The 72,089-nt window shown below is 39.5% G+C and overlaps 3 protein-coding genes across 3 annotated transcripts; 1 reads left to right on the forward strand and 2 right to left on the reverse strand.

Annotated features, from left to right (window-relative positions):
- Nucleotides 1–1,465: 1,465 nt before the first annotated feature.
- LOC310939338 (serine/threonine-protein phosphatase PP1-gamma catalytic subunit B-like) lies at nt 1,466–13,480 on the reverse strand. The gene is made up of 7 exons (XM_083904053.1): nt 13,097–13,480; nt 11,902–12,033; nt 11,015–11,245; nt 8,919–9,023; nt 6,095–6,318; nt 5,354–5,488; nt 1,466–2,234 (listed from the first exon to the last, which is right to left on the reverse strand). The coding sequence occupies exons 1-7, from the start codon at nt 13,149–13,151 to the stop codon at nt 2,139–2,141; spliced, it is 978 nt and encodes a 325-aa protein (XP_083760179.1). The 5' UTR covers nt 13,152–13,480; the 3' UTR covers nt 1,466–2,138.
- Nucleotides 13,481–13,872: 392 nt separating this feature from the next.
- On the forward strand, nt 13,873–32,993 carry pelo (pelota mRNA surveillance and ribosome rescue factor). Its single transcript, XM_083904248.1, has 13 exons — nt 13,873–14,059; nt 15,878–15,970; nt 19,023–19,173; nt 20,900–20,990; nt 21,476–21,639; nt 25,196–25,256; nt 25,575–25,736; nt 25,823–25,869; nt 25,967–26,040; nt 27,296–27,367; nt 30,263–30,337; nt 30,430–30,461; nt 32,577–32,993. Exons 1-13 carry the CDS (start codon nt 14,019–14,021, stop codon nt 32,669–32,671), a joined length of 1,158 nt encoding a protein of 385 aa, XP_083760374.1. The 5' UTR covers nt 13,873–14,018; the 3' UTR covers nt 32,672–32,993.
- A 937-nt stretch (nt 32,994–33,930) lies between these two features.
- Nucleotides 33,931–40,680, reverse strand: LOC310939331 (progestin and adipoQ receptor family member 4-like; the record flags this gene model as incomplete). Its single annotated transcript, XM_083904046.1, has 3 exons — nt 33,931–34,361; nt 35,030–35,248; nt 40,515–40,680. The coding sequence occupies 3 exons, from the start codon at nt 40,678–40,680 to the stop codon at nt 33,931–33,933; spliced, it is 816 nt and encodes a 271-aa protein (XP_083760172.1).
- Between the last annotated feature and the right edge of the window lie 31,409 nt (nt 40,681–72,089).

A 72,089-nucleotide genomic window follows, 5' to 3' on the forward strand; every position in this document is an offset into this window, starting at 1 on the left:
AATGAAGTTTCATTCTTTTTTGTTTTTTTTACAAAAAAAATGTAAACGTTCAAAGCCAACTCCTTCATATGCACCCTTCACCTCTCACCTCATTGGTCCTGTAAAAGGAAGGCAAAGTGATGTACTGAAGAAGGGTGTCGATGACAGGAAGACGAATGAATGCAAAAAGAGCCTGAGAAATACCCAAGAAAGAAATAGGATCCTTTTTTTGATAAAAATAGACCGTCTCTCTCACTTTTACGTTCCTCAGAGTCTACAACAGTTACACAGCTCAACCAAGTCATTGGGATTTCAATCGAAATACTGAAATTAAAGCAACAGTAGACAAGTGTTATATTTCATGAGTTTGGGAAAGGTTTCTGATCCTCTGGGATATGCAGACATGAATGTTCTTAACCAATGCTACTTCATAGTTTTGTGGATCTTCTGACTGGCGTCAAGGAGCTCATTACTGCCCCTGTGTGGATAACTCCTGGACACGTCCAAACACAGGAGACATCAGGACTGATTGTAGCAATTACTGTTAATTCAGCAATCCACCCTTAATAAACCTGGCATAATTGACCCTTTTCACAGCAGATATTTGTCGCAATGAAATGGTGGACAAACCAATAAATGCTGCTTTAAAGGGATAGTTCGGAATTTCGGACATAAGACCTATTTTCCAACTCAGCCGGTGTGATGGAGACGTTTTCAAGAAATTTCATTCAGTTCTTCTAGTTCCCGAGTTCGCTGGTGCTATGGCTAGCGCAAGTCAATGGTACCTGCTAGCATGGCATTAGAAACACTCATACCGACTCCACAGTGCACCCGAGGCAAATCAATTGTAACGGCAGACTATCGATGTACATATCTGTGTTGATAGAATAATATTTGAAACAAAACGAAGCTCGCAATGCATGAATTTTTGAGGGACTACTTTCTCAGCACTATACTTCCAGCAGCAGAATCAGTTCGCCGCTGCCTGAAGTATGACGTGCTGCTGCTGAGACATAAATCCTTCAAATTGCAAGGTTGATTTTATTTCAAACATTCAATCAACACAGATATGTACATCGATAATCTGCCGTTACAACTGATTTGCCTCAGGTGCACTGTGGAGTCGGTATGAGTGTTTTTAATGCCATGCTAGCAGGTACGATTGACTAGCGCTAGCCATAGCACCAGCGAACTCGGCAACTAGAAGAACTGAATGAAATTTCTTGAAAACGTCTCCAGACGTCTCCATCACACCGGCTGAGTTGGAAAATTGGTCTTATGTCCAAAATTCCGAACTATCACTTTAAGGTGATTCTTAAAAACAACAAGTCTTTGCACAGTATCATGTCAGTTGACAGTGAAAACAATAACATGTGTAGCTCAGATTCTTGCTTTATTGGTCAACTTGATGAAAGACTACAAAACGAATTCACAAAAAATCTCTTTCAAGTAATCAAATCTGTACAAACCTAAACTGTATGGGTTTTTTACAGCTCTGGCTCATATGAATCTGAAGTTGTGTGTGTGTGCGTGTGTGTGTGTGCGTGTTTGTGTGTGTGCGCGCGCAGGCAAATGGGCGAGTAACTCCTCTGGGACGAGGTGACATACTTCCCTGTCCGAGGGTACAGAGACATCACACTCAGAAGGAGACAACAGTCGCACGCACGCACACACTCACATGCACATACCTGTTTGAGATTTTACAGTACAGAGGATAGGGGGAAAAAATACCCCCCTCCCCGTACAAGTACACACATCACCTACTGGCAGGGTTTGCTGCTGCTTCATATCCACCAAGTCTCCCAAACCCTATTTTTTCAGTCAAAGTTACTGTACAGACAGACACTGTGGTTCGACCTTTCCACGGGAAGAGTGGTAAGAGACAGGGGAAAGTATACATTTCTAATACTCTCACACAAGATGTACACGTGCACACATGATTTTTTAATGCTCCCTGGCAGAAGACACATACGTCGTCTGCTCACACACTCACTCAAACAGACAATTCATAACATTAAATGTTTTAAGAAGTACAGATAAAAAAGGAAAAAAAGCCCTGGGTAATAGGTTTGATTTCTGGCTGTTTGGTGAAAGAAAGGAGAAGAGAGGTAGAGAGGGCAGGAGGGATGGGTCAGAGATCCGAGGGCAGACTACTGGTGTCATTTCTTGGCTTTCCTTGGAGGAGTGACTGGACGGCCAGAGCCCATACCTCCACCACCACCATAAAACAGCTTCTTGTCTGCGGGTTTGAGAATCTGTGAAGGAGAATAAAGTTAATCCTTTAATAGTTCCATTGCAGAGACATTTGCTCTGTTACATCAGCAGAAGGACCTTAAATACTATTCAACAATGAATATACAATAAAAATAAAGACATAATAAAGACAAAGGCAACAGGATTGAGTACATATAGCAGTGTTTGGCCTACCATTATATTAGAGGCCCAAAATATTGCCAGGTTATCTTCTGCAGTGATTTCTTAATATATGTATCAGCATTGGGAGCTAGACACAGCCATTTCTGTCTACCTCTGATATGGTTAAACACTGTGTGCTATTGTTTACGTGCATTTTCCTCAGCCAGACATTGTCATATGATTCAGCTTTAACCGAGGATGCAGCCTGCGTTAAATTAATGCATGTGACAGTAAACTACATACATGTTCAGCAGTCTCTAACATTACATTGCATTATATGATGATTTTCTAGTCCGTAAAAGCTTCAGCTCGACTGCAGAAGGACAAGCATTTTATTTGGGTGGAAAAGTGTTAAGTAATTTGTAAAGAAATGTTTCAATTCAGAATTAATATTTATGTGATTTCTTGTCAGATTATAGATTGATGAAAAAAAGGTAGACGTGAATTATTTCAGAAAATTTTGATTACAATGCACAGAGCTACTTTTCACTAGGGCTGTAACGATACACCAACTAACGATTGAAATCACGATTTTTGACCCACAGTTCGATACATCCCAAGATCTTTAACATTTTATTTACACTTTTATAACAGAATTTATTTGAACAGAAAGAATAATATCAAAGTTAGCAAAAATAAATCAATAAACAACCAAAGATTTCTCTCTTTTCTGTAACAAAATAATACTGTTGAAAAATACAAAGTAAATTAAATGGCTTCCCTTAATCTGTAATGATCAATCAGACTGGGATTTGTTCCCAAAGCATGCTGGGAAGTGTAGTTCTTCATGAGAAGCGGTTTTGTTCCGGAGGAAATAACTTGTTTTGACAAACAGCAAAGGTAAGTCAACATTTCTGCTTGTATTTCTTGAAAGTCAGTTGTTATTTTGCTCTTATTTTGGGGCTGGATCCGTGAATCTTGGTCGTAGAGAGATAAACATGGTACGGTTTACATAATCACGCTGACGCTCCGATGCTGCTTTTCAGTGTGTGAGCTGTAATGTTTTTTTCCCGCTCCTGCTCGTTTGATCAATCTGTGTTTTAACTGTGTTTGGTGAACATAAGAATGGTTTATATGAGCTTTTAGCTGAGTTTCTGACCTTTCTGTGGGTATGCAGCATGTCTGCGTTTGATAAATTTAGACATGGTTTTATGACGTTTTTGTCGCTGCATCTGACGCTGCCCCTGGTACTGGGGACATCAGTGAAGAAGAGATTAACGTCATCAAAAAACATAACCAGTCATCATTAACATAACGCGTTAATGATGACTGTAATTAATTAATCACAACTAACGCGATAATTTGACACCCTAATAAAAATAATTTGGCAGCACTAACAGCTCATATCATGTGGCTGACTGGAAAAATAACTGGGAGTTAGAAAGGGTGTGTGGCGATTCTGCCTTCTCACACCGCGAGACAGGTTTGTGGCTCTGAGTGTCGCGATTTCGGTTTCGATACTCATATCGTTATAGCCTACTTTTCACTGACATTTTATTTGAATAAATACAGATATTACCAAGTGATAAAGTGCACTACTGAGGCTGTGGTCTCTTCCTTTGGGCCATTTGCTCTCAAGCCATCGACAGCAACAACAACGTGGAGTCCCTTACTGCTTATTATAATCTGTGACCAAATGACCATATAAATGGAGTGTGGTTGGTTGGCGTGAAACTTTTGAAAAAGATTTAAATTTGTGCCGTAAATGCAGACTAGTTCCAAATATTGGTGATCTGCCTAAGTCTCGATATCAGCCCTGCAAAAACAATATAGGTTGACCCCCATATTCTTGTCTGTCCAGACTATAAAGTAACTTAAGAAAAGCTACCAAGTATTTATGTAGAAATGAGTGCTGTCAAACGATTCAAATATTTAATCGCGTTTAATCGCATTAATGTCATAGTTAACTCGCGATTAATCTTGCATATTTTCATCTATTCTAAATGTCCCTTGATTTCTTTTTGTACCATTATTTTTCCTCACTTTAATACTCTTATCAACATAGAAAAGTGGATCGGCTTGCTTGGTGTAAATGTTATTTGCATATTTTGGCATATACTTTGGTGTAGGGCTGAACAATTAATCGAAACTTATCTAAATTGCAATTAAGCTTACTGCAATTTCAAGACAATATTTATAATATACTATTTGTTCAAGCCAAAATCTAATTTTAGATGAATTATTATTACACATCTTATTCTACAGACTGAACCACACTGGCAGACAAACTAATCTGTTACAGGCTAAACCTGATGTGTGTGTGTGTGTGTGTGTTGTAGGAGGTAGGAGACGTTCGCGTACTGTGACTTCAGAAAGGTGCATCGGTGAAGCAGGAAGTAATGTGTTCCGTGTGTTTATATTAGCCAGCCGCAGGTGAATATCTCTGTCATGGCATATTTTGAGTTATTGCTCTTATTGTGAGAGCCACGCAATAATAAGAGAGGCTGTGAATCAGCCCGCAGTTCTGTCAATAAAGAGCCGTTCTTCAACGCAGACGAAAGTCCCGTGGTTTAATGTGTCGTTGCCGTAACGAGCTAATCCGAGCTGAAGGAGCTAGCGGAGAAGCGCACAGCGCTCACCATCCACTCAAAACGGAACGTTTACTCTTACTTACTACAACACCACACCGGATCTAGCTAGACCGGAAACAAGACAACAGACACGCTGCGCGAGCCGGCCAAAGAGTAGTTGGCTCGCGCAGCGTGTCTGTTGTCTTGTTTCCGGTCTAGCTAGATCCGGTGTGGTGTTGTAGTTGTTCTAACGTTACTAGTTGCTGCAACAGCATGTGAAAAAACAAAGTTTTGCTCAGTCAAAAAGAGCGTTGATCACACGATTAAAAAAATTGACGGCGTTAAAATGGGTTCACGTTAACGCTGATAACGCGTTCAACTGACAGCACTAGTAGAAATTCTTGAGTAATGTTTTTAAAAAAAACAAATGCATAAAAACCATGGCTCACCTGGAATGAGCACATGAGGGTTTCATCCACGCTCATCATGGCGCCGGCATTGTCAAACTCGCCGCAGTAGTTTGGGGCTGAGAACAGTGTCACCAGCTGCCTCTTTGCAAAGAACTCGTATCCATCTTCAACCACCTGAAAACAGATCCAGCAATGCTGTCATTTTTGTCTTACCAACATTCAATAAGCTTTATTTGGGACAGGCTTGTGGAAGTACATTATACACATTTTGATTTCTATGGCTTGCACTGCCTATCTGTTTGTCTGTAAAACTGAGCTGAATTGTGCTGAGGAGGTTTAGAGATTTTCAGCTGGTCCCACTGTGCTATAGATGCCTTCCAAGAACCTCAGCATTCCACCTGACCGCTCTTAAAATCTGGATTCAGATTGTTTTTGATACAAATGCTAATCTCATTTTACTTTCCAGAAGCTTGTGTGAGAATAAGAGGTGAAGGGGCACCATTTGCTCATTGTTATTGAGCTAAGGATAAAACTACACTAGCCACTACCTCATTAACAGTACCAATTAAAAAGAAACGACCAAAATATAACAATAATCAAATATCCAACTGGTTTATATCTCATATATATATTATATATATTATATAATATAGTATATATTATATGTATGTATATATATATATACATACATATATAACATATATGTATTTCTCTTCACTAATCTACTTGTATTCCTGCCTTAAAAACTCAGAACCTTGGAGAAAAATTATTTCCGCTGACCTGATGGGCCCGACAAATTAGGTCCATGTCATGTTTGTGGAGGAACTTTGTGACGACATCAGCACCAAAAGTGAAGGAGACACCGCGGTCGTTCTCGCCCCAGCCCAGCACATCCTTGTCTGGGTCAGCCCACAGCAGGTCGCAGAGGAGGCCCTGGTCAGGTACATCAGTGGGACGCATGACTCTTCGCACCTGCTCCATGGACTGGAGGTCTGGAGAGAGGCCTGGGGAAGAAAACAGCGAAAAAATGTATGAGCAGAAAATGGCAACACAGTGTCTGTGACATTATATTTTCAGCTGAAATCACACAGAAATGCAGTTTTTAAATAGTGTGTATAAAACAAAAAAGAGAACAAATATGGACTGGGGCTAAATTGAAATGTGCTGAGGAGATGATTCAAAAGAACCCACGTCCTTCCTGTGAGTTCTTGGATAAACCTCCGTTTGTAGAGGGACGTCCTGTCTACTACCCTCATGATTATGCCTTCGTTTACATACTGTGCATAATGGTTCTTTCAGACACTTAAGAGCGGTGACAGATTGTTGGTGTCACCTTGCCTTAACCTTAAGTTAATTCACTTAAGTGTGCTCATTTACCTACCATTTAATTCAAAATATTTTGTTCCCTCGGCTACAATGTCTTGCATAAGTATTCACCAAAATAGCTCAAGTTCAGTTATTGGATTGGATGGAGACAGCAATGTTAAAGACTTGCCACAGGTTCTCAATTAGATTTAGGTCTGTGCTTTGAGAGGGCCATTCTAACACATTATTATGCTTTGATCTAAACCATTCCATTGTCGCTTTGGCTCAATGTTTAGGGTTCTTGTCCTGCTGGGAGGTGAATCTCTGCCACAGTTTCAAGTCTTTTGCAGACTCAGGTTTTCCTCAATGATTGCTCTGTATTTGGCTCCATCCATTTTCCCATCAACTCTGACCATCTACCTTGAACCTGCTAAAAAAAAGCATCCCCACAGCACGATGCTGCCACTACCATGTTTCAAATTAGGGATGGTGAGCTCATCATTACGTGCACCGTTAGGTTTCTTCACACATCATTTTGAATAAAGGTTCAAAATGTGTAGTGGTTAGCACTCTTGCCTTTGCAGCAAGAAGACCCGGGTTCCTGGGTTCGAGCCCCGTTTGGAACAACTTCGGAACAAGGGCCTTTCTGCAAGGAGTTTGCATGTTCTCCCCGTGTGTGCGTGGGTTTTCTCCGGGTTCTCCGGCTTCCTCCCACAGTCCAAAAACATGCGATATGGGGATTAGGTGAATTGGTCACTCTAAATTGACCGTAGGTGTGAGTGTGTGAGTGAATGGTTGTTTGTCTCTATGTGGCCCTGCGATGGACTGGCGAACTGTCCAGGGTGTACCCCGCCTATCGCCCAATGTCTGCTGAGATAGGCACAGCACCCCCCGCGACCCTCTGGTGGAGGAAAAAGCGGTAGATAATGGATGGATGGATGGGTTCAAAATGTTGGTCTCATCTGTCCAGAACACCTTCTTCCACATGTTTTTTCTTCTACTTCTACATCTGCTGCAACATAAATATGAAAAAATATAATGTCCCTTTCACTAAAGAAAAGACTAAATGACCTCTTCAGTTGGGCACGGAGAAAACGTATGAATAACAGTCGCCCCCATCAGCACTCCCAATATATCAGCATACTGAACATCAACAAAATGTCAAATATTGTGCATCCCAAATTATGATGCATCTAGTTTCCCCACATGAACTAAACACTGCTATACTACAAACCACAGAGGGCCGTGTGGAGCTGACTGGCTCAACAGGAATTTTATAAACAATGATTACAACAGACATTTGTTTATATTAATAATGCAGGTCCTACATTTAGATACAAACTGACAAAAATTAATTATTCATAGTAATCACAGCCATTGAACTACTTTGACTTGAACGAATATGGTTTGTGCCATTGTGGCATCCATCCACAACAGAACAGCACTGCTGCTAAAATGAAACTGTTGGGGAAACTGTGAACCAAGATACATACATACACATAGATGATAAACCACTAAAAGCACTGGACAAAAGGCTACTGCCTCTGTTAACTCAGTACATACTTTCTCTAGCTACAGTATGTTCACACTATAGGCCCAATGTATTGTAAAAGTATACTTATGTTTAGGGCTGCAACAATTAATCAATTATTAATTGATTACTAAATAAATTGACTAATTTTAGAATCTATTAATTAATTGGTTTGAATATTTTCCCAAATGATTAATCTGACGATTATTTTCTTAATTAATTGACAGTAGGATGTCAGAAAATGTTCATCAATGTTTACCAAACCTGGAAATTATGTTCTCAAAAGTCTTGTTTTGTCCACTGACCAAAATGTACCGTTTAATGATTTTGTTGTTATAAATATTGAAAATATGCACATGTGAGAAGCTGAAAAATCTGAGAAGCTTGTTTTTATTTATTAAAAAATATTTCATGATTAATTCAGTAATCGATGAATAATCAATTAATGAAATAATTGTTTCTGCCCTAAATTAAAACTAGTTCTATATTTTTTCCAGCTTCCTTTAAGTGAATATTTTGTGGTTGCTTTGAATCGTTTTGACTTGAAATTACTTTGCAATCATTACAATCGACAGATTAATCAATTATGAAAATAACAATGTTGCAGACCTTCTAAAGTTGTACTTTGTTTAAGCGTAAAACAGTAGATGTGTTTGGAAATAAAAGTAAACCAGTAGCTGCAGATTAAGAGTGACACAATACAGAGGCAAGTTAAGAGTGTAAGTGCAGGTTCTGGACAGGAGCTGAATGAACTGCTTAACAAGATACCTCCATGGCAACAGAAGATCTTCTCGTCAACAATGGCTGCGACAGGTAAACAGTTGAAGCAGTCGGTGAAGGTCTTCCACAGCTTTATGTTGTATCGCCTCTTACCTGTGGAAGAAAACATTACAGAGTCACAATCTAATCTCAGGACCTGTAAAACCAACAGCTGCTGCTGCGTTAATTGTGCAATATTTCAGACAGCATGATGATAATCACATAATCATGGCTGCATGCACGGCAGAGAAAGTCATGTGATTAATCACTGCCAATTCTGTCCGATCATGCTCATTAGCCCCAAATGGCATCACCATCAGCTGCATCTTTAACCCATTTAGGCTGGGAAAGCATTGCCAGGATTTATGGTTAAGACATACGTTTGAATGCGACGAGGCGACGATAACGACGATGAGTTTGAAGGTTTTGAAAGTGAATTTACCTGCAGATGCAACACCGCTGTAAGCACTATCGTCGTCACAAGTAAAGAAGACTGTCTGACTGACACTCCATAAGGGCAAAATTAAGGCACTGACACAAGCTGATTTTACTTTATTGAGCTCTGCCAAGGAGGTATGTTTTCACCGGAGTTTGTCTGTCTGTTAGCAACATAAATTGAAAAATCACAGACGGATTTGAATGAAGAAGAGTGGACCCCAGGCACACACTTCCTTTTCAACATTACAGCTCTACTGTGAATGATACAGAGCAGCCCGATTTAAAATCTCCACCCCCAGGCTCCGGTTCATTTATGAAGAATACAGCGAGTACTGATGGCGTAGTGGCAGGGATTAGCGTTACTGCAACGTAATATATGCTTTAACTTGGATCCATTAGTGTGTGGCTTTATTTGATGGCTGTATAGCTAACTAAATCAAAAGCTAAGTAAAGATAGACAGTAGCTGATAAAAACGCATTGCATCAGTGTTATGTTTATCTTGTCCTCACAGCAGCCTCTGACCCTGATGCGAGGAGGACTACGCCAGTCGGTGTGAATCTGTTCACACTGGCAGAAAAAGGGAAAAATTAGTGGAGGTGAGTAAGCTGTAAAGGATATTTTGTGCCTGCCACGTGTGAACAATAGTGAAGCGAATAAGCAGTGCAGGAAAGCTATAGTGTGAGCGACCACAGCTTGTATTTTGGACATGAAATATGGCAGAGGTGGAGAAAATGGTTAGACTGAAACCTTCCCAAGTGTGGGAGCACTACGCATAAACCTAAAAAAAGGGTGTGTTTTGCAAAAGCACGGGAGAACCACGGTGATGCACCTGAAAAGAAAACATGCAAGGACATGCAACAGTTTATTAAACTAATGTAAGTGTTAGCTGGTTAATGGCTCTGTGTGTTACTCCCCCCCCCCCCTTTCAACAAATGAAAACTTCATTTTGTGGACTTTAAAAAGAAAGGAGCCTTTTTATTTTTGTAGATATATACATATGTAAATGTATATCATAAATTGTGGATTAAAAAAAGTATTTAAATATTACTTTTAATTGCTCACGGATGTCTGCAAAATTACCTGTTTTTACACTTTAGTCCGCACTGTGAATTTGAAGTAATGTTCAGTTTTTTTAACAAAGATGCTGCAATTACAAATGTTTCTTTTTTTAAACTGAAATAATAATCAACTGATTAATCGATTATTAAACTAATTGTTAGTTACAGCCCTAAATAACAATTTTCTCACATGCAACTTGATTTGAGATATAACTTTAAAAACAAATGTTTTGTTGATCATTTACTGTGTTTGACTCAAAACAAAATGAAACTTAACCTCATGAGAAAACATTAACTACTGTACACCAGAGTTGAATGATTTGGGGAAAATATCTAATTGTACATTTTCTGAAAGATATTGCATTTGCAAATTTGGGTTCCCATTTAATGGGAAACTCATTAGATGTCTTGCAACGCCATCACTTGATGGCAGCATCCTTTCTGGTATGTGAAGGTCACTGTAGTTCCCTTTGAAAAGAGAGGGCGAGTGCAGTACTCTGCCATTAGCTGCACTCTGCAGTCTTAGTGTTCACAATTCTTACACTCCCATGCACTTACTGCTAAATATAAAATAAATATAAATCTATAGACATGTCAAAATGACTTACACTCATCGTAGAAGCCATATATTCTGTTGATGGAGGCGCACTCATGATTTCCTCTCAGCAGAAAGAAGTTTTCTGGATATTTGATCTTGTAAGCCAGCAACAGGCATATGGTCTCCAGGGACTGCTTGCCTCTGTCTACATAGTCTCCCAGGAACAGGTAGTTGCTCTCTGGTGGAAAGCCTCCGTATTCAAACAGCCTCAGCAGATCATAGTACTGCCCATGAACATCACCTGGTGAAAAAGGCAACATCAGAATTGAAACAGCAATGCTGCTCAAAAGTGTATGAGCATAACACAAGGCAAGGGACTCAAATAAAGGCACAGCACTGGGCACATCACCATTTAAAAGCAGCCCTGATAGTACACGTTGCCATGGCTCAGCTTAAGAATAACATTGTTATTCCTGTGTTGCCCGACTTGTTTTTTGTGCTGATGCAACAACTAACTGAATGTGCAAGCTTGCATTTAGCACAAGCATGCAGGTAATTTTGATTGCAGTGCAAACTCAACCAGTTCCTGTAATTTTCTGGCTGTTCCTTTACAATAGCACTGTTCATTAACTGGCATGAGCAGTATGACATCAGAGGGCAACTCCCAGATGAGTAGAAGTGCTAAACAGCACTGTACTGACAAGCCTATATTATCCTCTCATCTCTTTCAGATGTGTAATTACAAGAGAAGGCAACTACCACACACTGCGTAGTGTCTTGTAAACTTAAATTTTGTTTTCTATTTAAATTTAGGAATTAAAAAATTATCTAGTATCGAGTATTAAGAATTTATCTGACACTTATGGTACATTATTGCACACCAGCCAAATGTTTGCAAAAGCTGTGTGGCCACATTTGAAAGTTGCCTTGACTCTAAAGAACACAATTAAGCCTCACCACAAATCTTCAGGGGTGCCTCAAGTTCCAGGAGGATTGGCTGGCTAAGAAAGATCTCCCGGGATTTGAGGCAGAGACCACGGATTTCATTCTCTGTCAGTTGAACATTTTTGCCAGGTCTGGAGCCTTTCACTGCGGGAAAAAAATGTGACAAGGGTTACAAGCAACAGTGGAGTAGTAGATGGAAGAGTTGTGCTTTTTAAAAGAGTGCGCAAATATATATAAGAATTTCAACAGGATATTTGAAAGAACACTCAAGTGAGGGCAATTTAAGGTCTGATAAGTTACAAGGTTACACATTAACATGTACGGTTGGCACATGTTAGCTGTAAAGTGTACACACTAATCAATTTAGAGCCATAAACTTCTCTCCATAATCACAGCTGCAAATATTATGTAAGGTATTGTGAGATTACTACAATCAAGTGGCAGACATTTATTTAACCAATATAAAAACAACAGTTTACTGGGAGAAAAACAAAAAAGGGACATCTTGCAACAAACAACTAACAAAACGATGTAAAAAAAAAACAATGTTATTTTCATGCTTGAATTTCCTTCAGGATCAATAAAGTATCTATCTATCTATCTATCTTTACATTCATCTCAGCTAGGTAACCATTTCATCATTCTACGTCGCAGCTTTGAACAAAGAAGCAAAAAAGTAGGTTTCTAAATAACAAAAGAACTCGACATATAAATACTACAACAACTAATGAGTATGGTAATAAATTCAGATACTCTATTTTTTTTTTACTATGATTTCGAAAATGTATGGCAGCGCCCGCCCAGTCTTTGAATTTGATGTTCAAAGACTACTAATGTATCAAGATAAGGTACAACATGCCATAAATACCACCAATTAAAGATCAAAGTAAATATAACCTTTATATTACTAATGTTTTAAAGATTACTTATAGTTCAGATGCACACGGCTCTATCCTTTTATTGAGTGTTTGGGACTTAAAACACAATTTCTTAATGAATCATGTATGAATACACACAGCAAACAATAAATACAACAAATATTAATTGGCTTCACATTACCTGCACCTTTTAGATATACGTTTAATTAAAAAGACAAGGGGTGAAGTTTGGTCGCTAACATAGCAGAAGGTTATCGTTGTCTAGCTTCCTCTGTTAGCTAAGATGGCTACCTCAGTGAAGAAATATCGACCGAAATACCGAGTCTTACCTTCCAGCAGACGCTGTATAATGGAGTCGATGTTCAACTTATCCGCTTCTGCCATGCTAATCCTCTATTCTAGTTGGTTTCTAATAACGTATCTCGATTCAAGTAGCCGTAAATCTGAAACTAAACCGAGTAAGTGTTAGCTCAAACAGTTTACCGTTAATCTGCTATCGTTAGCCTGCTACCTTGCTAACCTTGGGGCACAAATTGCAACCTCAAAAACAGGAGGCCTGGGGCAGAATTGTTACAGTAATGATGCCTGACATGTACTTCAGAAATCCACATTAGTCATATATTTCCAGCACATATCAAAATGCCCTTCAAATGTTCGTATTTTGTCGCGCAGACCCTGTTTAAGCGGCAGCTAATAGCACCATGCCATTGACAAAAAAGGCTAGATAAGCGTTAGCTTAAAATCAAGGATGAACGGAAGCGGTCTGAGCGACGCCGCGCTACTATTTGTCAATTTGTCCGGAAGGCGGTACTTGAGGGAACAATGTCTCTCCCGGATTGGCTGTGACCAAAGTCTGTCAACATTTATTCATCTTAAATCGTGATGAAATGGGTCGATTATTCTCGAATATATCACGTTTTTGTAGTTCTTAATAAAACGCCTTATCAAGCAATAATGGTCCACTGTGCTTGCACTAATGTATTCAATAAAACGTGTTTGCATCCCTTTGTATTTGTTGCGCAGTACAGCGACACCCACGGAAGTAACCAAGATGGGAAGAATTAACGGAATGACGTAATGTCCCGGCGCATGCTGTCAACAGACACGCAACGGGTGATTCATTCAACTGGGATGGTTTAGCTTAGCTTCTATGCTACTTCACTGTAAGATAAACATGACTCCACCTCGGACAGACGTCAAGCTCTCTGTTTTTATATAGCAATCCTTTTCACACAGTACAAGTATCCAGTCATGAAGCTACTTCATAAAGACATAGAGAAAGATAATGCCGGGTGAGTGACTTGCTACCGTTAGCATACTGACCAGCATGCCACATAACAGCTGCCTGTACATGTAGTAGATATCCATGTGATTTACATCCACAAGCAACAGCAACAGAAACGCAGGGGGTTGTATTGGTACGACAAAAAGTCCATCTTATCGTTAATAGTATGACATAAGGTACACGTTCTTATTATTACGCAAACAAAGAGAACAACTTTGATTGTGTGCATATAGCCTTAGCTTTCATGGCTACCTGCTCGTGAGAAAACACAACCCTTTGGTTGGCATTGTTGTTACTGCATCATTACACAGTTTGTGTCATTTCATTGCAAAATGGGCTGATACTTTGAAAGATAAGTGCGTGCTTTTTGAAGTGGGGTGTGTACTTACTGAACTTATGACTTATGATGTCATGCTTACAGTTGACATAGGGCTGGTAGTTACGCCCAAAAATGTTATCACAATAAGTATTTTCAAACCAATCAATAGCAATAATCAACATGATAAATATCACAAAGGAAAGATTGATTTTTGAAGTGTAAATTGGAGAAACCAGTTCAATATAATATCAATAAAACACTTACCGTTTGCTACATTTTGAATACTTTTAGTGGTTTACCATGTTTTCAGACTTCCCTTTGAATATGTAACTCAACCAGCTGAATTGTCGCGTTATAACAGATTCTGCTAAGAAAATGGCTGTTTGACAACTGCGTATATATTTAAAAAATAGAGAATTAATTCGGAATATTGTTTATCTTCTTTTGTAGGGCTACAACATGCTTTCTCTGCTGTCCAGAATCACATAAAAACCATGCGAAAAACGTTTTGCTTTACACTATATGTAACACATTGTATTACTTGATGTAACATCGGTACCTCATTCACTCGTGTCTAGGGCTGGACAATATATTAATATCATATCTGTTTGACATGAGACAGATATGGTCTTACGTTTTAGATCTCATCATATGGTGATACGGTACCTGTGATGAAATGTACAAGTTTTAAAATGCCGTTGCATTGATAATCATCATATTTATTATATTGAGTAAGTAAATATCAATTAAATATCATATTTATTGGCTACAAAATATGGAATCCACCAAATAATGTTTAAAAAGTCACATATTAACACTTCAGAATTTTCAGCATCATTATTTCTGTTACCTCAGAATTTGACCACATTTACATGCAGTTTCATTGTTTGTAACACAGATAAATATCCTTCATTTAACATTAAAAATAAAAATAAAAATAAAGCAGGTATTATCTGAAATGAAAGGTATTAATTAGTGTATTTTAAGATCATGTAATAAAGATCATAGACAGTAGATATTTTCTTTTCAAGTTGTATTTACAGTGTTTATTCACTCTCCTTTCAGGAGCACGAACAAAAACTCAAAAGAAAACTTTTCATGAGTCCAGAAAAACAACCTGTGGGCAGCTTTATATCCACAGGTGTCTCGCATATCGGGATATAGGCTAAAATTATCCAGATATAATTTAAAAGCCATACCCATGCTTACATAAATGTTGATTTAATTTCTATTGTAATATATATATATATATACATACTGTATATATATATATATATATATGTATATATATATACATATATATATATACTGTATATCAATATCAAATTATATAAAAAGTATATTGTGCTTTGATTTTCCCATATTGCCCATCGCTACTCCTATCTAAAAACAAAATAAAAACACACAAACATAACCACAGTTTACACAATCACCTAAATCACATCCTTCATCAAATATGAGTAACACCAACTTTGAAGCTGGTTTGGTGAATATATTTTTCTTTAGTCAGGTGACTCTGGTGCCTGAGGAGGCAGAGGATATGTGGCACACCTACAACCTGCTGCAAGTAGGAGACAGTCTGAGAGCCTCCACTATCAGGTAAACACTAACTCTTCTATTAAATTAATGTTACAGCTGAAACTGTTACTTACACGTCTGTTTGTGCAGGAATGAATGTTTGCATTTTGTATGAAATAGGGTAGAGGCAATATACAATATGATGCATAAGATGCAGAGATGTTCACTGGGATTGACTGGGATGGACAGGATTATAAATATATGTATGTATATTAAAAATATACATACATATGTATATGTATATATATATATATATATATATACAGTTAGGTCCATAAATATTTGGACATCGACACAGTTCTCTTTATTTTGGCTCTATGCACCACTACAATGGATTTGAAATGAAACAAACAAAATGTCCTTTAACTTTCAGCTTTAATTTGAGGGCATTTACATCCAAATCAAGTGAACGGTGTAGGAATTACAACACTTTCTATATGTGCCTCCCACTTTTTAGGGGACCAAAAGTAATTGGACAAACTAAACTATCATTAATTAAACTTTCATTGTTTAATACTTGGTTACAAATCCTTTGCAGTCAATTCCAGCCTGAAGTCTGGAAGGCATAGACATCACCAGACACTGGGTTTCATCCCTGGTGATGCTCTGTCAGACCTCTACTGACACGGTCTTCAGTTCCTGCTTGTTCTTGGGGCATTTTCCCTTCAGTTTGGTCTCCAGCAAGTGAAATGCATGCTCATCAGATTCAGGTCAGGTGATTGACTGATAACATTCCATATTTGCCTTAAAAAACTCTTTGGTTGCTTTTGCAGTTTGCTTTGGGTCATTGTCCATCTGCACTGTGAAGCACCGTCCAATGACTTCTGAAACATTTGGCTGAATATGAGCAGATAATATTGCTTGAAACACTTCAGAATTCATCCTGCTGCTTTTGTCAGCAGTTACATCATCAATAAATACAAGGAAACCAGTTTAATTAGCAGCCATACATGCCCACACCATGACACTACCACCACCATGCTTCACTGATGAGGTGGTATGTTGTGGATCATGAGCAGTTCCTTTCCTTCTCAACACTCTTCTCTTCCCATCACTGTGGTACAAGTTGATCTTGGTCTCATCTGTCCAGTGGATGTTCTTCCAGAATTATAACAGCTTTTTTATGTGTTGTTTGGCAAATTCTAATCTCGTCTTCCTGTTTTTGAGGCTCACCAATGGTTTGCATCTTGTGGTGAACCCTCTGTATTCACTCTGGTGAAGTCTTCTTTTGATTGTTGACTTTGAAACACAAACACCTACCTCCTGGAGAGTGTTTTTGATCTGGCCAACTGTTGTGAAGGGGTTTTTCTTCACCAGGGAAATAATGATTCTGTCGTCCACCACAGTGGTTTTCTGTGGTTTTCCAGGTCTTTTGGTGTTGCTGAGCTCACTGGTGCATTCTTTCTTCTTAAAAATGTTCCAAACAGTTGATTTGGCCACACCTAATGTTTTTGCTATTTCTCTGATGGGTTTGTTTTGATTTTTCAGCCTAATGATGGCTTGCTTCACTGACAGTGACAGCTCCTTGGATCTCATATAGAAAGTTAACAGCAACAGATTCAAAATGCAAATGTCACTCCTGGAATCAACTCCAGAACTTTTACCTGTGTCATTGAAGATGAAATAATGAGGGAATAGCCCACAATTGTCCATGAAATAGCTTTTCAGTCAATTGTCCAATTACTTTTGGTCCCCTAAAAACTGGGAGGCACATATAGAAAGTGTTCTAATTCCTACACCGTTCACTTAATTTGGATGTAAGTAGCCTCAAATTAAAGCTGAAAGTGTGCAGTTTAAGCACATCTTGTTCGTTTCATTTCAAATCCATTGTAGTGGTGTATAGAGCCAAAATAAAGAGAACTGTGTTCGATGTCCAAATATTTATGAACTATATATATGTATATATATGTATATATGTATGTATATATATATATATATATATATACACATACATATATACGTATATATATATATAATCCAGGGCAGGACAAAAGATGAGGAAGATGAAGCTGCTGGGCATAATACATTATTGGAGTGGGGATAAGGCTGAGATCAATAACGGTCTCAGCTGTAGCCTGCATTTTTTGTTAGTTTATTTGGAAGGGACAGTGCATGATAATGAACATTTCAAGAATGCAAACACCCCAGATGATAGCCTATTATAGATTAAAGGCTATTTTAATCTTTTAAACCAGGATCCAACATTCAGAGATGAATATGCCTGAGAATATATGTTCTTTTCATAATCGCAGTGGAAAAGTGACTACATGACTACACACAGTTGCTGTGCCTTTGTATACAGAACACACTGAATTAAAAATACTAGTATCCCTGCAAATGCTTCATCTGAGGTCTGTGCCACAAAGTGAGTTTAACAAACCCAGGATATGTTTTTGTTAGTGACTTAACCTAGCCTGGTACATCTGCAACTAGTATTACAAAGATCCTGAAGAGATGATTCTTTTAACTTTGGGTTTACTTATCCAGCTCATGTGTGGAAGAAGATGAAACATCTTTAACCACAAGTGGCATCAACAGAACCATGAATAAAGTGCAATAGCAACCTTTTACCATAGAAAAGAGAATGCTGGTGTCCAGTAGTAATGTCCAACATATTTTCTATTTATTTTAATAAATGGGAAGAGTGGGCTACACAAAAACTGAATTAAACATCAAATATTTTGCAGATTAATTAATTGTTTTAAGTGTTTTTATAATAATTAAAACAAGTACTATATATATACTATATATAAGGCTTTTTCAGCTTCTTATATGTGAATGTTTTGCTCCAAATAACAAACAAATAATTAAAATTGAATAATTTGGGTCTGTGGTCAAAATACGTTTGAGAAAAATCTTCACTTTTTAGGTGAATTAGGTGACATTTTCAACACTTTCTTGCATTTTATGTACCAAACAACCAATCGAATAATTAATAAAAGAATCGATTATGAAAACAATTGTTAGTTGCAGCCCAAAACTGTGTTTGCTTCTTAATACAACTCTGTTTTTAACTGGAAAACACTGGTCTTCAGAATCACAAACTCACATTTATTTCCTTTTGCTCCCCCAGGAAGGTGCAGACAGAATCCACTACTGGAAGCGTGGGCAGCTCCAGAGTTCGCACGACTCTTACCTTATGTGTGGAGACAATCGACTTTGATTCCCAGGCTTGCAAGCTGAGAGTAAAGGGCACCAACTTAGAGGAGAACCAATATGTCAAGGTCTGAGATGTTGAAACGCCATGACAGCTGTGGATTTGTTACTTTTGTATTGTTCCCAGGCAGCATGTACACAGCATGTATTCATGCTGACAATCTTACAATCTAAGATATTAAGACATTAATCACTAATCTATTCATTAATCTATTCATTAATCTATTCCTTAGCACATTCTCACTAGTGGTGGTAAGATATGTCTGTAGCCACACCTGCTCTGGAGCAGACTGACGGAAGCGTTTCTGCCAATGTGCTCCAAACCTCCAACCACCACCATGATCATTCATACATATACAGTGGTATGCAAAAGTTTGGGCACCTCTGTAAATGTTCATGATTTTCCTTTATAAATCATTGGTTGTTTGGAAAATAAATTTCAGTTAAATATATCATATAGGAGACAAACAGTGATATTTGAGAAGTGAAATAAAGTGTATATTATTTACAGAAAGTGTGCAAGAATTATTTAAACAACATTAGGCATGTGCATAAATGTAGGCATGTCATTTTATTGATTTCAATACCTTTAGCATTATTTTTGGAACTCAAAATTGGTTTGGTAACCTCAGTGACCCTTGACCTCCATACACAGGTGAATTCAATCATGAGAAAGGGTATTTAAGGAGGCCAATTGTAAGCGTTTCTCCTCTTTGCATCTTCTCTGAAGAGTGGCAACATGGGAGCCTCAAAACAACTCTCAAATGACCTGAAAACAATGATTGTTCAACATCATGGTTTAGGGGAAGGATACAGAAAGCTATCTCAGAGATTTAAGCTCTGTTTCAACTGTGAGGAACATTGTGAGGAATTGGAAGACCACAGGCACAGTTCTAGTTAAGGCCTGAAGTGGCAGACCAAGAAAAATCTCAGATAAGCAGAGGCGAAGGATGGTGAGAACAGTCGCAGTCAACCCACAGACCAGCTCCAAAGACCTACAACATAATCTTGCTGCAGATGGTGTCACTGTGCATCGTTCAACTAGTCAGCGCACTTTACACAAGGAGATTCTGTATGGAAGAGTAATGCAGAAAAAGCCCTTTCTCTGTAGTACCCGCCATAAAGTCGCTTGAGGTATGCTAAAGCACATTTGGACAAGCCAGCTTCATTTTGGAATAAGGGGCTGTGTACCGATGAAACTAAAATAGGGTAATTTGGGCAAAACAAGGGGCGTTATGTATGGCGGAAAAAGAACACAGCATTCCAAGAAAAACACTTGCTACCTACAGTAACATTTGGTGGTGGTTCCATCATGCTGTGGGACCAGTGCAGGGACTGGGAATATTGTTAAAGTTGAGGGTCGCATGGATTCTACTCGGTATCAGCAGATTCTGGAGAAGAATGTTCAGGAATCAGTGACAAAGGTGAAGTTGTTTCGGGCTGGATCTTTCAACAAGACAATGACCCTAAACACTGCTCAAAATCTACTAAGGCATTCATGCAGAGGAACAAATACAACGTTCTGTAATGACAATCTCAGTCCGCAGACCTGAATATTATTCTGCTGGAGGAATTGTGGATCTAATCACGCAGCATTGTGTATTTTAATACATTTTGACAAACTGAAACGTACCGTAATACCGTTGTTTGCCGTTACGTATTGAACCGAACTGGGTGTACCGAACGGTTCGGTAAAATACCGAATACCGTTGCATCCCTAATACATGTACACTCTTTCTTTTCTTGATGTTTACTCCTATTTAAATTGACTGTGTTGTCTTCTTCACTCCTCAGATGGGGGCGTACCACACCATTGAGCTTGAACTTAACAGGAAGTTCACTCTGGCTAAAAAGAGCTGGGACAGCATTGTGCTGGATAGAATAGGTGAGCAGGTGCCGCTGTTAACTAGTGCTGTTCTTCCTCCGAAAACTAAGTTTGAACTAATGTATGTATAATTACGCATAATTTGATCAAATAAAATTTGATCAATGATGCAAGGAAACCTTATGTGCATCCTATGCTGTATTCTAAGGGGTGGGTGAATTGTCACTAATGAGATTCAGCCTGCATTTCGAGCTTGTAATTATTAATTAGTAATTACAGTTTGAAGGTGAATTTAAAATAATATTGAATTTTGAATAAAAAGTGACAAACTCTGACTGCATTCACTGTTACAGTTTGTTCTGAACAAACCCCTGCGTTTGGTTCACTTCCTACTTGCATGCCAACCAGAAATGTCACATGGATTTTCTTGTTTACCAGACTGATTTTCCATGGCCTTTAGCAGCAATCAATTATGAAAAAAATTGTTAGTTTCAGCCCTAGTACCCACAACCTCAGATGTTCTGTTTATCACTTTCTGCCTTCAGAGCAGGCATGTGATGCAGCCCAGAAGGCAGATGTGGCAGCTGTGGTCATGCAGGAGGGTCTGGCCAATGTGGTTTTGGTGACACCTGCCATGACCCTGCTCCGTGCCAAAGTGGAGGTCACCATTCCCCGTAAGAGAAGAGGGAGCTGCACTCAGCACGAGAAGGTACGTCACCACAAAGGTTGTGTGGTTGCATTACTATCTATGTATATGTATCTGTATTACTGTGCGTATTAGAAGACAATATTGGTATCGGCCCATATTGGCTTTAAAATGTATTTTCAGATATCAACAATCACTCCAAGTTCCTCCAATATATGACTAATGACTAAAACAGGGGGGTTGAATAGGTTGCTACCTCTTTGACTTATATGCTTACATCACCAGCAACTATTATTGTTTTATGTTTATGTATTTTGCACAATGAAGAAATGTTTATCTACATCTGCTGCCAAGTGAGTATGCAAAATATTTTGTTAACTTCGCTACAGAACAGACTAAATTACCTCTGCATTTGGGAGCAGGGGAAAATGTGTATTATTGGTATCAATTATCTGCCCGAGCACTCCCGATATATATCATGCATACCGAGTGTGTGTAACGTAACAGGACTGGACTCAGATGCAGGACGGTCACGGTGGTAAGGTAACAGTCTTTTTTAAACATGGAAAAACAAGACAGGCAGACGGGAATGAAGACCCTCAATTATGCGTTTCAACGCAGGCGCGGGACAATCGTGAGAGTCATTTGACTGGAACAAATAAGCAGAGATTAATAGTGACACAGAAGCACTCACATGCACAAACAAAATCCACTGTTAAATGACAAAAAATACTAGACAGTGAGGAGATCTCAAAAAGTATGTGTTGAGTTAGTGACAAACAAAGACACACTTACAACAAGACAAAGGAAAAGGGTGTGGTTTAAATACACCGAGGAATCAGGGAGACGACGAACAAGACATAGGTGAAAGAGGTTAGGGTAATCATGGAGGGGAAGTAAAGTGCACACAGACAGGAACAAGAAAACTTCAAAATAAGAATGATTTTCACAATAAAATGGCAAGGACAAATGGAGCATGCACTGTATGTGTTGATATGTTGCATGCTCACATCAGCCTGCTTTGCGGACATAAAGGAACAGACGGATGGAAATGAGCGTTATTTTCATAATCGTTTAATCTGTTGTTTGGTCAATAAAATGTTTTGTTCAGTGTTTCTCAAACCTGGTAATGATGATGTTCTCAAATGTCTTGTTTTGTCCACAAACCAAAGTTATTTAGTTTTAATTTCTTTCTATGTGATATGGAGCAAAGAAACCAGAAAATATATATATAAAAAAAAACATTAAAATCAATTAAGCATTGCAGCGTCACACTATCCTTATTTTTCTAAATAAACAGAAAATAAACATTACTATTGGACACCAGCATTTCTGGTACAATGTTTCTGGACTCTATTCATGGTTCTGTTGTTGCATATATCCTCGGTTTGTTGAACTCGCTTTGAAGCACAGACCCCAGATGGAGTGATGGCAGTGCAGCATTGTGTAGTCATGTCTTGACCCCACTTTCTGTATATGTTCAGCCATATTCATCTGTGAATGTTGTATCCTGGTTTGTCATTAGGGACACACCATATTGGACTCTTTAATGACATCAAATTTTTCCCTGTGACCAACTGCAGAGGTCATTTAGTTTCTTCTGTTGAAAATGAATATTCATGTTGCAGCAAAACTACATATACATGTCTTCATTAAACAAAATATATAAACTAACTAAATTAAATAAATAAATTATTGCTGTAGAGCACATGTGTGAAACTCAAGGCCCGGGGGCCAGATGGAGACCGGTATGGCTGTAGCCCGGAGCCTCCCGTTTGCGAGCCCTCCAGTCTCAGGCCTGGGCGTGTGCAACCCAGAGTGTACAGCAAGCACACACAGTCCAAAATATAATTCGCAAATTAGATTTAAATCTCAGCGGGATTTACTGTTAGGTGGCGGTATTCCACTAACCTAAGCAATAGTTACAACCAAAAAAAAAGGAAGAAGAAGAAGTTTAGTGATGACAACAGAGATGATGACAGAGTCACAGGTAATTTTGTGAGCTTGTTTTCAGCAGTTTATTTCAAAACATGTTTACTCTTAAAGTAATGTTTTTTTAATGTCCACATAGTTTGCAGTTTGCACTATATATATAACATATATATATATATATATATATTTCTAACATGCCATTCCTTAGCCATTCGAAACATGCTGATGCCGTTTCGAATAAATAATGAAATACATAAAAATAATACAACTCTAATACTATGTGATTTTTTTTTACTGATATTTTACACAAAAAAACAACTAATTAATTAAAAAAGAAACCTACCATTAAACTTGTTGAAAGTTGAAACTAACCAACAGAGGCTCTGTATTCTGTGTAAGAATGACTTCCCACGACTCTTATGTTACTTACCAATGATGTGGTTATCTGATATAGATGTTGAACAATACATTTTTTTTGTACTATTTACTATTCATTTTATGTTCTGTATATTTTTCCACCATTCGTCTAGTATTTTATACAAGTATTAGTTTAAGTATATACTAGTATTAGCATGATTACTTTTACCCTTTGGTTAAAACACAATTATTAACAATACCAGACGCAAGCTTTTATTTTGAAAATTATAAAATAAGTGTGTTGGCACGAGACGAGAGGCTCCAAGCATACACTTTGGCCTTTACTGTGGCATATCCAGGCAGGTTAAAGTGTGGCGCATACATCTCATGTTGAACAGTGTCATTTTATGTTTATGGCAACAGACGAGTGGTTCCCGACGCAAGCTTTTATTTTGAAAAATTGTTGTTCCTTGGGGGCGTGGATTCATGGCTCGCAACGGGAGGCTTGGGTCTGCAGCCACACACCCTTGGCCAGATGTGGCCCGCCACGTCATTTTATGTGGCGCGCGTGTGATTAATTGGTCTTAAAAATCTGTGATAAAATAGGTCTATGCTGCTTTAAAGCGTGCGTTGACCATAAACTACATTTCCCATAATGCATGGCTATTGCATTACCCGCAAAGTGACGGCCCACCACTAGATCGCAGTGTATCATTGTATATGTGTCATGTGACAAGTGAAATTGAGATGTGAGACTGTGATCGCAGCAGAATGTGTTTACGAAGCCAAAACCAAAAACGATGAGGCGGTGAATTCTCGCTTTATTGTGGCTGAAGAAATCTCCCGTGCTTCTAAGTCTTTTTCTGAGGATGTGTTTTTGAAGCAGTGCATGCTGAAGGTGTGTGAGCAGGTCTGCCCCGACCAGATACAGACTTTTAAAACTGTTAGTTTGTCAAGAAACACCATCGCGGACCAGGTTACATCTATAATGCATCATATTTGTAACTTGAATAAGTAATAAATACAGAAAGTTGGTTAGAAATATGTTACGTAGTAGTTACCTTTATTTTACATTATATTTGGTTACATTTATTTTGTAGGACAGTTGCATATGGTCCTTTGAGGGTAACCATTATGCTGATGTGGCCCTCAGTGAAAAAGAGTTTTGACACCCCTGCTGTAGAGGGAGTAAGAAATCAAAGAGCTGGTGGCCTATTCAGCCTACTGATATCCGTTATTATATCTCAAAGTCAATATAGACTGTTTGCCAATAATATTGAGCATCCTTATTTGTCATATGGTGTGTTTGACTTCCGACTTTTGTTTGCAGGCTCTGGACAGATTCTATGAGGCTGTGATGCAGGCTATTCTTCGCCACATTAATTTTGATGGTAAGGCTGCTGCTGTGTTGTTAAACTATTGTTTCTGTGGTGGTTATTATTATTGGTTTATGGATGTTGTGAAGGAGGACGGTTGATGTAACAGAAGAGGACACAAGGGATAGGGCAAGATGGAGGCAGGTGATCCACTATGGCGACCCCGAAAGGGAGAAGTCGAAAGAAGATGAAGACAGAATTGTATTATTGTCACTATTGTTAAATCTCTCTCTGCAACACATCATTTAACCATCTCAATGACTCTGTAGCAAGCCTGCATAGTTATGCTTTAAGACCTGTTTAGATTGTAATTTCTCCTTCATCCTCCACCAGTGGTGAAGTGTGTCCTGGTTGGCAGTCCAGGGTTTGTAAAGGATCAGTTCATCAGCTACCTCTTTAAAGAGGCAGTACGGCAGGACAACAAGGTCCTGCTGGAAAATCGACCCAAGTTCATGCTGGTCCACTCGTCGTCAGGTCATAAGTACTCACTCAAAGGTAGGAGCTGCAGGACACTGACAATAAAACACATCCCATCACAAGGTGAAACATGTTCAAATTACTTCTTTTTTTCTGTTTTGTAGAAATTCTGTCTGATCCCACTGTGACAAGTAGACTGTCTGATACTAAGGTGACTATACCTCCTGTGATTTGTCAGCCACATTTACACATCATACTGTTAACCAGGGATGTTACTGTGTAAACTGGTGTTTATGTGTAATGTTCAGGCAGCAGGAGAGGTAAAAGCCCTGGAAGATTTCTACAAGATGCTGCAGCATGAGCCTGACAGAGCTTTCTATGGGTGAGTGAGGTATAAACAGTGACCCACAGATGTACTGTTTAGGGCTGCACACTTGATGAAATAAAATAAATAATATAAGTGCAATATCCAAAGTGACAGACTCGGAAGTTATACGACTACACATGACTTAACATGGCCGTTTTTCCTGATGATACAGTGCTATCAGATGCCCTTTTTCTCTGCATTTTAAAAAATGGTGCAAAACCTTTTACAGCTAAGCTAATAACTAAAACCGATGGTTAAGCTTTTGGTTCTGAAGGACAAAGATATAAACTAAAACTGCATTAAACTGTGTTTGTACAGAGATTCTATGCAAGTAAAAAAAATTGGTAATATTTGTCTGTTCTAGCAGCACATCTTCTGACACTTTACAAAATAATAAAATATAGAAAAATAGAGAAGAAGTACAAAATATACATGAACGCATAAGAATAAAGTAGAGTATTAAGGAAGATGTAATCAAGAACATTCTCCAACAAGGTCTAAACCATCAAAATAAAGTATTGAACAAACCAAGTTACAGTTCACCATGTCTAATTGATACAGAAAAAAACATGATTTTGGTTTTTCTGTTTGCGTGAAAAATTAGATAAAGGGACAATGTGTAGTATTAATGGGTTTATATAACCCAAAATCCACTTTTTTATACATATTATGTGCTCCTGCATTATCTAGTCGCTGTATAATGGTTTTTCTTTCATTTTCGTAGTGTTTCAAAAAGTCATGTAAAATAACATGGTCGCGGGCCGCGGTTGCATAGCCACTGTTAGCAGCGAGACGCCATGTTTCTACCGGAGCCTGTAAGGACAAGCGCGAGAGAACAAATCAAGCGTCTCTTTACTTGTAGCGGAAGTCCCGCCTCCACTCTCTCCGCTTCGTCTGCTACGGCCGCGGTAGCTCGCCCTCTCCCTCGCCTAACGAACCTCATCTGCTGACACGGAGAAAGACGACGAGGGCAACATTTGACCGGCTGAGGATACCGTAGCGCTCAGGGAAGGGAGGGGGTGAGCAGAGCAGCAGTTCTTTGTTGTAAATTTCAGCCTCTCCTCTAGATGGCACTATAAACTACTTGCGTCACCTTTAAGATTCAAAAGTGATCATTCCTACTAATCGTGAATCATATCACAGTTGCAATAGTGGTAGAAAAAAAGGCACATCATGTTTTTTTTTTTTTATTTATAATGTCTCGTGCACGGCTAGCTTCATTCCTTCACTCTGATAATCCAGCATCCTTTGTATCTTTGCATGCTCACAGAGTGGCTCATGTGGAGAAAGCTGCTGAAGCCCTCGCCATCGACACCCTGCTGATCAGTGACAAACTGTTCAGGTATGTACTTACAGATAATGCTCAAGTTTTCTATAATCTTTTCTATAAACATACACTTCGGTTGACAGTTTGCATTTTACACACAGAAGCTAAATTTTACTGTTTAGTTGACTTGAGAATTCTCCGTCATTGACAGATATTTTTCTACCATGACTGAAAAATCTGAAGGCTGTCTGAAGACGGATTGAACACAGGTTGATCTAATGTAACTTGAAATAATTTACACACCGTCAATAACCACTTGTAAACAGTGGCGCCTGCTTCTGTGATCATGTACAATTAAATATGATCGTGCCAGGATCCAAAATATATAGACTATGATGCAATGTCAAAATGACGGACGGCCAAAAAGTCGAGCTCAACTAGACTTTTAGGCCACTGCTCTAACTAGTGTCTATCAACTGTTATTTCACTGGATATGGTCTAGTTCATTTGCTCTTCTACCACAGTAAACTAAATATCTTTAGTTTGTGATGGACATGAAACATCGTACATTTACAGACTTTTGGCACTTTTCCACTATACAGTTCGGGCACGGCATGGCACTTTACTCAGTTTGGTATGGCTTTCCATTACTATAGTATATGGCTGCATGATAAATTGTAAAAAAAAAACATGATCTCAATTCACAAATGCATGTGATCTAATTTCTAAATGACAACAATTCTTTTGCATTTTATTTCATGAGCTGCATCACAAATAAACAATCCTATTTCCCTTTATCTCTGTTACAGCGATTTTCTGTTGCACTGAGGACAATGACTCAGTGCACGTGTGGCTCTTCGTTTTTAATAGTGCCAGGGACAATAACCATAAGCTTGAGTGTGGTTTGAAAAGTGCTGGGTACAAGTATTCATCCATTTGATGTTTCATTACAATATGCACTGCATTACAGTGGGTCTTACACTCCTATTGGGGAAAAGGAAAAACACATACACAAAAAAACAAAAAACAAAACTCCACCGGTGGTGCGCCACGACCGGCTCTAAGTTGGTTTGGAAAGGCTCAGGGCGAAAGTGGCAGGCGACCTCGTCGGTTCCCGGGGCCATGGACATGTACTCGCTGCGTCTTCTCCCGCCCGCTGGCCCAACCCCTCACTGCGTGACTGTCTATCCTACAAACTTTTTTTCTTCATTAATGATAAATTGATAAGTTTTAAAAGCTGTGGGGACAAAATTGTCGATCATACATAGTGCTGGGGACATTATTCCTCTGAGCTGAGGACAGCGACACAAAAGCGGCTCTCTTTCTCAGTGCTGAAGCGGACAAAGACATACACTACACCTTGGCAGTACGCCCAACTTAATTTATCTCTTTTAAATGTTCAATAAACAAAAAGACTGAAACAGAATTATTCTGTTCTGTACTCAAATCACCTACATATTAATGTTGCGTTCTCTCTTCACAGAGTTGGACAGCATTGTTTGTTGCGTGTATGCTGCGCTGACTCACACACATGCCTAGGGAAATGACAGGAGAGTGACGTGAAGTGTGAGAGAGAGATGTTTTTTTCTGTAGTACTCTGCAGATTACCACACTGCCACACACTTCCAGTAGCAGTGCCACCAGAAAATAGGGCTCCCCCAAATGTCATGGTGTAATTCAAACACTGGGGGTAATCGCTTCTTTTAGGTCAAGTGGTCACCCTCCCTCCTTGGTGTTTCAATGATCAACCCGTCAATGCGGACACTGTGGCGTAGTGTTGTCGCTGGCATCTAGGAAGACGCCATGTCTCCGAAAATACCGTCACAAACTAATTAAACAGAAAAACAATCAAGAAAATACTGGCCTTAAACCAGTGGTCACCAACATGGTGCCTGTGGGCACCTGGTAGCCCGCAGGCAGCCAATAAGGTGCCCACAGCCTCACTTCACTTGCGTGTATCCATATGATCACTCAGTAAAATATCATTTATATCATTTTTAAACGCTGTGATAATCATTAGGAGTAAGCACTGGAATGAATGTGTATGCAATTGAATGAATGATCATAATTTAATTTGCATACAAATGTTATTATGGTAGCCCTCCATATTAGGTAGCTCTCTGTGTCAAAATGGTTGGTGAGGTGACCCCTGCCTTAAACACTTGCACATAATCATGAATTTGTTTGACAATGCTTTGTGTTTTCTTTTTTCATTTACTTTAATGTAAAGCGACTTCGAGTTCATGAAAAGTGCTTTATGAATGAAATGTGTTAATATTATTATTACATATCTAAAAGTTGCTCTCTGCAGTTTTATGTCCAAAAGAGAGTAAGACAATAAAGGCAGTAAGACATTGTCAGAGATTGAGAATTGTCTCTGTGGTGTATCGTTACACTAGGAACAGATGCTGCTCATTGCAGACTCAAAAAGATTATTATGATTATTGTCACGACAAGGTATCTGTGATGACTTTTCCTGGTTTTAATGGCTGTTGATAAATTATATTTAAAAAGAAAAAAAAGTCAGTTTTTAAGCCTTATTATTTGTGTTACAGCTGAATTTTACCATACAGTATTTATAGTCAATGTCAATGTTTCTAGCACATGTAAATATCTTTCATTTATCATTAAAAAGCCAGATAAATAAAACAGGTATCATCTGAATTGAAGATCGTAAACAGTAGATATTTGTGTATTTACAGTGTATTGTCACTCTGCTTTGAGAAGCACAAACACCTCAAAAGAAAACGTTTCATGAGTCCGGAGAAACAACCTGTTTGCAACTTTGTATCCACATATCTTGTATATCAGAATATAGACTAAAATATCAAGATATTATTTATAAGCCATATCAACCAGCTTAAAAGAAGTATTGATTTGATTTAAATTGTAATATATATGGATATCGAATGATGTACAAGTATATCATAGTGACTGTTTTTGTTTTGTGTTTCTCCACGTTTAAATCAGACATCAGGATGTTCCCACAAGAAGTCGTTACGTCCGCTTGGTGGACGCTGTCAGAGATAACGGCGGCACTGTCAGGTACCAGTTTGCACTGGCACAACATCATTTGTCAAAGAATAAAGCTTGTGTCACTTTTCTCATATTTGTAATTTTTTTTTCTTTTCATGCAGAATATTCTCAAGCCTTCATGTGTCTGGTGAACGTAAGTTCTTTTCTGATTTTATCCATTCTACCTCAACAAGAAGCTCTAAAGCTTTTTTGTGACTGTGTGTTTAATACTGCTTTATCTCTCATATGAGGGTCATGGCTGACATATGGCAAAGTGCAGGGTACACCCTGTCCAACATACAGATACTATGGGAGGAAGCTGCAGAGCCTGGACCCACATGCACACTGACAGAACATGCAAACATTACACAGAATGGTCCTCAGTCAAATTGGGATTCAAAACGATTAACTTCTTGCTGTCAGGCAACAGCGCCAGCCTATGCATCACCATGTGACCCCAACTGGTCATTGTTTTACTGAAACTGGACTAGGGAAAAAGACTTAAAGCGGACCTAGACCGGAAGTTCCGTTTTTTGGTGTGTATCTGCGTCATTACCTTGTTTACGAAGCCCTGAAGTTTTGAAACAGTTCAGCCACTGCTGAGAACGATGTGTTTTATTGTAATCTCGGGCTCAGCGAGATCTCTGAAAAAACCCGATCCGGTTACTTAAACAGCAGTTCTCCTGAACAGCAGATCGTCCTGCTCCGGGCACATCCGGTTGCATACATTGAACCACAGAAGAAAAATAACGTCCGTTGTGGAGGTGTTTCATGAGCGACAGTGTCTTCTGACTCTGGGTCAGACTCCGGGTCAAAGTCATAAAAGGGACTTCGGCAGGGAGTCGTGAAGAAGCTATTTTTAAACACTGTTTGATAATGAATAGCAGTGCATCCACCGTTCCAGAAGGGGGAGCTGCGCTTCTGAGAGCGGGTGTGCTGAATATGTCACTTCCGGGTACTGGCCAATCACAACACAGTCTTCTGGGTGTGAGAGTTCAGTCTGAAATATCGTGGCTGAGCACAGTGTCAGAAAAGAAAGATTTCTATCGGCTCGTTTACAGCAACTAGGAGGTTTTTGACCATAAAAACAAGTTAATGTATGTAAGTAGACCTCCATAACTATATGTGCAACAGGACCACTCTATGTGAGCTTTAAGATCAATGTAAATGCTAATTCTGTTCTTTTCTTTTTTAAGTCATAGTGAAACGTTTAAAGCAAAAATTGTCCATTTCAGCTTTAGGCAAGTCATTTTGTCAAATAAGCAACAGTAGTAAACAACAACTTTCTGCATATCGCTTACATTGTTCTCAAAAATGACTGTCCGTCTCTCGGTGTTTCACGTATTTGGACAAACATCCCAGCTCCACCAGAAACACTGAGGGCTTTTCCCCCTGGGTCACCACTCTTTCTATGGGCTCGTCTTTTGCCCTTCACAAAGAGATCCCTCATGTTTTTTCCATGTCCTACGGCAAAAACCATTGTCTTTTTGTAACGGTGTAACAATCTCCTTCATGAATTTAAGGCCATTTGACTGTCTCGGTGCTGTCAGACAGAAGAGTCATACTGGTGGAGCTGGGATGTCTGTCCTAATACATGAAACACTGAGAGACAGACAGTCATTTTTGAGACCAATGTAAGCAATATAGCGGAAAGTTGTTGTTTACTACTGTTGCTAGGCAGCAGACGTTTATCCGGCAGAAAGTTGAATATTTTGGTTGTACGCCCCCTGCCGTTGAGGCGAATACTGCAACAAACAACGCACTGAGCGTAAATAACCTCAGTGCGTGCTTGTAGGTCGCGCGCCGACTTCGGAGCTCCACGCCACAGCGTCACGCACAAGCATAAACTTTAGGCTTTTTGAAAAGGTTGCATCAGTAAGGGGCAACATGGCAGAGTTGTGGTTAGCACTGTTGCCTCACAGAAAAGTCACTGGTTGGAATCCCAGTTTGGCAGAGGATTTTTCTTTTCCTTTTTGCAGAGGTTAACTGGACACTTATAATTGACTGTAGATGTGTGTTGCCATGTGATGGATTGGTGACCTTTCGAGAGTGTGACCCCATCTTTCACCCTATGTCAGCTGGGATTGGCTCTAGCTTCCCCACAACCCTAATGTAGAGTACAAAGTGTTAGACAATTAATGCATATTGCGTAGAAACTCTGCCAAATTTAGTGAAGCCCTGATTTAATGATTTGTTAATGGAAATCTCGGTTCAGGAATGAAAGAATGACAGTGTCATTCCCTCATGATTTATCCCTCACTGTCCTCAGAACTCACCCAGCTGAGTGGAGTGGCTGCTGTCTTGAGGTTTCCAATCGCCGACCTGTCAGAGGATGAGGATGAGAGCAGCTCAGACGAAGACTGAGCAGCAAAAACGGAGTGAGCCGCTCTCATCTGGGGAAAAAAGAAGGCGGTCATGCATTTTTACAAGACGACTTGGTGTTTAGTCAAGCTGCTGTTATGGTTTCCATCTTGTAGCACCTCTTTCTGACCTAATCATGATTTGACAGGATCAGATGCAGTGTTTGGTGTTTTTGGTTTGAGGCTGGTCAGTTCATAAGAACCCCAGCTAAAAAAGAGGAATGTATAATGGAATGCATACAGTTTAAGTTTTCAGCCACCTTTTATGCAATAATCCTTGTTTCCAAATGTATATACAATACAATAGGTCTATTAAACAACAAAAGCAGTCTACCACTCGAGTGATTTCTCTTTGTCACATAAACCCTTGTTGTGATGCATGAATGAAATACAAATCAACGGGAGGTATAAAAATATAATTTATTACATATTATTATAATTTAGTTTTTCATTGAGGAGCTAAAATCTTTTGCATTTCAACTAAAAATCAAGTATACTCAGGATATTCAAAGAGGAACTTTGCAAGTCTGGTTGTTTTCTACAGCGCTCCGCCTTCTGTCTACCACTTTATCCTCACTGTTGTAACAACTTCCTACCCCTCTCCTGGATATGTGCGTTTGTTTTCAATCGAGCCGGTGAACACAAGCGGTGGAGCTGTGCCGTGCAGATCAGCATCAGTTCTGCATGGTTGTGTTCGCACTTCTCGCCATTCAGAAAAAGTCGGTCCAATGTTTACTTGTGTGTGGCCCCTCAATCAGTCAGATGGTTGTTTCCTTTTCCTCGCATAGGTTTTCTCTGCTTCTTTTTCTCCGACTCCGCCATGATGAAAGTCTAAAATAACGCTAATGCTGTCTTGGTCTTAACGCCAGTACCTGGCTAATGGGTGTTTGTAGTCGCTCGCAAGACCCCCTGATTCTGAGGACACCGGGTCTGGTCCCTGATCTTGCAAGGTTGGTTTTTCTGCTAAGGCCCCAATCCACGCAACACAACATTTAACCATCACAATGACTCTGAAGCTGTTAAATTAGGGTAGAAGTCTGCTTTAATCCAATTTGTTGATAGTTGATTTGATCTGTTGAACACTGTAAGATGCTATTCTTCTCTTTCAATATGTCAAATTGTAAATTCCCCTTGTGAAGAATTTCAACCGCATTTTGAAACTGGCCTTTCATCCTCTCTGTTGGCTGATTCCTACAACTCCCTTCAAATTATAGCTCTGAGCATGCATTTGTTTATTTGCTGTGACACTCACTCTTGGTGTCACTATGTCGGGCACTGGAATGTCTTAATCCAGACTAAATCCTCCACCGTGCCCCAGTGCAGGTAGATAATGGAGCAAATCACCATGACGTGCATTATCTGGTGGCTGTTTCCCCAGTTGTCAAAGAGGCCTGGGCTGAAGCGCTCAGGGATCTGGATGATATTCACCAGCCCGCCCAGCACAGCCAGAGAGTCCATGATGACAAAAAGACGCGTGGATTTTGGACTGCCCATGCCGCTGCCGTACACACGGAAAAAGAAGAGGCTGAAGCGGAACAAAGCCTGCCAGACAAAAGCTCGCAGCCGCAGGATGTTGGTGCGTGCTGTTGTAGCACAGTAGATTCCATAGGCTGACAGGAGGATGTAGGCCAGCAAGGCCGTCTGCTGCAGGGCTGGGTAGCAGAGAAGGGTGACGTAAATGACAGGAAGAGCTCCTAGAAAGAAAAAGGGAATATGTATGTTTAATTTATGGATATTATATCTACATTGTGACATGAGACGAGTATTAGATTTTGTATATCGTCATATTATGTTAAAGTGTCTGAAAAGACTTTTCCTGGTTTTAAAGGCTGTTGCATTGATAATCATTATATTTATTATATATTACACTTGTGAAATAGCAGTATATATTATATATATTCATTTAAAAAACATTAATTTCATCGAATGGGCTCGACTACATATGGATACATCTATACCACATCACAAGGGATATCATGAACATTTGTGATATTATCAATTTTATATTATAAATAAAAAATATATGGAATCAACAACATTATGTTATAAAAGTAAGTTAAAACCACTTATTTCATTTCCAGCCTAATTATTTGTGTGTGTGTAGAATTTGACCATATTTGTATTCCACACCTAAGAATTATTATTATTATTATTCTTAGGTGTAGATTTTACTCGATTAGCCTTTAGTTAAGTGGTTTCAGTGAGTGCAAGCCTCGATGTCTCAAGCTTGTTCTCTGTGCTGGGGTCATGTCAAAGCCACACCCAGCACAATCAGCGCTGACTACTGTATGTGTGTCACATTATACAACTACACTTCAAAGTAGCTGAACTATCCCTTTAAGCTCAAACAAACAAAGCTTACCCAGTGTGTTCACCAGACACACCCCTAACATGTCCAGGGAGAGTAGGGTGTCATACACATGTTCTCCACCCACATGGTTCATAAAGACATGATAGACCACTGAGCCCATGGTGGGGCAGAGGCAGGCCAGGTAGTGGACCACACAGATCCACATGCTGTCCACCTCCATCCAGGGAATGCTGAAAGGAAGCAGCACCAAGAAAAGGAAAAAAGGAATCCCTGAGGTGGGAAAGGTAGGAATCAAGAGAGAAAAGAAAATGAAAGACATGAAAATGTTTGAAATCAAGAAACATTTCGTTTTATTTTTGACCTCACGCAAATACAGCGTCCAAAGATCTGTGCTGACTCACTCAACAACGTCTTTGTTTATTGCAGTTGTTCCCAAACACTGGGTCACAGGAGATTTATTTTGGTTCACATTTTACTTAAAGGTACAGTGTGTACAATTTAGCCACATTTACAGGGGAAGTTTCATGTGTCAACTGAATATCCCTCATCCTTCCTTTCCAAGTATGTTAGACTATCTATGTAGCCTTCACTAGCACCAAAACATACCTATAAATTTACCATACATTGACCATTTGCCTTTGACATTATTGCAGTCATTTTCGATGGGATAAACAACTTGCGTGGGACACTTTCATGGGGACACTTGCGTGGAGACGCGAGGGCCTTATTATGATGGCCCTATCTTGATGTGTGACGTGTAGTCCTATTTCTGTTTGGATTTTTTGCTGTTCTATTTTCTTCAACCTTGGGTTTTCTGTTATCTGTCTCTTTTTCTTTTATTCTGTAGTTTTTCCTCATGTGTATAATGCCAAGTTTTGCTTCCTGTCCTGACTGTCTGTCCTGCTCAAATGTGGTTGACCTGTGTCTGATTATCACTGCCTCCATAGTGTATTTAGTCTTTGTGTTGGTTCATTTGTTAGTTTCTCTTCAGTTGTTGTAGTTTTTCCATGTGTTCCCGCTCTTGTTTGTCGTGTTTCTACTCTCTGTCTCTCTGTCGTTTGTATTTTAATTTATTTTTGTCAGTTTGTTTTATTTAAGGCTTTATTTTATTTTTTGCACCCTTCATTTTAATAATCCAAATAATCATGATAAAAGTCTAATTACAATAACAATGTCATGTACATATTATGCCACTATGAAAACTCTGATCCTATACAGCCCATTTACATACCATTCACATCAGCGTTCACATAAACTGTTGATTGATCATGACTTCCTGGTTTGGTGCTGTCATGTGTTTGAGCCACAAAAATGTGCTATATTTCTGTTTTGTTACTGCTGTATTTTCATTCCAAAAAAAGAATAATGAACAGACACCAAAGACGCAGAAGAAGGGGAAAATTAGGCGGAAGTGGAAGTGAAGCTTCTTCTTCTGCTTCTATTTCTGGAGAATTAGAACGTATCTTTTCAGAATGAAGAAATGCTGCACATTGACTACAGACACCTTGACCTTCTGCAGATCAGTATGGGGAATTGTATGTTTACACTTGTTCCTGTCTTAATGATCTTACTGGAAGCCAAGGGGAAAATGTAGCACGACAAAGACGCCTCGAGGGAGTTCAAGGGTGAACAGGTTTAAGCTCACTCACAGTTACACTTCCAGCCTTCCTTGTGTTTTCACAGCTGCAGTCAGGTTTTAATCACGTCTGTGTAAATGTAAATGCAACAAAAGCAGAGACGTTTATTTTAAATGGTAGCATGCAGCTTTGAAAGATAAAGAAATTCAGGTTACTTTCAAACCATCGTCAAATGAGTTCACAAAGTGTGTATTAAAGGGGAAATAAGTAGTTTATAGTGCCATCTAGAGGAGAGGCTGAAATTTACAACAAAGACCTGCTGCTCAGCTCACCCCCTCCCTTCCCTGAGCGCTACGGTATCCGCAGCTGGTCAAATGTCGTCCTCGTCGTCTTTCTCCGTGTCAGCAGATGAGGTTCGTGAGGTGAGGGAGAGGGCGAGCTACTGCGGCCGTAGCAGACGAAGCGGAGAGAGAGGAGGCGGGACTTCCGCTACAAGTAAAGAGACGCTTGTTTTGTTCTCTTGCGTTTGTCCTTACAGGCTCCGGTAGAAACATGGCGTCTCGCTGCTAACAGTGGCTATGCAACCACGGTCCGCGGTCATTCTATTTAACATGACTTTTTGAAACACTACGAAAATGAAACAAAAACTATTATACAGCGACTAGACAATGCAGGAGCACATAATATGTATACATTTTGGGTTATATAAACCCATAAATACTACATATTGTACCTTTAAGTCATCCACACGACTCACCCTGCGTTTCTCACTATAGGGCAGGGATTCCAGGGTTACGGCCTGACTGTAAGTCCTATCCGGCCAGCGGGGTGACAAGGGGAAAACTTTTTTTTTTATTTCATCTAATTTTAAAATATATAGGTTACCATAATTTCCGGACTTTAAACCGCTACTTTTTTCACACGGCTTGGATGACCAGCGCCGAGAAGTCATTCACTGGGGCTGGCCGCATGCGAGGAGCGGCTTTTGCTCTGGTCTGCCGGTGGATCCTGACAGCGTGGGGCAGTGTGGAAAAGTCTGAGATCACTGGTTTCGGGGGGCTGTCTGTTTTGTTGCATTTCTAATTTATAAATGTAGGCTACTTGCATGGATAGGAAAATGTTACGTTTTTAGAGGGTAACTGTCTCCTGCTTTAGGCTGTAATTGTAGGCCTCATTGTGAGGCTATTTTGGTGCCAATGCAATTTCTCTTTGATGTGTAGGCCTTCATGAATAATTTCAAATCGCCTACATATCCATTTGTTGAGTCAGTGTGAAAACTTGAAAACAATAGGGCCCCCTGTCCAGTTTCACCTTGACATCCCTGCTATAGGTGTGTGTCATACTGGTAAAGTGAGACGACTGCAAACAGGGTGGAGGTTGACTGAAAATACAGCATTTTGACAGTATATGCTACCTGTCTCCGCTCCCTCATGCCTTGTCCACACATAACCAAGTATCTGTAAAAACTGAGCTTTTTATGCTTTTTGTTTCTCCGTCTACATGTAAAAATATTTTTTTGTGACTGAAAAATGTGACTTTTGAAAACTCTGGGTTCATGGCTCATGTGTGGATGAGGAAAATGATGGTTATGCAATAGTTAAGCTGCTGTTTTAAGTCACACGTGTGTCCAAAAAAATGGTCCAAATAACTCATCCTCAATAATACCAGTATCCCACCTCCACCTTGTTGGAGCTCTGTGTCCATTAGTGATCCAGTCACAGGCTCACCCATCTGGTCCATCAAGAGCCACTCTCTTTTCATCTGTCCATAAAACCTTTGAACAATCTCTCTTCAGATATTTCTTGACCCAGTCTTGTTCAGTGGTGGTCAAGTTTCAGTCTTCTTTACCGTGGCCATGTCTCTGAGCACTGAACATCATGTGCAGATGAAGATTCATGTTTAAGTCTTCTCAAGTCTTTAGCACTTCATTTGTGTCTTTTTTTCTCCACATGTTTGTGAACCTGTTGAATATTTGCAACAAAAAGTTTGATTGTTTGTGGATCACGACTCAATACTTTAGCTACTTCATGAGCGCAACATCCCTCTGAAAAGCATGTGGCTCATAATTATCCACACTTTGGTATTGGGTATTGATCAGGCCACACCCTCCCTCGTTACACAAATAAACCTGATAATGCTTAAATCCAATTAGCATTCAAGTTCATATAGTTTGGAGTTAGAAAATATGCATAAAAATTACAATAATTTGCTGCCTGGCATTTGGTGTAGTGGTTAGCACTCTTGCTTTTGCAGCAAGAAGACCTGGGTTCCTGGGTTCGAGCCCCGTTTGGAACGACTTCCTTCCTTTCTGCAAGGAGTTTGCATGTTCTCCCCGTGTGTGCGTGGGTTTTCTCCGGGTTCTCCAGCTTCCTCCCACAGTCCAAAAACATGCAATATGGGGATTAGGTGAATTGGTCACTCTAAATTGACCGTAGTGAGTGGTGAACGGTTGTTTGTCTCTATATGTGGTCCTGTGACTGGCGAACTGTCCAGGGTGTACCCCACCTATCGCCCAATGTCAGCTGAGATAGGCACAGCACCCTCCTCGACCCTCTGGTGGGGGATAAAGCGGAAGTTGATGGATGGATGGATGCTGGTTTTGGACCAGGCCAGGACGAACCTTCTCATGGTGTTATAGTTGTATTATGTAGAGAGAATTTTCACATAACAAGAACATCTCTTCTGTCACTGTTTGATATTCTCATTACAGCAACTGACAGGGTCATCAGATATTTTTACATGAACAAAATATCAGCATAAAATATAGTTACACTTGACATAGCCTGTTTTCAGAGGAGGGACGCAACATTCAAATAATGTTCCATTGTTTCTAGGGCTGTAACGATACACAAACTCACGATTCGATTTGTATCACGATTTTTGACCCACAATTCGATACATTCCACAATTCTTTTTTAAATTTAAAAAACATTTTATTTAAACAACATTTACTTATATAACAACTTAATGTAACATTTAATAAAAATATTTTGGAACACTGTGAACAGATTTGAACATAAATAAATAAATGACCAACGATTTCTCTCTTTTCTGTAACAAAATAATACTGTTGAAAAATACAAAATGAATCAATCAGACTGGGATTTGTCCCCAAAGCATGCTGGGAAGTGTAGTTCTTCATGAGAAGCAGTTTTGTTCCAGTGGAAATAACTTGTTTTGATAAACAGCAAAGGTTAGACAACATTTCTGCTTGTATTTCTTGAAAGTCAGTTGTTGTTTTGCTCTTATTTTGGGGCTGTGTCTGACGCTGCCCCTGGTAGCGGGGACATCAGTAAAGAAGAGATTAATGTGATTAAAAAACATAACGCGTTAATGAAGACTGTAATTAATTAATCACAATTAACGCGATAATTTGACACCCCTAATAAAAATAAGTTTGGCAGCACTAACAGCTCATCATGTGGCTGACTGGAAAAATAACTGGGAGTTAGAAAGGGCGTTTCGCGATTCTGTTTTCTCAGCCACGAGACAGGTTCGTGGCTCTGAGTATCGCGATTTCGATACTCATATCGTTACAGCCCTAATTGTTTCTGTTCAAAGACAAAACAACAACAACAAATCAACAGAAGTTACACACTGCAGCTTTAACAAAAGTGTAATTTTGCAAACTTTTCTGTGTCTGGTATTGATTGAAGATGTTTATGGACATTTCTTGTAGAGACACGTCAGCCAAGCACACAACTCATAAGACCCAGTTAACAGCAGGATATTTCCAGGTCCAGGATTCCCTGGACAGATTACAGCTAATACCTCATATCCTCATTACAAACCCTGTCAGGTGCACTTATCTCGTTAGAAGTGAGAGTCATGTGCACAGCACAGCACATATGTGACCTGTTTCATTTGGACATTCGTATTTTAAGTGGGTGCAACTTGAGAAAATACTTTAAAAAAAAAGGGAACTTGGATGTAAACTGAAATCAGAGTCACTTACTTACCATGGGTGTAAATGTTCCCCAGCTCATTGTGGATGTAGAAAAGGCTCCTGAGACACTCTTGAGCTGTGGACACTGGCCTGTAGCCAGTCAGCACATATCTGTTGAACTGAAGGTGTGTGGGAGTCTTTCCAAAGTCCAACAGCCGCGGTCCTTTGTAAATCACCATCACTACTTCCTGCAGCCTGTGCCCTCACTGGTCCCCGTCCCTCATCATCTACATGCTTAGAAGTACCTGCACTCTGTGGCATAGACCACACCTAACCCAACATTCTTCTCCTTCAAACCCATCCTTGGACTAGACTAATTGCCAACCGGCAGCCTGTTGAGCTGGCAGGATCGCATGCCTTCAGGAGGACCAATAGGCAAGCGGCTCTTAACTTCTAAGCCGGTGTAATCCTCCCAGAGAGCCACGTGCACTGCTGCTGCTGCTCCTTAACGCAGCTCATTACTCACTAACACCTTAACATGGATTCTGTAGTTCCCTCACTACTCTGCTCACATTCTACAGCTTTTACCATGACACTGATTTACTGTGAGTGGTAATGAATGCTCGTGTTCATTACGGCTGAAACAATTGATTGATTTATCAATTATTCATTAGTTTAGTGCCAGATGGAGGCAGATAACTGTGGTGACCCCTAAAGGGAGAAGCCCAAAGAAGAGGATTACTTATTGATTTCTAAATTGTTCTTCAATTATTTCAAAATGACTTAACATTCCTCCAGTGTGGTCTAATCTGACTGATTTTACAACTTTCCATAAACATAAGTATCATATGTTTCTTCTTATTGCCTACAGACCTCATGATATTCTTCAGATTTAGCATCTGGACAAATAAAAGTGCTGATCAAAGCTACAGTAGAATTTGGATTGGCTTATTCAACTTAGTCACGAGGGACTGGCATGGATATTAGATTATTGGTTTTAATGTATTTGTGTTTGTAAGGCATAGCCATCAGGGTCAAGTGTCTTGCTCAAGAACACACAGGCATGTGGATTAGTGGAAAGACAGTCGCTCTATCACTGAACCACTTTCAGTCCCGCTTTCTCCACATCAGAACCATCTCAAAAATCAAAAATATCCTGTCACAGCCTGACCTACAACAAGTAGTCCACACTCTGACATTCTCCCATTTAGATTACTGCAACTCCCTTCTAACCGGCGTCAACCACAAATCCCACTCCCACCTCCAGCTCCCAACTCAGCAGCCAGGCTTCTCATCGGTTTTAACAAACCTCATCACATTACTCCTATCTTGGCTTCACTCCACTGGCTCCCTGTACGTTTTAGAATTGATTTTAAGATTTTACTGATCACTTTTAGGCTCGTCAAGGTCTGGCCCCTGAATACATCTCAGACATGATGACCCCATACGAGCCTGTTCGCAGCCTTAGATCGGCGGGCATCTCTCTTAACTGTTTTCCGAGGCTCAAAACCAGGGGTGACCGTGCCTTCTTCATCAGAGCGCCTCGGCTTGGGAACGACCTGCCTGCGGAAATAAGGCTTGCTGAATCAGTGTCTTCTTTTAAATCACTTCTTAAAACTTATTTTTATCTTTTTATCTCATTGCTCTTTCTTTGTGAGCACCATAAATCAATTTACTATTTCTTTTATTAATACCTTTTCTAGGTGTGTATGTATTGTATGTAAAAGCACTTTGTAAACTGTTGTTTTTAAAGGTGCTATACAAATAAAGGAATTATTATTATTGATTAAGTATTGATAATTAATACCAATAATAATAAGAATCTTTCTACTCCTAATACAACTTCATTTGTAGTACATCTATTTTAGCAAGGTGGCGGCAGCAGCAAGTGTTCCCTTACAGGACTGTATATATGTTTGTTTGAAATTTAAGTGATTTATTAAAATGCATCTTGAAGCTGAACACACTGTGGACCTGGCAGAGGTGGTGAAATTTACCACGGTCTTTGAATGCATCTCATCAGCTGCTCATCATGGCTCAACACACTGTGAACCCTGCATTACTCTCACTAGCTCTCATATACTGAAGTTGGTGGAGAATTGTCCCTCTGATTAAATTATGTCTGATGTAAAAATGGGGCCACATGATTGTTGTAGTGACTAGCACTCTGGCAGCAAGAAGACCCGGGTTTGCATGTTCTCCCTGTGTGTGCATGGGTTTTCTCTGGGTTCTCCAGATTTCTCCCACAGTCCAAAAACATGAAATATGGGGATCAGGTAAATTCATCTCATCTTTTATCTATTTGTTTATTTCGGGCATGACAGTTAAATTACCCCAGAATAATTTTTTAATTTTTGACAGTTTGACGTAACATGGGTTAGCAGCATAGCATCAGGGCTGCAGTCCAGCTCAGGACAGTCAACAGTCTATTTCGTACATGTGTCCTTATTGATCCGTCATGAGTGACCACAGTTTCGACTTGTTGCCTGTGATGTCACAGCGTCACAAAGTGGTCCAATCAACAGAATTCTTTTCAGTAGTGTGAATATTAACTTGGTTGGTGTGAGAGCCCGTTTCTGCAGATTTATTCATCCCTCTCTTCTGCAGCTCTCACGACGCTTAGCTTCGCCATTTCTTCTGGTTTAGCTGCGTCCACTCCCATTCTCATCACGTAGTCGCGTATTGCGGAGAAGTCAGAGCGCAACCCCACCACAGCACTCCGAGTTGTGGCGATGTCCACCCTCGAACTGATCTGCTCAGAGGCGACCTTTCTCAGCTTCTGATGTTGCATGAACATTCCACATGCCAAGGAGAGCATCCCAATTGTCATGAACGTGACAATCTTGTCCCATCCTCAACTTGAGGGTCGGGGGCTATGGTCGCTTCCAGCACCAGCTTTCTCCATCCTTCCCTGTCCTCTCCCCATCTCCTGCATGGCCCCCTCTGCTTCTAGTGCCACAGATCTTTCCTTGCAGGATGTGTGTGAAAATGTTCTGGGGGTGATCTTTCCGTCCCCATTGCTTTCAGAACTGAAATATTGGTGCGATGTTCTGTCCAGCTCAGCACTTCCTGTCACACTTCATCTTGAAGGCTATCCTTAAGGCTTTGTCCCTCCAGATGACCTCCAGGGAACTAATGGCTGTCTGTGCTGCTCCTATATGCACTAACCTCACGAATGCTTCCAGCTGTTTCGTCAATAATGGCACCCAGGTATTTGAAGGTTGACACCTGTTCCAGCTGGACCCCCTGGCACAAGACCAGTACCAATTTTTGTTTTATTTTTTATTTAAACTAATTTTAAAATATATATACATACCGTAATTTCCTGGACTATAAGCCGCAACTTTTTATCACACGCTTTGAACCCTTGGCTTGGATGACCAGCGGCAAGAAGTAATTCACTGAGGCGGCCCACATGCGAGGAGCGGCTTTTGCTCAGATCTGCCGGATGTTTCACTTGAAAACAATCAGGCCCCCTGTCCAGTTTCACCTTGGCATCACTGAGCTACACTGTGTCGTTAGTGCTGCTGCTGCAGCTCTTAATTTGAAAAGACCTGCTGCCGCGGCTGGAGTTCAACAGAGTCTGAAGGCTCTGACAGCGTTTTGCATTACGTTCATCTGCGCAATACCATAGACCTTGATATCCGAAAATAATGTACTATGTCAACTAGTTATATCAGCACAATAACTGTTGAGGAACACAGAGCGAGACTGAACATAGGAGCTCAGCTTCGCGGCTGAGACACAAATAGACTGCGGGACGCTGCTGCTGTTGCGGGCAGGTGCGTCTGCAGTTATAAAACCAATCGATTATTAGACTAAAACATTGAAATATGCTAATAATTCTGATATGTTCATACTCAAAACGGACGGAGCAACCATAGCTTAGCGTTTTTAAATGATATGTCATGTTTGTAGTAGAGCTGTGAAAAGATTCCACTTTTTTACAGTCATCTGCTTTTGAAAAATGCTGCCACACTGCTGATGTCTTTGACATAGATGTGACAGGAGGACTGAATGTGGCCTCAAATGAAAAGCTCAAAATTCACGTCTAATTAATGGCAACGCTAATCTGTCTGTCGCTCATGAGCAACAGAGCGACAACAAATCACTGGGCTGGACTAAACCAAAATAGTGGAAAACAAGGGGGGTATTCTCTGAAGACAGGCTGCTACCTGTGAAACAGGGGTGCTCTAAAACACCCCTATTAGACTTGATACTTTCCTAATGAAATTCATCATTAAAAAAAAAAAATGTTTTTAAAAAATTGGTCGACCAATTAGTCTTTGACTTTACAGCCCTAACCCACACATCCACAAAATAAGTGATTATTCAAAAGTAAATTGTTAGTTGCAGCCCTAGTGTACCTCAAATAACTTTTACCTTTTCCATAACACTGAAAACATATGGAAACATTCACACACAGACACACAGAATAATAATCGCTTTTGGGATTATTTGATGGTTTTAATAAATCAAATACTATACAATAAAGTGGTACAAAAACATTCACCATGCAAAATAAATTAGAGTGAAATACATTTTATAGAAATATTTATGGAGTAAATAACTCTATTTCCCCTTCACACTCCAACAACTAAATCTCTGCATGAACAAAATGTGCAGGACAAAAAGCAAACGCTACAAAAAACATACACTACAGCCTAAAATCATGTTTAAATGTTGTATATCTATGATTAGATATACTTTTACACATTTGCAGAACTTCAAGGACTGAAGGGCAATAACACAAAATGAAGAAACAATCAAAAATTTGAATATACAGTGGCAGAAAAAGACATTATATTTGTCGTTGGCGGTGTGGTTAACCTGTGAGGAGAAAAGAAAATGTTACAAAGATGAGTAGAATGTTTGAGGAGCAAACATCATCGTGTAAAAATGTGTTCTTACCTTGATAACCACTGTTTCCAAAGAAACCGCTCAGATCATGTTTGCTGTTCTTTGCTCCTGAGGACAAAGAAAAGACAACAAGAATGTTTTAAGTCATGATAAACTTCAATCAATGAGTCTCAATAAGTCTTCACCGTTAACATTTGCTATTGAGCTCCTCATATTCATTTGTCAATGTGTCTTCCCCCAAACAGAAATGTAATGTATGACACATAAGTGAGAGTGATATTTCCATATACAGTAGGTCCCCTAATTAAGCTCTTGTCTTCCTTATGGGACAAAAATCAAGTCCCTGTAATATAAACAATTACATTTTATGGTGAAGACATGTTGTATAGTCAGGATTAGGGTAAGCCCAGTATTAGTTCTGGTTAAGTTCAGTCTCCAGGAATTGAATTTAAGCTAATCTAATGTCCTCTGAATTCATGGAAATCAGGCTTTGTGTGTAAGTGTTGTTTGTTGCCTATTTAGGGAATTTTCTATCGTTAACATTGACGTTGTCAGGATCAGTTGTCCTCATGGAGACCAAAATCTGGTCCTAATCAGGCAAAACCTCTTTATCTCATTTCTGACGAACCTGTTGAGTTTTGGGCTGTGTGTGTGTGTGTGTGTGTGTGTGTGTGTGTGTGTGTGTGTGTGTGTGTGTGTGTGTGTGTGTGTGTGTGTGTGTGTGTGTTTTGGCAGGGAATACTTCCAATCAGCCTCTGATGTAGGTTGACTTCTCCAGAATTGTCTGTACCTTGTGGGTGAAAATGCAGCTTGAGCTGCTGTTGAATGTGTATCTGCCTTGGAAGCTGCTCTTGTAGCAGGTCGTCAGGTTCTTCTGCCACCTGATCCACACCCTGCGTCTCTGTGGCGGGGGCGGAGTCAAGGCTGAGGCTGACCGGGTCCATGTTCTCGGGCAAGTCTTCAACACCCAGTGCAGGCACCACGTCATGGGAGGGGGCAGAGACCAGGGTGGGGCTGGGAGTGGGAGCTGCAGGATATGCAACAACTGGGATGCAAAGGTAAAATATGATATATGTAATTGACATCAATCATTCCTCTTTGTTAATTAATTATTCATGTTGGGATCAAATTAGGGTCTCTCCTTTTACCTTGGGGTTGCACATGTCCATTTATGTAGTCCACATTATCTGAAAGTGACAAATAAGTGCTTAAAGGGATAGTTCATGTTTGTTAAATGTGGTTGTATGAGGTACTGACACATTGAGTGCGTTTACATGCACATGAAAAAAACGATTACTGCCAATGATCGGGATAATAAATATCGGTTTATTCCGTTTACATGAGCACTTGAATAACCAGATAACTACAAAAACCTGATAATAATTGTTTCTTTAATGTGCATATAAACGCACTCACTGTCAGTGGAGACACAAGGAAAACGGATTTTAGAGTAAAAAAGGCTCACCTAATAAAATCTGCTTGAGTCTACAATATCTTAAGAATATGATCCCTATTGTATCTCACTGATAAACAGCATTTTCTGACTGGAAACGTAAGTATACTGTTCACTCAGACTCAGAACAAATCGTACATATTAGCTTGCAGGGACGCAGGACTTGCTGGTCTAATTCTGCCACTAAATCTGTAAATTTGTGTCACTTAGTTAAGTCTTAACACATAATTCAAAACAGAAAAGTCACAAAATGACACATTTGAACTTACTGACAGAGACAGCAGTGGATTTAACAACTCCTACATCACTGATTTTCTTTATTGCAGGGAGTGAAAAGTTTACAAAGTGACACAAACCTCCAGTGGTCAAACATAATCTTAAGATGTCATATAACCTTAGCTGATGTCAGTCAGTCTGAGACACTGACGATGTCTATGTGTCAATACCTCATACATATCTCTTCAAAATACCTACTGCATCACTGTAATTTAAGATCATTAAACTGTCAAGAGATGCTACAAATGTAGAAACACTCACCATATCTATCCACAGACAGTCCCTCACTTTCGCGTGCAGCTGTTGGAGTCAGTAGCTGTGCCTTCACTGAGAGATCATAATGAAAGCAGATCAGATAAGTGGAAACTGCGGTCTGTGTGTCTCTTATGAGAAAATAAAAACCATTCCTGACTCACCATAGGATTTTCCTGGTGAATCGAGCTCAGATGGCAGAGACTCATATGGCAAACCAGCTGCATCTGTTTCAGTTATGTATCATTTAGTATCATATATATATATAAATTGTGGTTACACTTATCTAACTTCATTGGTCAAACAGTTACAAAATAGTAAAAAAACAAACATATTCTACACCAGCTATGGCTTCAGATGCAGATTCAACAGGGTGTGAGTGATGCAGTTCCTGGTCATCTGTTTTAGATTTATATGAAACCATTTCACAAACAACAACTCGTATATGAAAATTAAATCACAGAAAACAATGCACTGTATTCAGCTAAGAGCATATGGAACTTAAAGGTGCAGTGTGTAACATTTATCAGTTTATTGGCAGATACTACACATAAGTACCATGGCAAAAATACTGTACATCAAAATGTATTTTAAAATAAAATACCAAATACTCAACTAATAAATGTGTCAAAACACAGCTGCCACACCATGTATCAAAATAAAATACTGTATTTTCAAAATACTTAAAAGTAAATTTAAAGGCGGCATTCGTAAGAATGTGGCCAAAAACGGTTACTACACCCAAATTCAAAATACAGAGGTCTTTTAGGTTTTGTTTTCTCCGCCTTTGTAGCTCAGCCGTAACTGGCAACCCGTGGTTACTCGGAAGCTGAGACTCTACTGACTGCAATGATTGGTAGATGGCAGTAAGTAGCGCCACATGTCAAAACATGATTTTTTTTTTTTTTGTTAGCCAGCTGGCAATAGCTTCAACCACAAGAAAGTGTACTTCACAGTTTCCAACCTTTTATTTATGTACTGGTTTATTTTACTTTACCATATTTGCCAGCAGACTTGGCTTCAGGACTCAGTCCAGCTTGTTGAGCTTCATAAGGCATCCGCCCATAACCTGCAGAGCAAGGGGACGAACAGGAAGTGAATAGAATTATGAAAATGGTGATTTAAGGGGAGTTTATACACAATTGTGAGTGACCATATTTCCCACGTATATGACCAGTACTGCCATGACCCCTTTGCTGCCCTTTGCTGGGGAACCCGTTATATCCTACTCAGATATGAAGGAAAACAAGTAGGAAATAATTACATGAGGGGATTTTGAATCAATGTTCACATTAAAGGTATAGTTCAGGGGTTTTTTTTTCTTCAGTGTGGTTGTATATTGTAAGATACTGATACTGATAGTCAGCATTGACATCATTGTGTGAGACATGGAGCCAAACAAAAGACTTAAGCAGGTGTCGATTTGTTACATGAATTTTTGATTTTAGTGAGGGTGGACTACCATCTCAGGGGACACACACAGCACAGTCAGCACTGACGAGAGTCCCTCATATAACAAGACCTCACTAAACCAATCCTTTTACCATATCAAGATTGTGGAAATAACTCGCAGTATGGCAGTATTAATTGCAATGCAAATCATTTTATGTATAATTGTCCATTACCTGTGGGTCCATATGCTCCTGCACTATATCCTGGATAGAAATGAGACAAAAAAAAATATTCAACATACATTAAATCAGTAAGCTAACCCCCCAAAAATGCATTAATCACAGAAATGAAGCTAAACCGTGCAATGGAAACATGGACGTACCATACTTCCCAGCTCCAGTAGCTCCTGGAATGAGGGGTTGTCCCCCAAATTGCAAACCACCAATGCCTGAATAGTAATACAATGCGTTTGTTAGGACATAATTAAAAGAAGATAATAAGATTGAATGATTTGTGGCTGCCAGAGTGAGACATAACTGTATTGAGGAAAATGTACAAAATAAGCCATAAACATAACTACTTTCTCATCAATTAAAAGTTGTGTGTAAGAAAATGACTCACCATATTTCTTACTTGACTTCTCTGCACCCATTCCAAGTGTCTGACCACCAAAAGGTACGCTGCCCATTCCTGGAACATTGGAAAAAAATTGTTTTCTGTTTTTTTCTCCACATTAATTTGTAGTTAGAATGGAAACTGTGTCCCTTTGTAAACCTCTCACTCTCTGCACCAAAGTCCATAGAGAAAGTCAGCTTTTTTTGCATCACAACACACAGGAGTAATTGATCCACTGCTGCCTCCATCGGGAATTTCAAATATGCTACATTGTGACTGCCATGTTGAAAACTCTCCATACAAATACATTATTAAAACCTACTAAAGAAGGCAGCAGACCAGCAGCACTTTTATGCCAATAAGCTTAAAAGTATGATTTTCCCGATCGAGTATGGTATGGGCTAGTGAGAAAAGGATGTGCAATATCATAGACAAACAAGTGTGATCAGTTTTCCATTGTTTACCCACTGCTAGTGTCAGTGTCTCAGGCTATTTCTCTGCACAGGGGGTCAGTACAAGTCAGTACGTGTCAGTACTTTATATAACCACACTTCTCTGTTTCTGATATTATACAGTACATACATACCACCATACATGCTGCCCAATTTTCCATTTGGAACAAGGCCGGCAGGCTGAGGTTCAAACTGACTAACACCTGTACAAAGGACACAAAGAAAAATATCACAACTTCATAACAGACTTCCTTATCTCACCGAACCACCTAAATTACAATAACATTTGTAATAATATACATGGTAACACACACATTTGACCTGCTGTTCAAAGATGGACTACAAAATGACTACAAATTGCATGACATTTTGCATTTTTTTAAATGATCATTCATATTTTAATATTATTTTGGATTTTACCCAAACATTTTTAATATGACTTGTCCCATAATATTATATACAGTGTCATGTAAGCTCTTACCATCTAGTCCTGCAGGAACAATTGGGGCTCCATAGTAAGGGAACTGTGCAGCAACACCTGTATAATCATGTGTTATTATCATCACTGTTTCATTTATTTAATGTTTCAAATGAACCTCTACTGTTCTCTTATATCATACCTGACTGGGCATCAACAGTGGGAACACCTTGTCCCAGACCTGTTCAAAAGAAGAACGCACACTTAAACTGTGATTCAATGGAATCATTGGAAGAGTTAAATGTGACAAAATGTTACTCACTTGCATAGTCGGGCTGAACACCAGCAATATAGCCATTTCCAAACCCTGTGTGAAAAATAAAGACATATCCTGTGCTTAATTGAACGCATTCATTCCATCTATAATTTCATGAACTCATAGTATGGCATTTTAAGATTCAGTACTATATAATAGACAGATAGCTACCCGATTTTGATTGGCTTGATTTGACCACATCTGCATTTCCTGAGGAATAAAGGTATATTTCAGTAAAACTCTGTCTCTTCTCCATTACTACAGTTGAATACTCTAAATGTTGTCACCTCTGAGGAACAAAACATTAACAGCAGGCTACTGTCCAATAATAATACAGTGTTTGTTCAGTTCGGTCAGACTTGAGCCCGTGCTTAACTGATCTGAGCAAAGAGTCACAAGCAAACACTTTGCTGATCTCATCACATCATTTACCACACCGTCAACATTAAAGCACAAAGACATTAAAAATGGTGTTTTTCATTTTTTAAAGATAAACTCGAGACTTTATTCGAGATAGAAGGAACACTAATAAGAAGAGCAGGATTTGAAGAAGAGGATTTTCACCCAGTTTCTGACCCTGCCATCACCTAAGTGGACGGAGCACCACCTGCTGTGTTCCTCAGAATTTTGTGTTGAATTTACATTGTATTAATTGCTTTTGCCTGATGCTAGTCACTTGTTGCAAGCATGTATGCTAACATTTTAGGTTAAGGTAGCTAACATTAGCACACTCCCCTTTAGCAACTGAGTGGACAAAAGTATATATTTCTATATTTCTGTTGCACTACCAGATTTTCATATCCACAGGATTTAATTTCTATGCAATCAAATCAGTTAAGTTAACTTTGTCATTTGCATTTAACCAATGCTAATTTGCAGTCGAATCAAACACCCTGGTCAAATGTTATCCTCCATTCATTAGTTGTAAATCTAAGGGCGACAACTGGTCATTTGGTGAATGTGATGTTGTTGCATATTTAGTGCAAATAATGTTTACTCACCACACCTAATATATTATACTTTATAATAATTACATTTAAGGCGCTTCGTTGGAACCATGAGAGGGAAACAAAGGCCAGCCAGGGGAAGGTGGTGTCCAAGATGCATGTGCAGTTTGAGAGTTTGTTCAGCGTGAGGAAAATTGTTGGATTTTTTTATGGTTAGTATTTTACAAAACGTTGATAAATTTGTCAGTTCCAAATTTGTTTTATAATGTAACTATATTGGTTGTAAAAAAAAAAGCTTAATGTTATAAGACCATCTCTTGTGAGTCATTTCTATGCAATTTTCAGGGGTTTACATTTTGAAAATTATTTAAATGATTAGCTTGTGGCTACACATTTTACAGTTATAAGCTGCTTATGGTGATTACAGTAGGAGCACCAAAATAACAGTATTATAATGCAAAGCTTACATTCTATACAGCACAGTACTGTAATTGTTTTTATCGTATACAACTGTTTTATTGCAGTACTTTACAGTAGACATGCTGTAGAATGACGGTAATCTACAGGTAAATCTACTGGTAAAGCTGCCAGTAGTTTACTGTAATTTAACAGGAATTTTTTGACTGAGGTTGTTCGAGGGGATGTGAAAACCTTGAATCCTGTAATGCTGCATTTGTCATACATTTTACTACTATGAGAGGACATTTTAAAATTCACGTTGGGATAAAAAAAGAAAGAAAAGGAAAGTACACCTCCATATGGATTTCCATATCCAGCTCCAAGGTATTCTCCTTGACCGTAACCTGAGTGGATGCAGAATAATTATAAAATGCCAACCACAATAATTATAATTATTATTCATTATCATCAGAGTGAATCAGCTGAGAATCTGGGGGGGGGACACAATTTACCAGGCTGTTTAGGGTTTCCTGCATGAGGATATCTAAGAACTGCACATGCACAACAAAAGGTTTTAAGGGTTAAAATAAAATATTAGAGCATATTCTTATATGTATGTTATAAATGATGATGAATATTACCAGCTCCATATCCATGGCTGAGTTCAGGGACAGTGTAGCCTCCTGTACCATAACCTATGAATAAACAAAACTTCCTTTAAATGTGAAAGGTCTTTCATCACTTTTACACTCATGTTGTGTAAAAATAACAAGCAGAAGAAGCTCTGATGAGGTATAAAGGTTGACATTGTTAATACACGAGCACCAGGTGGTGCCTTTTGGAGGCAAAATACTCAAAAACCCATTAAATTTAGCTTTTTCTTACCCATTTTGCCCAGAATTCACATTTTTTTTCTATTGTCACTGTGGCTCGGCAGTGGCCCTGAAAGTGACTCCCCCAAACTGGGTAGATATGTATCAGGTCAATACAAAAAATTCTAAATCCAACAGGAAGTGGGTCATTATTTTGGTGAAAATTTTACATCAGGTATAATATTGTTGAGTTATGGCAGAATAAGAGAAGCATCATGGACTAAAACCAACTCCATCATCCACAAATGGCTCAGGCTCCAGGTTGCATGCAATGAAACCGCCCCAAAAATCCATCACTCTGGGGTAGAGGCAAGAGATGGTTAGGCTATTGATGGAGCTGAGGAACTCTTAGAGGGACATGAGGAGAAAATGGAAGGATGAGGATAGTGTGAAGGGTAAGGAGCAGGCTGCAGCACCAGGAAGTGGTGGGCAGGGTGGGCTAGCCACAGATGAGGTCATCCACCGAGCTAGAACCAGCAAGAACAAGAGAGGATGCATGTGTCCACATTCTTATTCATGCATGAACTCAATTCATCCTCAGGACAGATTAGAGAGCACCTCTTCAGCTGACATTATCTAGTCCACAGCAGCGTCGGCAGGTCCTTCTACTTCTCCTCACTTTAAGGGTCACCACAGTGGATCATCTGCCTCCATCTTGACCTCTCCCTTGAGTCCTTTTCCCGTTACATCAATTGTCATCAGTTTTATTGGTTTCCTCACCTGGTTTGTTTGCTTTAGCGCCGCCTCCTCCATTTGGAAATCCTCCTGCACTGGCACCATATCCTAGACAATGACACATACAATATTACTGATCATATTACTGTTGTCACTCTTACAGTTACTACTGCATGTATTAAACCTGCTGTCAATATTCCATTTGTGAATAATATCACCCACACAAATTGTTATGTATGAGACTAAGTGTGATACAGTTTGGCACCAGTAGATGGCGGTAAGCAGACTGTGCATATGTTGTTGGTTCTTGTTGAAATAAAGGAAACACTGAAGAAGTGAGTGTATCAACAACAAGTGTATGCGTCAGCCCTGTATGATATTAAGAAGTGTGACATATTGGTAAATAAGGCAGCAACATAACATAAATTGGCGACGAGTTCCAGTAGTCCTAAAGACTTTTCATCGGCTGGGAGAGAAATACCAGCGTTGTTCAAGTCTGGACGAATACGGACAACCACGTTGTGAAGTACAGCTAATGAGCTAATGAAGACCGAGCCACTTTCTCATCAGACGCATCATGGCTGGAATAATTGGACATATGGATCCTTTTGTGGAGGCTGGTGAGCAATGGGCGACGTATATCGAACGTTTTGAACATTATGTTTCGGCTAATGACATCCCAGCGGTAAAGACGGTGTCAGTGCTGTTTAGTGTGATGGGACCCAAAACATATGGACTACTCCGCAGATTGGTAGCTCCCATGAAGCCTGGCACAATGAGCTATGACGATATTGTTGCTGTGCTGCAAGCCCATTTCGCTCCGAAACCGCTGATTATTGCTGAAAGGTTCCGGTTCCACAAGTGAAATCAAGGGGAAGGGGAAACCGAAGCACAGTAAGTCGCGGTACTTAAGAGACTTTCGGAACATTGTGAGTTTGGTGGTTACCTGGAAGACGCTCTAAGAGACAGATTTGTATGTGGGTTAAAGTGCGAAGCAGTTCAGAAGCGCCTTTTGACGGAGAAAGATCTCACGTTCCAGAAAGCAATTGATCATGCAGTGTCGGCAGAGACAGCGGCACGCGACGTGCAGCCGTTAAGCAGTTCCCTTAAAGTGAATGCGGTGTTTTCACAAAGAAGTGATAAATGTCGCCGTTGTGGGAATATGGATCATACTGATGATGACTGCTGGTATAAAGATCGGGACTGTCATCAGTGTGGGAGGAAAGCCAAGACAGAGAACATAAACAGAAAGATGGAAAGCCTGAATGGAAAGGTAATGCAAGTAAACACAGTGTGAAAGATAAAAAGAAGAAAATTCATCATGTTGAGGCAAATGAAAACGAAAGTGAAGAAACTAAATCAGACACTGATAGTGATTTTGGACTTTATGCCTTATCTCAAAAAGGGAAATATTCACGTATATCAGTAATGCCTGTGATAAATGGAAAGAAAATGGAGATGGAATTGGATACAGGGGCTGCTGTGTCACTGATTCCTTGGGAACAGTACAGAAGAAATCTGAGTAAATTCCCTCTGCAAACCACTGATATCATGCTAAGGTCATACACTGGAGAGCCTTTGGCACCAGAAGGAGTCATTAATGTGCAAGTAAAATTAAACAAACAATGTGCTGTTTTGCCCTTGTATGTGGTGAAAGTGGATGCTCCACCATTGTTTGGTAGGGAGTGGCTGAGAGTTATTAAACTGAACTGGAGAGACTTAAAGACTGTGCATGCCATGGAACAAAGACAAACAGACAATTTAGAGATGGTGTTAACGAGACACTCAGCTGTTTTCTCCAAAAAGCTAGGCACAATGAAAGGAGTTAAAGCCAGACTCACACTAAGACCAAACAGTGTACCCAAATTCTGCCAACCACGTAACGTGCCTTATGCTCTTCGACCACGAGTGGAGGCTGAGCTAAAACGCCTGACTGAGCTTGGGGTAATCTCACCAGTGGCACATAGTGACTGGGCTACGCCCGTGGTGCCTGTCAGTAAAAAGGATGGTACAGTGAGACTTTGCGGGGATTTCAAGGTCACCCTCAACCCGACTCTCTGCGTGGATAAGTACCCAATCCCACGTATTGAAGACTTGTTTGCTTCTCTAGCAGGAGGTCAACGCTTCAGTAAGCAAGACTTATCAAATGCATATCTACAGATGGAAGTAGAGGAGAGCTCTAAGAAGCTGCTGACCATATCTACACAAAAAGGACTATTCTGGTTCAATCGTTTACCTTTTGGTGTAGCATCATCTCCCGCCTTGTTCCAGAAGGCTATGGACCAAGTGCTTCTCGGACTGCCACACACTCATTGTTACTTGGACGACATCCTTGTAAGTGGTCCTGACAAGCAGACACACCTGAAAACTTTGGATGCTGTCCTGGGCAGGCTAGAGGAATACGGCCTACACCTCAAACAAGAGAAGTGCCTGTTTTTCCAAGAGTCTGTGGAATACTTGGGCCATATCATCGATGCAGCTGGGCTCCGCAAATCACCAGAAGGTACGTGCCATTGTGAAAGCACCAGCACCTGGTGATGTCAGCCAGCTGCGTTCTTTTCTAGGAATGCTTAACTATTATGGACGCTTCATTCCCGACCTAGCCACTGTTCTAACACCATTGAATGAGCTGCTCATAAAGAGAAGAAATGGCAGTGGACGTCCGCCTGTGAGTCAGCGTTCCAGAAAGCTAAAGCACTCCTAGTATCTCAGGATGTACTCACCCACTATATTCCTGAGCTGCCTCTTCGCCTTGCTTGCGACGCTTCACCCTATGGGGTTGGAGCTGTGCTTTCACATGTCATGCCTGATGGCGTTGAAAAACCTATAGCCTATGCATCACGAACTCTCAGCAAAGCTGAACGAAACTACGCTCAGATTGAGAGGGAGGCGTTAGGGATAGTCTTTGGAGTGCGCAAGTTCCACCAGTACCTTTATGGTAACAAGTTCACTCTACTGACTGACCATCGGCCGCTAACGACCATCCTGAGTCCAGTGAAAAGCACACCGTCAATGGCTGCGGCTCGAATGCAATGTTGGGCACTCCTCTTGTCGGCACACAATTACACCATTCAATACAGGAAAGGTGCCTTGCATGCCAACGCTGATGGACTGTCGAGGCTGCCACTCCCTCATGCTCCTATTGAGAAACCAGGTGCCGTAGAGGTTTGTTACACGTCTCAGTTGGACTCATTATCAGTGAGTAACACTGAGATCAGACGTGGCACCAGGTCTGACTCCACCTTGTCTTGTGTGATGGAAATGGTCTCAACTGGTCGTTTTCCAGCTGCGAAGGACACAGGTGAAGAGTTGGCACCCTATCTCCTGCGCCACCATGATCTCACAATTCAGCAGGGATGCCTCATGTGGGGTATGAGAGTGATTGTGCCACCAAAACTGCGCCCCCATGTTCTGAACGAGCTACACTCAGCACATCCAGGTGTAGTGAGGATGAAGAGCTTAGCACGCAGTTATGTTTGGTGGCCGGCATCGACTCTCAAATCGAGCTTCAAGCGAAATCCTGCCACTCATGTCAGCGTGTACAAAAAGACCCTGGACTAGCACCCTTGCACCCTTGGATGTGGCCAACCAGTCCTTGGGAAAGGATACATGTGGACTTTGCGGGCCCATTTGAGGGACATATGTATCTGGTTGCTGTGGACGCACATTCCAAGTGGCCTGAGGTGCACATCATGGACAGCACCACAGCCAGTAAGACGATACAAGTGCTAAGGGGACTTTTTAGTCACTATGGCATTCCACAGATTCTTGTCAGTGACAATGGACCTCAGTTCTGTTCTGAAGAATTCAGCACATTCCTGAAGGCTAATGGAGTCAAACACATCCGTTCGGCGCCTTACCATCCTGCCACTAATGGCTTGGTGGAGCGTTTTGTGCAGACGTTCAAACACGCCTTGAAATCTTCCAAAGGAACGACACCGGTGCAACATCGCCTTGATACGTTTCTCTTGAAATATCGCAACACCACCCACGCAATGACAAAAGATACGCCAGCTGTGTTGTTCGTTGGACGCAAGCTGCGTTCTCGATTGGATTTCCTGAAACCCGACGTTGCTGGAGCCAGTCCTTGTGCGTGATTATAGGAGGGGGGAGGATAAGTGGACACAAGGTGTGGTGATGGAGAAGACTGGACCAGTGTCGTACAAGGTAAATGTGGGAACTCAAGGGGTATGGAAACGCCATGTGGACCAGATGCTGACTCGTCCTGAGTCAGTGCCTCAAGAGACTGCGGTGAACATTCCTGTGAGTCCATCGTTGTTACTACCTCAGAGTGATACAGGTACTGCACACAACCTTAATGCACCTCACCATACAGAGGATACTGATCTAATTCCTGAGTCCACCACACCACCTAAAATACCACAATCTGCTGAAACGACACACACGGAACACACAAAGGTAACAGAGACTGTGAGACGCTATCCTGTGAGGATTACTAAACCACCAGTGCGTTACTGTGAGCAGTGAGCGTACTGAGATAGTTGCGATTGAAGACTGTTTGTTTGAGTTCTAAAACTTAGAAGTCATATATTGAAAGTGACATAACTCTCCTATTTTTGTTTGTTGTTTATATATAAAAAAGAAAGAAAGAATGTACCTCTTATGTTGTGTAAAGGGAAATTAATCTTTTAAGTTGTGTTAAAGAAAAGATGTTTGTGTTTATGACAACATATCTTAGTGGGGAGGAGATGTTATGTATGAGACTAAGTGTGATACAGTTTGGCACCAGTAGAGGGCGGTAAGCAGACTGTGCATATGTTGTTGGTTCTTGTTGCAATAAATGAAGCACTGAAGAAGTGAGTGTATCAACAACAAGTGTATGCGTCAGCTCTGTGTGATATTAAGAAGTGTGACATATTCGTAAATAAGGCAGCAACATAACACAAATGCTGATAATTAATATAGTAGATTTACCATCGGGTTTAGCACCATATCTGTTTTCAACACCAGCTCCTGCTCCGTAACCTCAAAGCAAAGCAAAAAGTGTCAAATAATGAGTCTAATAGTGATGCAATATATACTGTCATGACATAAACTGTACCTTTCGTCCTCATGCCAGTGGATCCTCCAGCACCTGCATTATAGTCTTCAAAAACAAGGGGTAAATAACAACGAGTTGACAAAGTTTTCATCGTCTGCTGTGGGATTGTGTTTAATACACTACAAAAGGGGGCACTGCACTGCAATGTCTTAATGCATTTTACTGCAGGAGACATTGTATTTGCCCAATATAATTTCCCTCAAGAAACTTGAGGCTTTTTTTTTTTACTTTTAACTATACTGGTTATCTACGGAAGCCCTAAACGGCCATGAATTTTATTTTTTCTCGTGATAACAACTTATTATCTCGTTATCTCTACACAACAAAGGTTGTTTTCTCGTGATAACGAATTTATTTATTTTGTTCTCTCCATATAACAAAGGTTGTTTTCTTGTGATAACTCATTAATATTTCATTATCTCGAGAAAACAAAATGATAATGTAGTATATTAAATCATTGCAGGAAACATCATTCAGTGTAGCAATGTCAGAGGAGCAGGAGCATATTGATCACCACATCACATATCTTTTCAATCAAGGCCTGACACAGGCTGAAATAGCATTATGCCTTGCTATTACAGACAATCTACACATTAGTGAGCGTAATCTAAGAAGACAGTTAGCAAGGCTCCAGCTATATCAGCGGCGCAATCTAAGTGAGCCTGATGTCGTCATTAACTACATGATTGAACAGCTACGAGGTCCCAGGCTTCTCCATGGATACCGGATGATGACTGAGAGAAATCAAGACGAATACATTATTAATCAATTTGTTATCACGAGAAAACAATCTTTGTTATATTGAGTTAACGAAATAATTAATTTGTTATTACGAGAAAACAATCTTTGTTATACAGAGATAACAAGATAATAAGTTCACAAGAGGGCTTCCGTAGTTATCCCATTGAGACACTCATTTTCTAATTTTCAAGAGACACCTGTTGAGGACAATCACAACAGTACAACACAGAGTTAGAGACGGACAACATAAAAATAAAGGAAATGTGCAAGTCAAGTCAAGTGAATTAACAGATTAAAATACTAGGAGCAGGAGCAAGTTCCTAAAGTTGTTCTCTCCAGTGACTCTTAACAATTTTAAAATCTTGAAGTTGTTTCAGGTTGAGGGGTCAAAGTAGGAAAAGTGATGACTGACCTGAGTATGTAACATGCAGGTGGATAAATATGTAACATAAATATAAATATATAACAGGCCAAGGATAGATTTATAAATTAATTATACCAATGCAAGAGTCTGCATACAGACAATGATGACCAGCTGACCAGAGAGTACAAGGTGCAATGTTGTGTGAGGGGCTTACAGCCTGTAATAAATCTTAGTGACCCATGATAGACAGCATCCAACAAGAGAGCAGGTGGCTAGCAGGCGAGGCCGATGGCTGGAGGCCAGCAGGCAGGGCTGGTAGATAATAAAGCTAATAAAACTAGCTGTCTGCTACTGCTATACCAACAAGTCCATTGTAGGCAGACAAAGTTTGTTGCAAATCCAATAACATCTGATGGGGATAGATCCACCAGAGATCGCCCTCTGATTTGTTGAGTAGCACTCATTCAGTCTCAAATGAAATAATATCTCACACAAAAAACATAAAAATCTCAGTGTTTCTCAACCAGGTTAATTTTCAGTGAAACCTTACAAGATACTGACACATACAGTTAGGCCCATAAATATTTGGACATCGGCACATTATTTTGGCTCTATGCACCACTACAATGGATTTGTAATGAAACGAACAAGATGTGCTCTAAAGGTACACTTTCAGCTTTAATTTGAGGGTATTTACATCCAAATCAAGTGAACGGTGTAGAAATTACAACACTTTCTATATGTGCCTTCCACTTTTAAGGGGACCAAAAGTAATTGGATAAACTAAACAATCATAAATCAAACTTTCATTGTTTAATACTTGGTTACAAATCCTTTGCAGTCAATTCCAGCCTGAAGTATGGAAGGCATAGACATCACCAGACACTGGGTTTCATCCCTGGTGATGCTCTGTCAGGCCTCTACTGACACGCTCTTCAGTTCCTGCTTGTTCTTGGGGCATTTTCCCTTCATTTTGGTCTCCAGCAAGTGAAATGCATGCTCAATCAGACTCAGGTCAGGTGATTGACTGATATAGTCATATTTGCCTTAAAAAACTCTTTGGTTGCTTTTGCAGTTTGCTTTGGGTCATTGTCCATCTGCACTATGAAGCGCCGTCCAATGAGTTCTGAAGCATTTGGCTGAATATAAGCAGATAATATTGTTGGAAACACTTCAGAATTCATCCTGCTGCTTTTGTCAGCAGTTACATCATCAATAAATACAAGGGAACCAGTTCCATTGGCAGCCATACATGTCCAAACCATGACACTACCACCACCATGCTTCACTGATGAGGTGGTATGTTGTGGATCATGAGCAGTTCCTTTCCTTCTCCACACTCTTCTCTTCCCATCACTGTGGTACAAGTTGATCTTGGTCTCATCTGTCCAGAGGATGTTCTTACAGAATTGTAACAGCTTTTTTAGGTGTTGTGTGGCAAATTCTAATCTCGTCTTCCTGTTTTTGAGGCTCACTAATGGTTTACATCTTGTGGTGAACCCTCTGTATTCACTCTGGTGAAGTCTTCTTTTGATTGTTGACTTTATAGCACACACCTACCTCCTGGAGAGTGTTTTTGATCTGGCCAACTGTTGTGAAGGGGTTTTTCTTCACCAGGGAAGTCCACCACAGTGGTTTTCTGTGGTCTTCCAGGTCCTTTGGTGTTGCTGAGCTCACTGGTGCGTTCTTTCTTTTTAAGAATGTTCCAGTTGATTTGGCCACAACTAATGTTTTTGCTATTTCTCTGATGGGTTTGTTTTGATTTTTCAGTCTAATGATTCTTCACTGACAGTGACAGCTCCTTGGATCTCATATAGAAAGTTAACAGCAACATATTCAAAATGCAAATGTCACTCCTGGAGTCAACTCCAGAACTTTTACCTGTGTCATTGAAGATGAAATAATGAAGGAATAGCCCACAATTGTCCATGAAATAGCTTTTCAGTCAATTGTCCTATTACTTTTGGTCCCCTAAAAAGTGGGAGGCACATATAGAAAGTGTTGTAATTCCTACACCGTTCACTTGATTTGGATGTAAATACTCTCAAATTAAAGCTGAAAGTGTGCAGTTAAAGCACATCTTGTTCGTTTCATTTCAAATCCATTGTAGAGGTGCATAGAGCCAAAATAAAGAGAACTGTGCCGATGTCCAAATATTTATGGGCCTAACTGTAGTTTACACCAGTGGTTCCCAAACACTGGGTTAGGCATATCTTCCAGTAGCAAATTAAGTGTCTTGCCCAGTGACACAAGTATGTAGACAATAGAATGTGGGGATTGAACCATCAACCTTTCAATTGGAAAATGACTTGCTCTACCTGCTCTCTGTTTATAAGTGAGGGAATATATTAGTGCATATATTCTTAAGACATTGTAGACTTAAAGGTGTATAATGTTTATTAAAATACATGAATGTACATGTAATAGAAGCATCCTGACATGATGAAGTTAATCAACATGACCAGAAGTCAATTGTACTCTTTATTTACCTGGTCTAGGTATTTTCATCCATTGTCCATTTGGGATCCCTGATCGTCCACAGTCTAGAAGAAGCATTTTTAAGACAAAACAAACACTCAGATATGTGTAGTACATGTTGAGTGACTTAAGGGGCCCCAGGGGCCCCACATAAATAGAAAAGTCTCATTTACATTGCTAATCATAAGATCGTACTAAAATATTGCTGCTGTAGACTGATGTTGTATTATTCTATATCATTTTATATTTTATATATTATTTGGGGTTTGTAGTTTATAGTGTTATCACCTCAGCTAAGACTGATGCCAGGAGAGCTGAGTTTTCTCTCTGTATTTGAACAAAGCAAAACCAGCAGCTAATGGTATTTTATTGACACTGACAGCTTCCTGGGTTTAATGGTGCATGGTCATTCAGAGCTCTGAATCTCCCACTCAGAAACTCAGAGCAACTTCACATAACCCGTTTGTGTGTGCGATGTTGGTATTGCTAGCGATAGCTAGCCCGAGATACTTGTATCACATTTTTCCACTGGAACGTGGTGAATGTCAGTACCAGTTCATACTCTGGAGTTCCGATGTAAATGGAATGCAGCCTAAAGGCTTTGCACACCGGGCATATTTTGTTTTTCATGGTGTTTCCCAAAAGAAAAAAAAGAAAGAAAATTATTATTATTAGATTACAAGACGTGTGGGTGATTGCGATGAAGCTTCAGTGAACGGCTTCATAACAGTTATTTGTGACGTTCTCTCTGAGCATCATAATTCACTTCAAAATTATTCACACTTCAGTTCCGTATATATATATGTCCAGTATGCAAAGACCTTAAGGCATGACCTCAGATTTAGTTCAATGAAAAACGAAAATAAGTTTACCAGGTTTAGCTGATTTAGCTCCTTGTCCTTTGGAGAGTGAAGCTTCTCTGTTCTCTAAAATGCAGAAGGACAGAATATAAGAGCGAGGATTAGTCAGAAATAATCTCCATAGCTCCATAAAGACTGATATTCATAGAGGATTCATATGGGAAAACTGTACAGGTCATGCAGTGGATGCACAAAATGTTTCAGTGTTTCATATTTCAAGACTGAGTAGAAAATCAAAGTATGAATGTTTTTCACAGCAGCCATTTTGACATGTTTTAGCATTAAAATCAATCAGTCAAGGCTTTGTTCAGCTCATGTAAGTCAGGACAGTGTCACAGTGAGCCAGCATCGAATTTCACCCAGAAAATGAGTGACGTAAATGAAACTCATGCATCAATCATTTTGTTATCTGTGCTTTTTCCACTGTACCTTGTTAAAATGTCTGCCACGAAAACCCCCAATACACATTTCACATAGATCACTCAACTGTTGACATACAGAATAATGAAGTTCATTTTCTACCTTCGACAAACATTACAATCAAGTTTTCCCACTTTCTTGCTTTGAGAACCACATGCATCTGTCTACAGCCAGAATCCAGCTATTTTTCTTAGCATAGCACCGACTGGATACTGATGTGTTGATGTAGCCTGGTTTTGTCTAAAAGTAAATATCTAAAAGAAAATATGTTTACAACATTAAACTGGTCTTGATGCTAAGTCACCTTTATCCTAACAGTTTTTACTTTTTTTTATTTAAACATGAATACAACAACAAAAAAGAAAATATATATATAAATGTACACATTTGTTGGTTATTATTCATCATGTTTGTGTGGGCAGAGCCATTCTTTAAGTAAGTTAGTAAACTCTAAAAATGCTGTTTGGGCAGCTGTAGAAGAACACATACAAGATGGCGGATGTGCTTGTCTTACATAAGCATAAAACACATAAAAAACAACGTATTCTAACTTTTATAAAATAAAAAAATATGTTTAATTTACTGATAGAAACAGACTTATGAGCAGTATGTTACATTTTTGCAATTAAATGTTACACACTTAACACTTAATTTAACTTAGACTGATACACAAACCAGATTCCATATCCACGAAGGAGTAGGAAGACGTCAAGGCCAATTTATTCCTATTATTATTGTATTTATTAATTTAATCCTCCTATCTCAAGCATGAACACATTTTACCTATACACATTGATGCAGTATTGCATTTCTAGTTGTACTGATTCTTATTTTATTGTTTTATTATTGTACTGTATTTTTTTTTTTCTATTCCCATTGTTTTATTGTGTGCTTTTCTAAAAATGTATTTTAGGGGAAGCACTTTGATTACCTTGCAGTTATTAACATAAGTGCTATGTAAATAAACATTGATTGATTGATTGATTGATTGATTGATTGATTGATTGATTGATCGATTGGATTGATTGGAGTTGGTTTCATTTTCTGATCTAATGCTGAGCAAGAAAGTCTACATTTATTTCCCCAAAACATTACTTTTAAAACATAAAACTAGATTAACTTTATCCATAAATTTCAACAGAACACCAATAGAGATAACATGGATAATGTGCTGACATAGAACTGGAGAGGTCATGCAACACAAATACATACATTATAAATACATACGCTGGATTTACAAAAACATCAGTACAACCATGACCAGTATCACTGTTTAGGATTCAGTCTCAAATTGCCATGACCTGTAAGATCAATTAAAAATGATTCTGTATCATGACGCAACAGATTGTTAGCAACATGGTTCTCAAATTGTGGTGTGTGAGATTCCTCTAGTGGTACTGAGCTATGTGATCGGAGTGGAGCTGAGGAATCATGACTGAAGTGCACATAAAAAAAAAAAAAAAAAAAATCTTAATCTAATTAAGATGCTAGTGTGTGACATATCTGTGAGGAAGAGGAGGATGATGAGATAATAAATCTGCCTCGTGACAAATATGAAGCTGACTTATTTTCTCTCAATATTTTCTCAGGTGGTATAAAAGGTTTGAGAAACACTGGTTTAGACTGAATTCTACACATGAACAGCAATCTTTCAGTGTGGTGAATCATGCGACACACAAAGAGAGACGATATAATGTCCACAGTTCTGCAGACTTAATTTCTAGAGTTAGGACAAACACAGGTCCCATGCAGTCCTACACTAGTATACACATCCATCAGCAGCTAGTTTACCATGGAGACCATTGACCCCGAGGCTGTGAGGAGGTGCTGCCTCAGGCTGACTCTGGATGTCTGTCTCCTTTGGTTCAGGTACAGCCACAGTCAGTGTCTACTCAGGTATGATACTCCCTGCGATGTTAACTGACACTGTTTCAGGATCAGCTTTGGTGTTTTCACTGGAAACATCCGCCTCAGCGGTGCCGTCTACACCAAACACAACGTCTAACTCTGTGCCTTTTTGCTCAGGCACAGCACTTCCAGTCACATAACCTACAGAGGCCATACAGGTCATCAACTTATCATTTTACTGGGACCCAATACATTAATATACACAAGCCTGTAGGACACATTCAAAGCCTCAACATATGTGTGTTACAAAGAAACCTAGGACAAAATAACATTTAAAAAGCTAAATATTATGAAGGATTACACTGATGTGCAAACGTAATCAAATCAAAAGGATTGGCAGCCATTTTGGCCTTCTGCAGCAAACTTTGGCATGTGGCGCATTTGGAGATTGGCTCCTTCGTACCTATACCTCATATTTAAGTTACAGTGGCCTTTTTCTTCCATTTTGAACCAGTCTGGTTCCAGGGGTCACTTGGGCATCAGCTCCCAGAGAACTACTCTCCAATGGTTACGTTCCATTTTTCGAATGATTCATAAAATGTCATAAAATAACACATGAACTCACTGATGGAGGCAGCATTGGCTCAACAACTCCTGTGATGTAAAATCACTGATTTTTTCATTTTTTTGTCTAACAGTAAGATAAAGCTGAATATATATTCTTAATATATAATAGATGTACACTAGTTAACGCAGTTACTAGTGTTATTATTTGAGCCTTTTGCTCAGCGACTGAAATCTGTAATGGCAGCCATGTTTTCACTGTGAGCAAGCCTCTGTGTCTCAGGCTGGTTCTCAGTGCATGGATGCACACAGTACATTCAGCACCGACTATTACTGCGTTCCATTTATATCAGAACTCAGAAGTGGGAGCGATTTCAACCCTGAGTTCACAGTGTTTCAGGTAAGAAGTGAAACACAAAAGTGTCTTAAGCCATTGTTAGCCACTGTTAGCAATACCAGTTGATAACAACGCCCTACATTTTGCACATAACAACAGTTAAAATGATACACTACTATTGTGTACGATGAAAACATTTAACAATCTTCTGGACCTATAACTAATGCTGCCTTCATGTGCTATCAGAATTATAGTAGATACAAGTTACACATAATTCAAATGAAAGTCGTAATTTTGGAAATTGGGAGATCATTTTGATACATTTGATATGAGTTCCCAAGACTTGTCACAAGTGGTAAATAATTCCTTTATTACAATTATTATACCATAATTATAATATTGAATTAATAATTATTATATTGTTTTAACAAATAAGTATTTTTCATTTTGCTCCAACAACAAAAGCACTTGAACATAACATACTTGTAGTTCCGATTTCACAAATGGGAAGAATCATCTTTCTGATAGCACGTGAAGGCAGCATTATATCAACACCAGACGTTTGCAGCTAGAATAGTCATTTACCACATTAAAAATGTATAGAATGTATTTCTGATTCATTTAATGTTATATTCATTGAAAGAAGTGCTTTTCCTTCAGAAAATAAGGACATTTCTAAGTGACCCCAATCTTTTGAACGGTAGTGTATATATAAAGGGCATAGACATGTACAGTATGTGGTGGGGGGTATTCCCATTGCAGCATGTTAACCAGTGGTGCTCTAACAGAAGCACTGCTCACACTCAGGTTCATGGTACTTGCCTTGGTTACTTGCCGGTCCTGGATTATTCTGGGGAACCACTGGTGCAGATACAGGTGTGGATAACTCCAGACCCTTTCCCTGGTGTCCTATAAGACCAGGTTCTGGCATCGAATCAAGTGCAGCCAGTGGGTCAGTTCCATGAGGAAATGCTGGTGCTGGCTCTGGTGTACCCTGAAGGATCAGCGGTGTCTCTTTGTAGCTTTTTCCTTGAGGCAGAGCAAAAGGCAGCTCATGATTTTTCTCCTGAGTCATCTCAGGAGCAACAGGCAGGCCAGACAGTGCACCTTGAGCCATTGCTTGCTGCAGGATCGCAGCCTCCTGTTGTCCTGCACTTGGCTGAGCAGGAGAGAAAACTCCACCTTTTAGGGCTTTTCCATTGGTAGCACCTGCACCAATACTCTTCCCATTTGGCATTATGCCGTAACCTAACAGCCAAACAGACCAAACAGATATTAGAGTGAAATGGAAAAAGAAAGTTTAACGAACACAATCAAACACAAGAGTGAAATATAGCGTCAAAGTGTAACCAATTTTTTTTCAGGTGAAAACCAGTGTATATGGGCATCATTCATTAATTCATCATCTGCAGCTTTATCCTCCACCTGAGGTGGAGTACACTGGAGCCAATCCCATCTGACATGGGGAAAAGGCAGGGTTCACCCTGGACAGGTCACCAGTCCATCAAAGGGCAAACACACAGAGACAAACCATTCACTCTCACATTCACACCTATGGTCAATTTAGAGAGTCCAAATAAACCCTGCATATTTTTGGACTGTGGGAGGACACTGGAGAACCCTGAAAAACACACACACACACACAAGGAAAACATGCAAATATGCATTTTTCCAGGCATTGGGCAGAGTTAACCTCAGAATAGGGGTTTCAGTTTCCCTTTAAATGACAGAGATAGAGGAAACAGAATAATAGTATTTACCAGCATTGGCTACTTTGGCCAGCTGACCAGTGGGTACACCAGCAGGACCACCATATCCTGTGAAGGATGTTCATACACAAATTCAAAGATCAACATTAACATAAACACAGGAGTACATTAAACATGATTTGCCGGTCAAAGATGATTAAAGGGACTGTACATAAGAAATGTATTGTACTAAGTCATAAGAGGAGCATGATATGTCACCTGAGATTAAGAAATATATTAATTATATATATATATACATATGTTCTGGTAAATCATTGCAGGGATGAAAGACAGAGAGACTCATCTGTAGCAGACAGATTTAATCAGCATTGTGTAAACTCCATTTATCTTAGTTAAATTGATTTTGTCTCGTTCTGTGCTATTTTAATTCTGTAAATTGGTAAAAGCACTATTATTAGTCAGCCATAGTAGTAGTAGTAGTAATAGTAGGAGTATTAGTAGTAGTATCAGTAAGAATTCTTAACAGTGCCGGCACCTTGGCTGGGTAACAAAGCTCTGACTCCTTTGGTAGTTTGAGGTTTTAAGCCTCCTCCGTTTCCTGCAAACAGTAGTCGACAAATGAAACTGACATTAGAGCTCAATGAGGAATTATTGAATTCAGAAATAAAGATGGAGCTCATCATTATGTTTACCTCCATATCCACCCAACACAGCACCATTTCTAACGCCATGACCTTAGGAAAAACAGAAGTTGTAAGAAGGCAGGTAATTATGGAACATTTTTAATTTAAAATGAAAATGAAAAGTAATAAACTAAAGACAGAATGCACAGATAGAATACATATTGTCATCTATATTATAGGTTTCTTTATGTGTCAAAATTAAGTAGAAATATTGTATTAAATTATATTTATTCAGTATTTCTGCTTCTTATAACTGAACTACAGTATGACACTTTCATTATGATATCAATGTTCACATGCCATCGCATTACATTAGAAAACAAAGGAATTTCTGTTTCTGTTAATAGGGTGTGTGCTAACAGGACTTACCATTGGGTTTGGCTCCATATCCGTTGAGAAAAGCAGCTCCAGTTGCAACACCTTTACCTCAGGTCAAACAACAGGTCATCATCACACTGAATGTTACACAGAGCTTTTTCACATGTAATGAATTAAATACTGTGAATTCAAAATAATGTGAATTAAATACAATCATTACCACTGGGTTTACTGCCATATCCAGGGTGAACAATTCCATTTCCAAAACCTTGACAGAAAACAAATTATTGGTTTTTTTTTTGGTTTTTTTTTAAACTAACCTTTTATGTAGAATTTAAGTTTGGGACATCATAACAATACAAGAAGTACCTGGTTGGGGTCTCACCGCACCTCCTCTGGAGGCTCCATATCCTGTAAAACGCACAAAAGCAAATTGTTTTAAAATCTGACCATGATTTATTTAAAAGAAAACAGTACTTTCAACAATATAAAATATTTATTTTGAAGGCTCACCTTTAGGTTTGTTGCCATAACCATTCAGAAAGCTACCGAAGCCTAAAATAATAAAGCAAAGCAATGAAATCAGGAACTGCTCTCTTTCATCTCTGTCTATATCTATAATTGTCACTGAAAACAGTTTTGCTGGTTCTTTGACAAAAGCAAAGTTTGAAGGACAAAATTATTATTTTGAATAAAATCATTATTTCTAATCCTCAACTACACCTAAAAACAGGTTTACCATTGGTTTTCGCACCATGTCCATTCGGAACTCCAGCTACACCAGTTGAACCTGCAAATCACACAAAATGGAGTGGAGTTTCTCAGAGGTACATGCCATCTACATCATGATGTGTTCTTTCTTTTCAGAGATATAGAGATATTAATACCTTGCTTTGGTCCCTTCATTCGTCCATTTCCATAACGAGGTCCCAGACTTGAACCAGCATGACCATAACCACCATTGTAGCCTATAAAAGGTAGACAGATCAACTATTTGATGACTATTCAAATATAAGTCTGCCCCATGGCTCGTACACAACCGTTACAACAATTTATTTATTTATTTTATTGTTTTCATGGTCTTTAGGAAAGTTTTTTCCAATAATGAAACCGTGAATAGAGATCTATAAATGATTATGTAAATGTCTCGAGGTGCCTGTGAATCAGTGCCAGCCAAAGCCTACCTGGGCCTGCCAAACAATTTGATTTTTGCAATGCATTTAGTGTAACCATGGAAATTAATTTGCTAGTTTTGATGTTTAAATATTGCACTGTGCAAAAGTGCAACAACAAATGAAGAGCTACAAAAAACTAGAACTAATAATTATATTCTGCAAGGAGTTTGCATGTTCTCCCCGTGTGTGCATGGGTTTTCTCCCGGTTCTCCGGCTTCCTCCCACAGTCCAAAAACATGCGATATGGGGATTAGGTGAATTGGTCACTCTAAATTGACCGTAGGTGTGAGTGAATGGTTGTTTGTCTCTATATGTGGCCCTGCGATGGACTGGCGAACTGTCCAGGGCGTACCCTGCCTATCGCCCGGTGTCGGCTGAGATAGGCACGGCACCTTCCGCGACCCTCTGGTGGAGGAAAAAGCGGTAGATAATGGATGGATAGATAATTATATTATCATCAAATATTTAAGTAAAAATTTAAAAAATATCACTAGTAAATAGTTGAAGAACAAAATATGTTAAGAACTTATGTCTGAAAACTATGTGCACTGTTCACTGTTATTGTCATGCACAAACAATAAATGAAATAAATATATAATAAAATAAGATAATGAAATGCTCTAGGGGCCCTCCTGTTTGTCACAGGTCTCTGAGCAGGCACTCCCTAATGCCTTGGCCCGGCTCTCCCGTGAACAGTTTTACAGACGTCTCTTTTCACACTGGTCAATGGGAAAATTGCTGTTGCAGTACCTCAAGTGGCCACTGGAAAAATAGCTTGCAAGACAGAGGGGGCTGAGCTCTATCCAGTTCTTGTAATACATCCATGGCTGAGCCAAGAGGAGCAGCTAACAAGATGCATTCAAGGAACCCTGTAAAGCAGTCATCACTGCGGCTAACACATAAGTCCACTGACGGAATACTTGCTGGTGCTGCTGCAACCTTGTGATAATGGATGCACCACAAATTTGGCACTGGAGTATAATGATTTGCTTTTATAAATGCAAACATTTGTTTTGTATCTTAATTGATTTACTTTTTATAATCAAGTGGAACAATTAATACTCATGCAGTACAAATAGTATTTGTCACAAGTGAAATCAACACAGACTGACTGGTGTACAACTCACCTCCCATTGGCTGAGCTCCATAATTATAACCATTATTGTTGTATGCTGGAGGAACAAATAAAGACATTGACTATAGTTTCTCTATGTACTGTATCAGGAGTGACCTCAGATCTGTGTTATGTTCTTTACTCACGCCTCCCTTGGTTCCTGGTGAGCTGAGGTACTCCCAGACCTCTGGAGGGTCCCACTCCCACACCTGGGCCTGAAATCGCACAGTTTAAATAAATACAGTTGCAATCTTGTGTCAACAATAGTGCGAACAGTCCGAATAGTGCTTTGAAGAATACACACTGTGATTTACCTGCATCATAAGATGGACGACCATACCCCTTCATGGGTTTACCTCCAACTCCTCCCTGTCCTTTGGAAAATACAGGCACGTTTTAGTTGAAAGTTATAAAAAGAAACAAACATGTTTCAACGTGAATTTAAACTCAGAAAGTGTCTGTCTCACCATTTACTCTCGCTCCATTGTCACTGGGCAGACCAGCTGCTGCTCCCTGACCTGAACACATTTACATATTCAAGTTCACTTTTGCAGATTGTGATTTCAGCCACATTTACATCATTGATGCAGCACAAAAGCACAGTAGATACATCTCTAGTAGATGCATCTCTAGTGCTGCCAACAATAATAATAATGTTGACAACTGTTGAAAATCACTTCTTTATGATGTATGTATGTAATTTATATAATCAACTTTTTTCATTGTGTTTGTGTAGAGAATGGATTGATTATGATATAATATACACTCACTGGCCACAATAAGATACACCTGTTCAACTACTTGCAAGTACTCAGACAGTAGACAGACAGATTACACCTTTTGCTGCAGCAGCACTGTGACCTACATACATATCACAAAGACAATTTCTATCTTTGTTCATCATTGTTTATCACTGATCATTAGAGATATCCCTTGAAAAAGAGGTTCTTAATCTCAATGGGACCTTCCTGGTTAAATAAAGGTTAAATAAAATAAATAAAATATTCACTTTAAATTTGACAATCTATGTAATTCATTTATAATTCAA

This window comes from Microchirus variegatus, assembly GCF_963457635.1.
Source record: "Microchirus variegatus genome assembly, chromosome: 17".
NCBI lineage: Eukaryota > Metazoa > Chordata > Actinopteri > Pleuronectiformes > Soleidae > Microchirus > Microchirus variegatus.

What these genes read in the sequence shown, in the direction of transcription:
- pelo (XM_083904248.1), top strand. Translation starts at nt 14,019, where the DNA reads ATGAAGCTACTTCATAAAGACATAGAGAAAGATAATGCCGG. An exon ending in GTAGACTGTCTGATACTAAG is followed by an intron (nt 25,870 to 25,966) that starts GTGACTATACCT and finishes TGTAATGTTCAG; the next exon opens with GCAGCAGGAGAGGTAAAAGC. An exon ending in ATCAGTGACAAACTGTTCAG is followed by an intron (nt 27,368 to 30,262) that starts GTATGTACTTAC and finishes CGTTTAAATCAG; the next exon opens with ACATCAGGATGTTCCCACAA.
- LOC310939338 (XM_083904053.1), bottom strand. Translation starts at nt 13,151, where the DNA reads ATGGCAGAAGCGGATAAGTTGAACATCGACTCCATTATACAGCGTCTG. An exon ending in ATATGGCTTCTACGATGAGT is followed by an intron (nt 9,024 to 11,014) that starts GTAAGTCATTTT and finishes TTTCTTCCACAG; the next exon opens with GTAAGAGGCGATACAACATA. An exon ending in GATCTTCTGTTGCCATGGAG is followed by an intron (nt 6,319 to 8,918) that starts GTATCTTGTTAA and finishes TTTCTTCCCCAG; the next exon opens with GCCTCTCTCCAGACCTCCAG.